At 35.9% G+C, this 69,014-nt stretch overlaps 1 protein-coding gene across 5 annotated transcripts; it reads left to right on the plus strand.

The window, feature by feature from the left end:
* The first annotated feature begins 31,046 nt into the window (after positions 1-31,046).
* LOC127842888 (H(+)/Cl(-) exchange transporter 6-like) lies at positions 31,047-60,245 on the plus strand. Of its 5 annotated transcripts, none has more exons than XM_052372664.1 (14): positions 31,047-31,491; positions 31,819-32,055; positions 32,509-32,619; positions 37,426-37,494; positions 38,147-38,212; positions 39,267-39,333; positions 40,112-40,218; positions 41,096-41,222; positions 43,378-43,445; positions 43,834-43,892; positions 44,846-44,892; positions 46,454-46,539; positions 57,924-58,034; positions 60,061-60,245. In XM_052372664.1, the coding sequence occupies exons 2-14, from the start codon at positions 31,966-31,968 to the stop codon at positions 60,238-60,240; spliced, it is 1,188 nt and encodes a 395-aa protein (XP_052228624.1). In that variant the 5' UTR covers positions 31,047-31,491; positions 31,819-31,965; the 3' UTR covers positions 60,241-60,245. The 5 variants fall into 5 exon arrangements, with proteins under 5 accessions (XP_052228624.1, XP_052228623.1, XP_052228625.1 ...); XM_052372663.1 differs by having other exon boundaries at positions 31,875-32,055; XM_052372665.1 differs by having other exon boundaries at positions 31,912-32,055.
* The last annotated feature ends 8,769 nt before the right edge of the window (positions 60,246-69,014 follow it).

Genomic DNA, 69,014 nt, shown 5'->3' on the forward strand with positions numbered 1-69,014 from the left:
ACTGCGAAATTTTGGCCAAGAATACAGGCATTAAATAAAGCAATTCTACTGTTTTACACATTGCCATAATCAGCATTAAAACTATTCTTTATGTACCAGTTGAAATTGTTTAGAAAAAAAGTTTTTAAAAGTTACTGAAAAATGCACCACTTATCGGGGTGTTTACATCCATTAAAGTTCAATTGTGAACCCCACAACGTCACGTGATCCTGCACCCTGATAATGTGTCCGTCACAGCTGAATTTTTGACATGCGTGTACATGTATCAAGGTATGTAACTGCCTCTAGTAATGAGTTCTTAATATCGATGAAAAAATATTGTGTTTTGTTTGGTATAGAGGGAGATCTATTTTCACTATTATATTATTATGAAAATTTATTTTCATTACGATCCATTTTTTCAGTCGCAAAAAAAATTGTATGTTTCACCCAAAATCACATCATTAAACTCTTTAGTGTGCTTTAATACTTGTTATTGTTTAAGGGTCCACTTACAGGCCAAAATCTTCAATGGAGCTATTATATCTTCACCGGTTCTTAACTTCATGATTTGTCTGGTACACTATCATCTCCACATATTCTTGATGCATTTAAGGTGATTTTGTTTATCTTTCAGATATCAACGAATGCGCACCTGCCCCATGTAAGAACGGTGCCACGTGTAGCAATCTTCTGAACGCGTATTCGTGCGCATGCTCACCGGGCTGGCAGGGAACCAACTGTGACCAGGGTATGAACGTATTGGAACATACGCTATGTTTTGTTCAGTCAATAATATGACCATTGTGATGTTTACATACTTTTATACAATTTACGAAGTATAAGAGATACATATATTTTGTGTAATTGGTGTAGATGTTTAATCAAATCGTATTTCTCGTGTGGTTATTAAAAACGCCAACAAAAATATTCTACGTCTCTTATGTAAATATTAGATGACAAAGATTAAAATAAATATTCGTTTATTCACCGAGGACCAATCAGGTGTGTGTTTGATGCTTTATTGCAATGAATACAATGATCGAGAGAAGCTTACACTTACAGTTTTTTCCATAGTGTTTATTACAGCATAAAAATGACGTTATAATGATTCAAAATATTTTATATGAGTATGGTGGGCATGAGGTGTCATAATGTGTGCTTCTGTACGCGAATAACTTTGTATTTTGGGTTGAAAAAAAGAGGTGTAAAAAACTTTAACATGTGTCAAGGTGTGCAACTGTCTCTTGTAAATGCATGTTTAAAATTGATAGATAATGGGGTTGGTTTTGTTATGTCGAGAGATTTGTATTTACTTTAATAGAAAATACAATCTTTTATTTACATTATAATCGTTGCAAATAATAGCAATATTTCACCTCAAAAGATTATAATTAAACTCTTTAGAGTGTTCTATGGCTTTAATATAATTATTTAATGACCCATTTAAGGCAAAACTCAGGTATAGAGCTAGTGCATCTCCGCCGGACTTTAACAATAAAATATGTCAGACATTGTATATTTTCCAAAAAGTTTTTAGGAATTGTATATTATTTTGTGTATCTTTAAGATATCAACGAATGCGCACCTGCCCCCTGTAAGAACGGCGCCACGTGCAGCAATCTTCTGAACGCGTATTCGTGCGCATGTGCACCGGGCTGGCAGGGAACCAACTGTGATCAAGGTATAGCCCCATAATAATTGCATAGATTAGAACGTTTATAGCAAGGTTGAAAACCAGGCGTAACAAATAGCACATTTTCTCTTTGACGCTTTTATTTAATCTACGTAAAAGGTCACAAAGTCTACATTATATGATAATTAGAAACATACTTAGACGTTTAAATTTCATAACAACTAAAACTCCAAGATGACAATGTGTTTCAGATATCAACGAGTGCGCACCTGCCCCCTGTAAGAACGGTGCCACGTGTAGCAATCTTCTGAACGCGTACTCGTGCGCATGTGCACCGGGCTGGCAGGGAACAAACTGTGATCAGGGTATGAAAGTATTGGCGCATACGCTGTGCTTTGTTAAGTCCATAAAATCGCAATTACGAAACGTAAAACATGTTCATATTCATGGTTATTTTAGTCACATACAAGAAGCAGCCACTAAAGGATGGATATGTCTTTTAAATTTTGTAGGATATTACACTGAATGTTTAGGGGTTTTTTTTGTTAGCATCTCCTATTTTTAAATACTGAAGGGATTCACCTCTTGCATGATTTTGAGTGTTAGACCTGGATATATAAATATGAGTATCTAGTAGCTGATTCTGGTATCGTAATATGATACATTGTATTATAACCGCTGTATTATAGGTGTTAAATATCAAGTTTTCAATTTTCATAAGAAGGTATACCTTAAAAGCTAGTATAATAGGAATTTTCTGGGGTAGAATAGATTCATTTCTAGTTGCATATTACTACGTTACTCACTAAATCATCCTTTGATCATCTTAATTTTGTTTGTAGACATTACACTTCTTTACAATTTGTATTTTGACAACTTTAATTTTATTTAATTTTCTGCTCCAATTAGAAGTTATATTGGCACTAGATTTGCAAAATGATCTTAATAACACCCATAGCAATTAGATCTAAGATTTATCTTAACCCTTTGCATGCTGGGAAATTTGTCGTCTGCTAAAATGTCGTCTGCAGAATTTCTAAAATTAGCATTTTCTTCGATTTTTTTCAAATAACATTATCAGAATAGCAAACAGTTTGGATCCTGATGAGACGCCACGTTCTGTGGCGTCTCATCTGGATCCAAACTGTTTGCAAAGGCCTTCAAAATTCGGTTCCCGCACTGAAAGGGTTAATCTTATATATTTTGTATTAATTAAAACCGACATTTGAAGTTGAAAACTTGAACAACATTCTCATTTGTTGAAGTGAAATATGTTCATAAAGTTTTAGCTATTGATGTTGAACTGTATTTCTATAATATGTGCAGTCTCTTATAACTCAATTGTGAGTGGCATTTATGTACTATGTTTTAAAGCTATTTTATATGTGTTTTACTGGGTACATGATGATAAGACTTTAATAAACTATCTTATCTTATCTTATCTTGTCTATGTGAAAATCTGTGTATTTAGTTTAAAGGATATTTTGCTATTTGAGCAGATCTGTGAATATTATTACTCAGAATATTATTACACCTATCTTGCAAAAGAATGCAATTAGGCTGCATCGAAGTGCACATACATGTGGATTTTTTCAGACGTTGACGAATGCAAGCCGGGTCCCTGTAAGAACGGCGCCACGTGCAGCAATCTTCTGAACGCGTATTCGTGCAAGTGCGTACCGGGCTGGCAGGGAACCAACTGTGATCAAGGTATGACATATTTCAACAAATGCGCGGTTTTGTTTCGCGAGCAAAACGAATAATACGGATAAATTGATCTTACATTTTTATTATACACATAGGGTAGTTGCTGCTTTTGACGCTTGCTCGATTTTTATTACAAAAATGGTTATATTTCTATATATAGAAGCAATATACCCATGAGTGTATTACGTAGCCGGAAGTTATAATATATTTTGTCTATTATCACTAGTGCAATAAAAGTTCGATCATTCGCCGAAAGCAACACATTTGCTCTAAAGGTCATGCTTTATCACGATAAATAAACAAGAATGGGAAACACGGTCAAACGTAATTTATGGTAGAGTATGAATGTTTGTGGATAGGGCCAAGTGTGAGTATGATTTCACTTAAAACATGTTTAAACCTCAAATGCATTGAAAAGACAGTAAAAGACGGTGACCCCCGTTTATTAATTTGCGGTTTTGCGTGAACTTGTGTTTCTTGTCTAGTCATTTGATTTGAGCTTTACTGTTTTGCAATTAGGTTTCTATCCTGCTGAACAGCCGATTGTTCAGGTTGAGTATATTTTATGTCGTGTTAACATAATATATAGAGAATATTTGTTCATGTCAGTGTAAGATCGTTTGTTATTTCACGAGTGATCATAGAAAATATATTTTCACGAGTGGCGCAGCAACGAGTAAACAACGTGCACTCAGTTATTGGGTTAAACAAAACAAAACCCGGACTCCTTGATGCATGTACTGTTTATAAAAAAATATTTACAATGAGAATAATAATAATAACACAAATATGTGGTGTTTTTTGTAAAACAACAATTAGATCAACTATGGCATTGTATATTTTACAATCATTTAAATGACAACTGTAATTATTATTATGAAATATATCAGAGAATAAAAGGTCAATAATAAAATATTGGCACGATATAATTTATAATCAACAGAAATTAGAATACTACATTATGTTGAAGACTGAATTCGCATATGAAAAATATTTAGATTGCATTAATAATAGAAATAATAAACAACAGTTATCCAGATTAAGGCCATACATTAGAAATAAAAATTGGTAGATGTAATAACATACCCAGAGTTGAACATGAATGTTAAGTATGTACCGCCAATCTTAGTCAAATTTAACCCATTTAAGCCTAGTGGACTCTCCCATCCTTCTAAATAGGATCAATTTATTTCCAAAATTAGGGATGTCTAGTATATTTATTTCTATATTTAGAATGTTACTTACTGAAATTCCTTTTTAGCAAACATGCGGCGTCTCATCTGGGTCTACGCTGTTTGCAATGTCCTTTTTTCAGGACGCTAGGCATGAATGGGTTAAAAATAAACTATCTTGTCAAAATACTACAGTAATTAACAATGTTGTTAGATTCATTACTGATGCAATGAAACATCGTGAGGAAAAATTATAAGTAACTGTAAATACATTTACTTTTGTAAATGATGTTTGAACACATTACATGTGTATAATTATGTATGTTTTTGTATTGAACTTATGCAGTTCGACCATAATTTGTTAACTTGCATATGTACATGGTAAACAGGCATTTTGCCGATGTTCCAATAAAAAAACTTGAATCTTGCATCTTCAACCAGTGTCACTTCATTTGTGAATCAACAGCCACCAAATTATAAGTCCTAACTTTGTTCGTTTTAAAACACATTGCATTTTTAAATATCTCGATTTACGAAAAAAACCAAGTTGAGTTTATTATGTTTGTTGAATAACTGTACAAGTAAATAATTAATTCATTTACAGCAATAATCGTAATATTTGTATGATGTTCTTCTGTAGTAACGATAACCGGTATTATGTGAAAATATTAGTAGCGTTCAACTTTATACCATTATATACATGTATTTGCAAATGAAATGCATATGTTTGCACAGCATGAAGTAGTTTTTATCGAAACTTTGATACAAACGCTTTGGGTTTGATACTTAATTATAGTCGCCCATATAACAATTTCATGTTAAACATTTATCATTCGCGCTTCATATCATACTGTATCGTTTTAAAGTCATGTATACATGCGTGCACATTTTATTACAATGTGAGGCAACACAAAATTTCACGTGACAACAATCGCGAACGACCGAATTTATTCTGAACGAAAATGTTAAGACACGATTATTATACTTGATTTATCTTTTTAAGAATGGATACAAGTGACAGTGGTACCAAATAGTTTTTTTGTAAAAGTTTGTGTGACTTTTATCCCTAGACTTAAACGATTTGTCATTGTATACAAGGATTTGGTAATTTTTATAATAAACGAGTTCCGTTTAGATATGCCTTGCAAGTTCAACACGATAACAACGAACGCTACCATTTAATTCTCGCAAATCTACGAAACTTTCCTTCGCAGCGTTGCTGCCAAATGTATTATTCAAATCTGCATCATACAAACAAAAGAGAATTGTACCTCATACTATGAGGCAGTACAAATGCTCACAATGGATGATTTTGTTTCACAGCATTCAGCGATTCTATACGCAGCATGATGACGTGGAAAATTTTATTCGTACGTGAATGTAACATGAGAACATGGTGTAACAATGTAATCATTAGTGTAAACCTATTTATATTAGCTCGTTTGCATTGAAATGCGTTGGCTTATTAAAACGCTATCGAGTCCGTTTCCTGGGACTAGAACAATTACTTGGTGTCTTTAGAGGAGATCGAAGTAACGCTACCAGTGGGGATCGGACCCGTGACCTCCCGATCGCTAGGCGGACACCATATCCACTATGCTTCGGCGTCCTATGTAGTAGTTTTAACTGTTCTTTAGTTTAATTCAAATAAGGTAAATGTATAATTGATATTATGAAATTAAATGCTAGTCAAATACAACGTCAAGCAATTTACTAATGTGAAACAAGCAGCCAATATTAAACCTGCACGTCTGCCATTGTGCCGAATACTGTATTTAACCATTCTAAACTGTAGTACACCTTAAATTTATATTAAACATCTGCCACTGTGCTGAATACTGCATTTGACCATTCTAAACTGTAGTAAACCTTTAATTTACAATGGACATCTGCCGTTGCGCTGAATACTGCATTTAACCATTCTAAACTGTACAACACCTTTAATTTACAATGAACACCTGCCAGTACGCTGAATGCTGTTGTTTACCATTCTAAACTGTAGTTCGCCTTTAATTTACAATGGACATCTGCCGTTGTGCTGAATACTGCATTTGACCATTCTAAACTGTACTACACCTTTAATTTACAATGAACATCTGCCAGTGCGCTGAAGACTGTACTGAACAATTCTAAAGTAAAGTACACATTTTAAATTACAATGCACATCTGCCACTGGGCTGAAAACTCTATTTAACTATTTTAAATGTAGTACACCTTTAATTAACAATGATTATCTGCCATTGCGCTGAATACTGTTTTTAACCATTCTAAACTGTAGTTCGCCTTTAATTTACAATGAACATTTGCCATTGCGCTGAATACTTCATTTATTCATTCTAAATTGTAATACACCTTTAATTTGCAATGAACCTCTGGTAGTAAGCTGAATACTGCATTTAACCATTCTAAACTGTAGTTCACCTTAAATTTACAATCAAAATCTGCCAGTACGCTGAATACCGTTTTTAACCATTCTATACTGTAGTACACCTTTAATCTACAATGAACATCTGCAATAATGCTGAATACTGTATTTAACCATTCTAAACTGTGGTCCACCTTTAATTTACAATGTACACATGTGAGTACGCTGAATACTGTTTTTAACCATTCTAAACTGTAGTGCACCTTTCATTTACAAATAACAACTGCCATTGCGCTGAATACTGTACCATTCTAAACTGTAGTACACCTTTCATTTACAAATAACAACTGCCATTGCGCTGAATACTGTACCATTCTAAACTGTAGTACACCTTTCATTTACAAATAACAACTGCCATTGCGCTGAATACTGTACCATTCTAAACTGTAGTACACCTTTCATTTACAAATAACAACTGCCATTGCGCTGAATACTGTACCATTCTAAACTGTAGTACACCTTTCATTTACAAATAACAACTGCCATTGCGCTGAATACTGTACCATTCTAAACTGTAGTACACCTTTCATTTACAAATAACAACTGCCATTGCGCTGAATACTGTACCATTCTAAACTGTAGTACACCTTTCATTTACAAATAACAACTGCCATTGCGCTGAATACTGTACCATTCTAAACTGTAGTACACCTTTCATTTACAAATAACAACTGCCATTGCGCTGAATACTGTATGTAACAATATTAAACTGTAGTACACCTTTAATTTACAATGAACAACTGCCATTGTGCTGTATACTGTATTCAACCATTCTAAACTGTAGTACATCTTTAATTTACAATGAACATCTGCCAGTACGCGGAGTACTGTATTTAACCTGTCCTAATTGTAGTACACCTTTAATTTGCAATTTACAATTTAACTGACAACAACTGCCGTTACGCTGTATACTGTATTTATTCATTCTTAACAAAAGCATACCTTTAATTTACACTGAACATGTTCAATAAGCTTGATGACTTTTTTAATCGTTTTTAACTGTGGTACAACTTTAATTTACAATGACCTTCAGCCATATACTGTATTTGACCATTCTTCACGGTAGTGTCCCTTAAAATAACCCTGAAAGTCTTATGTAGTCCTTTAAACCGTAATATAAACAGTTCGTTCTCAACGCAGATGTGAACGAGTGCGCGCCAGCCCCCTGTAAGAACGGAGCCACGTGCAACAATCTCTTGAACGCGTACACGTGCAGCTGTGTGCCAGGGTGGCAGGGGACCAACTGTGACCAGGGTAAAGTCAGACTACATAATTTGGTTCATATCATTTTGATAGATCGATTATCGCATCTTATTAATTAAAATGTATGTATGTAATATACTTTTAATCGGTATTAGCGAACTTTGCATTTTAATTTTTATATCATTATTGTTAGCCCCTTTTTCAAAATGGCAGTAAAATGGGAACACCGTCGGGTAGGCGTAGGGTGGCAGCTGGATTCATTTGTTCGGATCATAACTTCGTCCTGTATAGATTGACCAAAAAAAAAAGACTTGTAATTTGTGATCGGCATGATCAGAAGGAGTATCTCGCTCAAGACTCGGTCCGTTGGTTCATGGTCAATGTCCAGTTACCTTAAAAATGTTATCTGCATGATGAGACGAAGTGTCACAAAAAGCATGTTCTAAGGACCAGGTTAAACGTCGCATTTCAATGTCAAAGGTCAAAATTAGAAAATTAACACTTTTTCCGGAGTATAATTTATTCTAAATATGTGGATGTTAAAATAACTTGACAAAAGTGATCAACATGGTGAGACGGAGTGACACACGCAAGAACTAAGTCACAAGGTCAAGGTCAACGTCACAAACCATTGTTCAAGGTCAAACAAAGTCTTAAGAAAATTAGGATTTTGAAATAACTTTGAAGTCATGTGCTAGTTCTTAACCCATGTATGCCTAGCGTCTAGAAAAAAGGCACTGGCAAACAGCGTAGACCCAGATGAGACGCCGCATGGTGCGGCGTCTCATCAGGGTCTGCGCTGTTTGCTTTGAGGAATTTCTGTAAAAAATATTGTAAATATAGAAATAAATATACTAGACATCCCTAATTTTGGAAATAAATTTATCTAATTTAGAAGGATGAAAGAGTCCACTATGCATAAATGGGTTAAAAGCGTACCGAGTGGAGCACAATATAGCCAAGTAGGTCGACTATTAAGGTCATAATCTGAAAAAACAAAAGGCAAAATAACATAAATCGATTGATACTTTGCCAAATCAATACCTCAAAAATGTTATAACGATGAGGTCATGGAACTTTTGTTTATAGATATCGACGAGTGTGTGACAAACAAGCAGCCGTGTCAGAACGGAGCCACGTGCAACAACCTTTTCAACAAGTACACGTGTACCTGTGCTTCCGGTTGGCAAGGAACGAATTGTGACGTAGGTGGGTGTCCGGTAAAATACATAACATGATATTGTTTACTTATGTTTTTCTTCCTTTTAAAATGAGAAACGACAAAATGATGTGACGTGCACAACAAAACAATATTAATAAAGAAGTTAATGCAGATGTGTACTTTTTCCGAAACTTGATTGAAACAGACGAGCGCGCCAGCCGTCCAAACTATTGAATTGAGGTATAGAAGAGACTTTTTACGGTTGATATAAATGCAAAACAGAGCGTGGCAAAGAGATAATCGTTACTTTTGTATATTTCCAAGTTTTACGCAGATATTTCACTACGGAGACAATTTCCAACCAGTACTTAGTACATGTATATGTGTCGTGTTCTGAGAAAACTGGGCGTTATGCATGCGCGTAAAGTGTCGTCCCAGATAAGCCTGTGCAGTCCGCACAGGATAATCAGGGACGACACCTTCCGCCTAAACTTGATTTTTTGTACGGAAGGTCTTCCTTGAAACTAAAAAAACATAAAAGCGGAAAGTGTCGTCCCTGATTAGCCTGTACACTTTACACACATGCATTAAGCCCAGTTTTCTCAGAACGCGGCTCATATATATTTTGCTTGTTTTATAGATCTATTACACAACATTTCCTGTATGAAAAACAATCAACTAGCGCGGCAATATGCCACGTTGTTAACAAGTGCCTTTAAAATCAAATTATACCATAACACGAATATTTGAGTGCGGGGTATTTAGAAAACTGCGTATATGCGTTGAGTTAAGTGGCAGGCTGTCAACTGCCCAAATGTTCTTATATATTGAAAGAAATATTATATTCTTAAACAAAAAATATCCGCAATTTGTATATATCTTTACATGTTTTCATCAAAATCCACTTGAGAGCATGACATTGCTAAACAATTGAATAAAAGCATTTAAATATCATATAAAAAGAAAACTCAAGGCGATTCATATTGGCTCGACATGGCTATATTAATCGGCCCGACATAACGATATTGGTCAGAGATAGCAACTTAACGAGACTATATTATCCAGTCGTGTATGCTACTTGTTATGGTTATATATGCAATAAATATGGATGTTTTTATTTCAGATATTAACGAGTGCCTGAACTCCCCTTGTAAGAACGGCGCCACGTGCAACAATCTTCCTGGCAAGCACGCGTGCACGTGCGTGGCGGGCTGGCAGGGGCAGACGTGTGACCAAGGTGGGCATTGAGCTCTCGTTTATCCATATGCAACAATCCGAGAAAAAAATAATAAAATTATACACAAGGTTTCGTTTCTTCTAACACCACTTATGCGATTCTTTGAACTCATTAAATATAGGCATTATGAAACTCCATATTTACTGCAAGGTAAAAAAATGTCGTCAGTTTGCGATTGTACGTTATTTTAGACCATTGACGACAAATTTCCTACGATGTTTCCAATGGATGCATTATATAATTAATGCAAATTTAATAAATATTTAATAGTTTACGTCTAGTATTCAACATTTGCTAACATACACGATTTTTAGTTGAAATAATTCAGACAGAATAACTAAGACACGATTTTATTCAAACATGACAATTTTGTGAGATTTTGTTTTTGTTTTGGACGCCGTGTCAACGATTTTTAAATAATCGTTATTAAAGAAATCCCTCCACTTGTATGAGGATTCATCTCTTAATCTCTTATATAAGTAATTAAAGTGTGCGTGCTATTTTCCAGACGTGAACGAGTGCGCGCCAGCCCCGTGTAAGAACGGAGCCACGTGCAACAACCTTTTCAACAAGTACACGTGCGACTGTGTGACGGGGTGGCAAGGGACCAACTGCGATCAGGGTAACGTAATATTTACATTTTAAATGATAAACAATTACATTTATAACAGTTGCGTTTTGTATGGTTTACGACAGTTGCTATTTATTAGCTAAAACTACAATGGCTATTTATATGGTTTACAACTGTTGCTTTTGATATGGTTTACATCATATACTTCAATGGTTTAAAACAATTTCTTTTTATATGGTATTCATTTTTTTTTACTTCTATGGTTTTTAATATTTGCTATTTGTATGGGTTGCACAAGTTGCTATTGATATTTTTTACCTATGATTGATATATTCACAAAACAACGAGTATTATGAAAGCATATAAGAACCTTTTCCAACTAAACTTCTTGAACATGCTGTGTATAGAAAACATGTAATTCATTCCACATGCTAATAAAAATGTGTCAGATATCGACGAGTGTGCACTGGGCACGTGCAAGAACGGAGCCACGTGCTCAAATTCTCCTGGGGGCTACCAATGCGCATGCGCACCGGGCTGGCAGGGAACAAACTGTAACGTTGGTGAGTATGCGTTGCTAGCCTAAATTTGAATAAAAAAGTAGCAGTGTACCAAACATATGTACCATCTTTGGCAGTGTTTGTCACACTACCCATTTACATGTGCCCCTCCACTCTCACCGCACGAAAAACAAAATAAACAACAACAAAAACACTAGGCTCTGCACTTTGTCGATCGACTTACCCAATTTTATAATAGGACACTCGATTCTATATGCTATTTGTACTTCCAATTTCCACTTTACTATAAAACCTAAATGTGTCAGCTCTGCGCACACACGTGACCGTATTGAATAAATTTGCCCAAACATCCATTAATTGTTTTTCGTCACTAGTTAATAAATAACGCCGTTATAATATGTATAATCGCCATTTTCCAGATATCGATGAGTGTGTGACCAACAAGCAGCCATGTCAGAACGGCGCCACGTGCAACAACCTACAGAACGCTTACACGTGCACGTGCATTCCCGGTTGGCAGGGAACCAACTGCGATAAGGGTATGCGAATTACTCTCTCCGTGATTTGAAGATATTAATTACCATCATTTAAACACTTCTACCGCAAATAGTATAATACTATCAATTCATCGAGTTCATTTACATGTTCATAGAGCTTGGCAAAGCTGTATTATTAGCTTGTTTTCATAAAGCTGTAAACAAAAGAGCGAGTAGCTTCCATTGTAATCTGACATCAGCTTTAAAAAAAATGTTCCGTTGTGTTCGTTTCCTTTATAAATACCCTCATCACATTTGTTATAATGTGAACAAGATGTATAAAGATTAGTTACAAAATAATTAAAGTATAGGTCAAGCTGTATGGGTAAGGTAACACGTACAATATTATGTTACAACACAGGTACTAGGATGATATGGGCCGCGTTCTGAGAAAATTGGGCTTAATGCATGTGCGTAAAGTGTCATCCCAGATTAGCGTGTGCAGTCCGCACAGGCTAATCAGGGACGACACTTTCCGCCTAAACTTGATTTTCGGCAAGGAAGGACTTCCTTGAAAATAAAAATACCATAAAAGCGGAAAGTGTCGTCCCTGATTAGCCTGTGCGGACTGCACATGCTAATCTGGGACGACACTTTACGCACATGCATTTAGCCCAATTTTCTCAGAACAAGACACATATAAAAAATAGCATAGTACTAGATCAAATCCAGATAATATTTGTATATAAATACAAATACAAATGCAGCAAGAAAATAAGGGTACAACGACATTCGTATTTTATCAACAGTATATATGTTATAAGCATTATATTAAGGTAGCAGCAACATTATTTATAAACAATATCAGCCAGGTGTGTTTTTAAAATAATCTAAAGGAGTCTTTATAAATTTTACTAAATTACAAAATTTTGATATACCTGTTTCATTCACGATTCTTTTTAAAAGTATTGCATTATTGGTATTTTGTCTAATGTACGGGAGTAATTGCACGTTCAATATTTTGCCACGGCCCTTTTCAATTGGCAGATGGTGGTTGCACATACGGAACTTTATAAAATATAATAATCAGGTACAAACTCAAAATAATTCTCTAATCAAAACGTGTCTTTACAAATTCGATAGTTGAGACATTAAGGCATTGAATTTATATCGGATGACCGTTGCTGTATTCACATTGATATCCGCAAAACATGCTCCTAGATGTGGACGAGTGTGTCACAAACAAGCAGCCGTGTCAGAACGGAGCCACGTGCAACAACCTCTTCAACAAGTACACGTGCAGCTGTGCTTCCGGTTGGCAGGGAACCAACTGTGACGAAGGTAGAGATCCGCTTACCTCAATAAAATGGAATCTTTTTCATATTAGTATTTTTTTCCAAACAGAGATCACATATTTTATTACATTTTTATGCAACCCCAAATTTTTTTTGGGGGGAGCATATAGTCGCCGCTTCGTCTGTCCGTCCGTCCGTCCGTCCGTGTGTCCCTCCGTGTGTCCGTCCGTGTGCCCGTCCGTGCACAATTTTTGTCCGGGCTATTTCTAAGCAACTAATGACCGGAATTCAATGAAACTTTATGGGAAGCTTCACTACCAAGAGGAGATGTGCATATTATCAGCGGGTTCTGGATGATTTTTCACAGAGTCATGGCCCTTTGAAATTTTCCATTAACTGTACATATAGTGCAATTCTTGTGCGGGCTATTACTCAGCAACTAATGACAGAAATTCAATGAAACTTTATATGAAGCTTCACTACCAAGAGGAGATGTGCATATTATCAGCGGGTTCTGGTCGGATGATTTTTCACAGTGTTATGGCTCTTTGAAATTTTCCATTAACTGTACATATAGTGCAATTCTTGTGTGGGCTATTTCTCAGCAACTAATCACCGGAATTCAATGAAACTTTATGGGAAGCTTCACTACCAAGAGGAGGTGTGCTTATTATCAGCGGGTTCTGGTCGGATGATTTTTCGCAGAGTAATGGACCTTTGAAATTTTATAAAAAATTCTTGTCCCCCCAACTACTGTGCCCTCAAGACGTTTCATTTTATCTGACTATATAGTGCAATATTGTGACCAAAAACACCTTTGGGGAGCATCACCCGTCTCCGACGGTTTCTTGTTTAAAGAAAGTTAATCAGCCTTGTAAAGAAACTAAAGATCTAATGACCCGACATAGGAATAACGGCAAGACATTGTTATATCGTCTGTCATAGTTATAGAGGCCCGACATTGAAATATCGTCCTGATAGGTCAATAAAGATTTAATATACACCTATTTCCTGGCATATGAATATTAACCCGATATAACAATAACGGCCGATTTACCAATTTTGGCCCGACATCGCCATATCAGAAGACTTAGCTGTATTAACTCGCAATATCGGCATGGTATATAAATAATATTTAAATATCGATCCGACATATAAATTTGGACTCGACATAGCAATATGGACCCTAAATACCAAAAAAGTCCCATATAGCAATATGGACTGGCATATCTTTTAACGACCCAACAACGGGAAATCGTACAGGCATATAAATCTCGACACGACATTGCATCATCGTACCGACATAGACTTATCCACCATGTACTTTCTCTCGTGCTTGTTATTTTTGTCCATTGTCTCATTAAATACATATGTATGTTAGAAATATGTTCGTTTCAGACATTAACGAGTGTCTGAACTCCCCATGTCAGAACGATGCCACGTGCAACAACCTTCCTGGCAAGTACTCGTGCGCGTGCGTGGCGGGCTGGCAGGGGCAGCTGTGTGACCAAGGTATGGGTTCAATAACAACTTGTCGGCATACAGCTGATGAAAATCTTAATTTAAATTGAATAAAATACGATGTCGACTTGAAAATGTAAACTCGCCTGTAGCAAATTAAAGGCAACACATTTTTCAAGTATGTTTGTCTAGCATGAAACAAAACATTTGGCATTGAATGTCCCATCTTCAAACCGTTTATACAAGTCATGGTGATTGTATTATGTGTTACACATCTAAACTATTAATGCAATTACAGTATTAGGGTCCTTTACGTTGGGAATATTTTGAAAACAACTTGTATAGTTTGTCGTGAATCCCAAATCGGTACATAACATAAATAGGATTTATTTAAGAAATATTATAAACTTTCCTCTCATGATGCTTATTGTTTTATAAACAACGGTGTTTAATTCGTATGCCTAGTAACTGAACAACGAGGTTTTATATACATGATTATTGAGTGAATTTTTAAGGGCTTTGATGGAAACGATTGTAAAAAAACTATCTGAGTCTATAGAAACATGTTTCGTGCTAGAATCATTTACCCCTAGACCTCTTATATGGAGAACGTTGTTGTGGTTGTACGCATTAATTAGCTATTTTACAGACGTGGACGAGTGCGCGCCAGCCCCATGTAAGAACGGAGCCACGTGCAACAACTTGTTCAACAAGTACACGTGCGACTGTGCGCCAGGATGGCAGGGGACAAACTGTGACAAGGGTAAAGCAATTGCTATATATGTTTATAAGAAAACACATTTATTACACTGGCCATTTAAACGGTTTGCAACAAGCGAAAGGTCGCCGTGACTTTAAGGATACGGCGTCCGTTTATCGTGTCACGGGTTCGATCCCCACTAAGCGTTCTTAAAATACGTTATGATTCTTCTCAGGAAACGGACTCTCAAGGCAATCGAGCTAACATGAAAAGGTTTAACCCATTTATGCCTAGCGTCTAGAAAAAAGGCCTTGGTAAACAGCGTAGACCCAGATGAGACGCCGCATGATGCGGCGTCTCATCAGGGTCTGCGCTGTTTGCTAAAAGGAATTTATGTCAGAAATATTCTAAATATAGAAATAAATATACTAGACATCCCTAATTTTGGAAATAAATTGATCAAATTTAGAAGAATGGGAGAGTCCACTGGGCATAAATGGGGTAAACTAACGAGAACAACGAGCTTAAGAAATGTAGCTTATTAAAGCCGTGTTTTAATAAGAACAACTTACAACAAATGCATACTTTGAATATTTGTGTATTCCAAATATTTGTTTGTTTTCGTTTCAATAGTTATCCGATTGTCGATGAATGCCATGATAGTTGTTAGCTCTATTGTGTTTGGTTGTGGTCGCGAACGTCTACAGAAATATTTCATGACATATTCGTACAATACCGATACGAAATTTGAATACAGACAGAATAGGCTGTCAGTTAATTTTCTAACCTGTCAATATTACCAGAAGAGATTTACATATGCTAACGTTATTTGGAATGTGAACTAGTATTATATTGCATTTTTTTAACGAGAGATTCCGATTCATTTCTGGAAAGACACAGACTCAGCTTAACGAAACCAGTTAAAGGTTCTAAACACTGTAATCAAAATATGGTCAAACGGCCGACTGCTTAAAGGAGCCTTTTCACAGATTTTGGCATGTATTGAAGCTTGTCATTAAATGCTTCATTTTGAAAAAGTTAAACACTGGACCTTACAATCGCAAGTAAAATAACTAGAATACATATTTCAAAAAAGTAACCCTCAACAGGGTTCGAACCACTGACCCCTGGAGTCTCTGAGACCACTCGAATATCCGTGGTCATGCTATGAGCAGATGTATTTTTACCTATATAAGCAATCCTCGTTCTTACCCAAAATGTAACGACAACCACAGAACTTTCTAAATTATTCAATCGTTTCGCGTTGCAACGCTTAATAGTTTTCAGGTTTTCAAATCGTCAAAAGATGCATATAATGGATATTTAATGGATATTTAAAGGGGCCTTTTCACAGATTTTGGCATTTTTAAACTTATTCATTAAATGCTTTATATTGATAAATGTAAACATTGGATCGTAAAAGCTCCAGTAAAAAATCAAGAATAAAATTTAAAAAAGGAAAAGAACATTGCCCGGAGCAGGTTTCGAACCAGAGACCCCTGGAGTCCTGCCAGAGTCCTGAAGTAAAAACGCTTTAACCTACTGAGCTATTCCGCCGTGTACACATTCTCGACGTATTTTATACCTTATATAAGCAAACTTCGTAGTTTCACAAAATTTAACGACAAAAACAGAACTCTCCAAATTATTCAATCGTTTCGCGTTGCAACGCTTTATAATTTTTAGGTTTTAAAATCGTCAAAAGATGCGTATACTGGCTATATTAGAGCATTGTAAATGTTCAGTATTACTGTTTCCTCACAAATATCATAACTAAAACGAAAATTCGCGAATCTGAAACAACTTTTTTCAATTTTGTCAATTTACCAAAGCGTGAAAAGATCCCTTTAAGAGCATGGTATATGTTTAGTATTACTATTTCCTCACAAATATCATAACTAAAACGAAAATTTACGAATCAGAAACCACTTTTTTTAGTTGTGTCAATTTACCAAAACGTGAAAAGGCCCCTTTAAAGTAATTAGTTTTTCTGAACTCTGTTTAACACAAATGACGCGTATTCAAACTGGGTACACACCAATGACCTATTTACGTCGGTGAATGCAGTGTAATGCGATTCAAGTTACCTCAAGTCTTTCGTAAATAAATGACTATTCAAGTAAACTAAGTGCATTTCCATACAAACATTTGTGTACATTTTGCTTAGCAGATTTCCGAAATGGTATATTTCAGTTGCATTGAAGTAAATGGGCTGATTTGAGCCTGGTCCTGGGAAAACTAGGTTATGGTATAGAAGGGGCTCCCATTAAACGGAAAACAGCAGAAAGCCTGTGCGGACTGTGTAGGCTTATCTGGAACGACACTTTACTCATATGTATTTAGCTCTGTTTTTTTCCATAACAATCCTCATTTAAATGTTCTTTTTACGTTGTAGACATCGACGAATGCCTCCCCAAACCGTGCCGCAATGGCACGTGCAACAACCTGCTCAACGACTACTCGTGCACCTGCCTCCCGGGATTTACAGCTCGCAACTGCGACTATCGTAAGTGTTTGCCGAGATAAAGACTACTTCTAGAGCCTGAATCAAATGGGAAAAAATACGTATAACGTTAGACCAATTCGTTTACTTTTTTTCCATTTCAATGTTTTGACAGGAATGACTGACTAATTGTGGCGGCTAAGTTATCTGCAACGTATTTTGTATTACGAATAATAAAATGGGACGAACAATAACGTAATTTGTGCTTATGACGAGATTTGCCATTTGCAAGCGACATAAAATTATCTCATTAGGCCGTGATTTTTTAAAATTACATACATTCGGCTGTTTAATTAACCCATTTATGCCTAGTGGACTCTCCCATCCTTCTAAATTGGAATTAAATTCTAAATCTCAATTTATTTCCAAAATTATGGATGTCAAGTAAATTTATTTCTATATTTAGAATATTTCTTACAGAAATTCCTTTAAGCAAACAGCGCAGACCCTGATGAGACGCCGCATCATGCGGCGTCTCATCTGTGTCTACGCTGTTTGCCAATCCATTTTTAGACGCTACACATAAATGGTTTAATTCGCACGACGGAACTCAGCCACTCTGGATCAGCATACGATATTTGCATATATCAGTCTTACGGATTATGCCGGAGATAGTCGATGTATCACGATTATGATTTCATCATGCAGATACATTCGCTTGTCTACTGTAATTCTTAAGAAAGAACTCGTCGTGTAGATTAATGGAATACGTGAAAAGTTCTGATTCGTGCCTCGTTCCTGGACAACCGGGTCTAATGTATTTGCCTAAAGTGACGTCCAAACTTTACCGGTGCTAATATAAGACGGCCCTTTCCGCCTTCATGGAATTCTTCTTTTAAAGGACATGTGTTCTAAACAAAAATCCAGTGAAGACAGAAAGTGTCGTCCATGATAAGCCTGTATGGACAGCGCTACTCTTTGATGGAACTTATTTTACGTCTTCTACATGTACTGGTTTTCCCACGTAAAGTGTCCCCAGAGACAATTTGTTTGAATTGAAGAAATAGAATATTTTATTAAGCGTTCATAACAAAATACATTTGTGTTAAGTTAAGCAACCGTTTGATGAACATATCTTGATTTAGAAAATATATTACAACCAGTTCATAAGCTCCTTTAAAACCATTCATAAAAATGCGCGTCTCTTCACTACAGAGATTGGCGTGCCAATGGACGGAAGCTGGGGAGCATGGGCGGCTTGGCAGGGTTGCAGCGTCACGTGTGGGTCCGGAATCAAGCGGCGTTACCGCAAGTGCGACAACCCGACCCCAGACTACGGTGGTAAACCATGCCCCGGTGTTAACTTTGACGAGCAGGCATGCTCCAGCGGAAGTGTCTGCCCCGGTAATTGCGTTGATAGTTAAAGCAAATTATAGTGATAATTTCAATTATATTATTTGCTTGCTGACCATGTTAATATCATTCTTAGTGGTTGCATGTGTAACGTAACGCATATTTGGGGCATTATTGAATAAATGTATTAATCGGAATTTGTATCAAAGCAATAACCCAAATGTCATACAATCTTCAAACGGCGGTCACGCATAGACCATCTTTTAATTGCCTCGGGTATAAAAAGTCAAACATTGGTCAATTTCGCATGTTTTCGTTATGTGTCCATTGCATACGTCATATTTGCGTTGCAATTGTTAGACACGTGGCTTTGCACACGGCCCGTCAGAATTTGAACACGTTAAAATCAACTGTTTCATGGTTTATATCTGTTTTATTTTGACTTAAGTAACTGGTCAGTCTCACGCTTACTACTGGACATAGAGGACACTAAACTTTAAGTGTCAGGGCGGCCGTCGGCTGTTATGGCCGCCGCATGTATCTTGTAGTTCAGAATATTGTACGGACATTGGAAAGCGTTTGTGTCAGAATTTAATCAACAAAAATAAATCACAAATGAAACAGAAACGGACTTTGTCTACAATTATTGTGTTTCAACGAATTTTGTGACACATGAAACAAAATGTAATACAAAATGAGGTGTTAATCCCGTTAATGTAAAAGTTATACGCATTATATATCAACCACGCTCTGAGAAAACGGGGCTTAATGCATGCGCGTAAATTGTCGTCCTAGATTAGCTTTTACAGTACACACATGCTCATCTGGGACGACACGTCCGCTTTTATTGAATTTTTGTTTAAAGGAAGTCTCTTCTAAGCGAAATTACAGTTTGTGCGGAAAAAGTCGTCCCTGTTTAGCCTTTGCAGACTGAACAGGCTAACCCGTGACGACACATAACTTACATGCATTCCCATTCAAATCCCGTTTTCAAAGAGCGAGGCTCATTTTTTTATAATTCATTCACAAATATCCTTTTACAGTTCCTATGAACGGAGGTTGGGGTGCCTGGTCCGTGCCTTCCTCGTGCTCCGCCACGTGCGGCGACGGGACGACAGTGCGCACGCGCGTCTGTGACAAGCCGTCGCCAAGCAACGGCGGAGCGCCATGCAGCGGTGAGAACATGTTGAAGTCTAAATGCAACGTGAAGGAGTGTATTTCGATCGTCGAACTTGGTTACGGAGAGGATTACGTACAGGTAAGTTTCGTAGCGGCATATTTACCGTCACTCTAACGCTTTTCGCGTATTTATCGTTATCTATCCAGGGCCGTACCCAGGAAATTTTGACTGGGGGCCCAAACGGGAGGGTGCGGGAGGGGTTACCCCTCCCGGATATATTTTTAGCATAGGTGCGTTTACGCACCTATGCTTATGGTATATACCACATTTCAAAAATCCACATCGATTGGTTGCCCTTTATGAAGCCTTACCTGATCAAAAATCAGACGAAATATCTATTTAATTTAGTATATGGTCATTCTTACAATTTTTTTTTGGAAACGTTTTTCTAACGTTTTCTTCCAAGAATATTGCTGACACCGTTTTTAGTGAATTTTTCTTAGACCGTTTTATGTCAAAAAATCTTCTTATAACCTAAAACAAATTTCGTTCGTAAAACAATTCTATCTGCACTATAAATCTCAATCTCCTACGCAGTGGCCTCCCTTATACTAGAAGTTACTGACCGGGCGAAGCAAGGGAAGTAACTGCTGTGAGGAATTTCTATAAAAATCTGCATTCAGAAATCTGTTTTCAGAACTCAATCTGCTGTGCACGTCTGCATCTAACGCTTACCACAAGTTTTACGACAAATTCTTGACGCAGACGAATAGGGTAGCGTCTATTTTCATTTGTAAAAACAATAGTTCGATACAGATCTGTCCGTGCTTAAATTTTGAAAGGCTTGGGTAATTATTTTTCATAAGCGTTTCAAACACTGATGTAAATGGAAAGATTATCTATTTAAATAGTCGGTAATTGTTTGAAATTATTGATTTGAGAAATTCGCGGATGGCGATATCGAACTACATTATACCACGTGACGCCATTCTTCCCTGTATCTTGCACCTATGCTTTTAACGCCATCGGCGCTCTCGTTTTTTTATTAGGCACTGTTGCAGGTGAATTTTAGTGCATATAGAAACATTATTGTGTGCTATAAATTTATGGATATATTTGTATATAACAAGTAAATCAGCACCTTTCTGAAGTCTAAAGCTTTAACCATTAGGGGCCGTCTATAAAGTATGTCACGCTCCAGGTGGGGGGAGGATGAGTAAGAAAGTGTGCCAGTTTGTGACATGGGGGAGGGGGTCAGGCCATGTGTGATGTCACACATTTATTTAAAAAAATATGTCTAATTTATTTTTTATTTCTTTAGTAGATTTAAAAATAATGTCCAAAAAATGTGTGAAACATTTGAATTAGTTTTGTCAAAATAAGACGAATTGCGTATCTCCTGAATGTGTTGTTCCAATGTTTAATAGGCAACTCGGCTGGGCCGGCTTATTCAAAAGTCACAACCTCCACACAGATTTCACTGATTTTATTGGATTGTTCCATTTTTAGTTAGTAAAGGTTTAAAAAAACTAAATTATAATTTCGTTTTTATTAGAGGTTAACACGTGGATAAATATTCATACTGCCCATCGTAACAACCCTACAGTCATAAAAGCCTGTAATGTAAGTTCTTTTACCGGTAAGTGAAATTTTAATACGGTTTAATAGTAAATTGTGTTTTAGATTAAATTTGAATTAGGTATTAATTTCTAAAACAATGTTCGAAAGAGTGAGTTTGTGACGTACTTTAGGGGGGCCAAGATTGTGGAACAGTTTGTGACATGGGGGGGGGGGGAGGGTTAAGAATGGTCAAAAAAGCGTGACATGCTTTATCGACGTCCCCTTGGTGTGAAATTCACACACATGTTTAAAGCTTTAAATAGATTTCAGAAATGTATGACACTTTATGAAGAAGGAAAAGCAACCTTTGAAACTAAAAACCCTTTATTATGAAATGTAACATAAAGTATGACATTAGAGGAGGTTTGATTTCAAAGAGAAAAGTTTCAAAGTAAATTCATAATAACATGTTAAGTTTATCATCTACAACACAGTTTTCACAGAAATGTTTATTAAGGTATGACTCTACAGGAGGTTTGCTTTCAAAAGAGAAAACACTATTATCGTTCAGACCTACGACCTTCTGTATCAGTTCCATCCATTCGCTGCTTCTATTTCCTTGTCCAATCAAAAGACGTGTTACACCAACCATCAAAAGATGAAGCATTGAGCACAATAGGTAATTGACAGATCGGGGATGTGTGTACAAGGTGATAAGAAAACATAGCCTAGGGGCTTATTTCCACTGGCGAGTAAATTAGCGCTAATCCCCTTGTGTATCAGGGGCAATAAAACACATCTGCGCATTTGTATTGTGGGGAAGTGTACTGTGGGCTCTTTCATGTAAGAAAAATTTGCAGTTGGCCCATTATTAAAAAATTATAACTCGACAGCTAGCTAGGGGGGGGGGGCCTGGGCCCAGTACCTAGGTACGGGCCTGATCCTCTTAAACTGGTCGAGAGCTTAGAATGTCGGATATTTGCCCCTTCAGACATCTGCCCTTTCATGAAATCAGAACTAAACGGACATCTGCCCCTTCACTCAAATTCTCATGGTGGACATCTACCCCTTCACTCAAATTCGCAAGGTGGACTTTTGCCCCTTCACTCAATTTCTTAAGGTGGATATTTGCCCCTTCACTGAATTTCTCAAGGTGGACATTTGCCCCTTCTGACATTTGCCCCTCTATTGCATTAATAATAAACATTGTTGTTTTTTTTCATTATCTTTATTTACTAATTTTCAAACATGCATGCACATAATAAACATAGGAGAGTTTGACGCTTGCAGCATTCCCAACGAATCGTACTCTTAGAGGAGTTCTTCTTTGAATACATTAGTGACCCTCACAGCAGAGTTTTTGAGAGCTGTTGCTGAGAATAACTTTCTTGATGAAAATATGAGTTATGAGGATAGTACATTGCTGCATTCTTTTTATATCATGTATATCAATTAACCCTTTGCATGCTGGGAAATTTGTCGTCTGCTAAAATGTCGTCTGTTGAATTTCTAAAATTAGCATTTTCTTCGAATTTTTTTCAAAGAATACTATCAGAATAGCAAACAGTTTGGATCCAGATGAGACGCCACGTTCTGTGGCGTCTCATCTGGATCCAAACTGTTTGCAAAGGCCTTTAAAATTCAGCTCCAGCGCTTTAAGGGTTAATAAACTAATCTCACTTGTATAAATGTGAAAATAACTGTGAAAACTACTTGCCAATTAATATTAATATTGATAATAAGAATACTTAAACTATTTAATGCAAAGGTAAAGCATAATAGCAATTAATGATAATTGTCATGTCACGTGTATAACTGTGAAAACAACTGTGAACATTACTTAACACTCAATATTGAAAATAAGGATAGTTAAACTAATTAATGTAGCTGTTTTTTTACCATTTAAGAGGTGGTCTGCAATTATTTAATACATGAACGTATTGATCTAGAGCATCAAAGATAATACATTTGAATGTAAATATATTTGAAAAAGAACATTAATACAATAGAATAATGGATTTATCTTTTATGAAATACTTTTTTACAAAAATAAATATTTCTAAAATTATTCAATGACACAAATAACAAAATTAAAATGACTCAGTTAAGTTCTTTTTAAATGAAATTCATTTGAAGGAACACTTATCAAACAAGGAGAATGACTTGTATAATCTATAAGCATATCATGAATGAACTCTCGTCAAACCATTATTGAATTCACAACCATAGGCACTGTAGAAATATAGTCCGAAGGGGCAAATGTCCACCTAGAGAAATGGAGTGAAGGAGCAAATGTCCACCTTGAGAATTTGAGTGAAGGGGCAGATGTCCACCTTAAGAATCTGAGTTAAGGGGCAGATGTCCACCTTCAGAATTCGTGTGAAGGGGCAGTTGTCCATTTAGTCCTGATGTCATGAAGGGGCAGATGTCCGAAGGGGCAAATGTCCGTATACCCAAAAGATCAAGTAAAGGCCGATATTTTATATTGTATAACAAAGCAAATAACAGTTTAAAATTTACGTCTGTATTCAGTCGTGTCCGATTGGGTATTTCACGTGCAAGAAGGGCAAAATCACGTGCATCGAAGAAGACTTCAAGTGCGACTGCACTGCGGACTGCGAGGACGGAAGTGACGAGAAAAAGGCATGGGCCGGATGTACCCTCACGTGCAAGAATGGGGTCGCTGGTGAGTCACATTTTCGTCGCACTTATAAAATAAAATAATAATCCACCCTCCTGGTCACCTGAATATATGCTCCTCGTCCAAGTGAATTTGGGCCTTATGCATGTTCGTTAGATGTCGTCCCAGTGTAGTCTGTGAAGTCCGCACATGGTTATCAAGGACGACACTTTGTACCTACACTGGATGTTCGTTAAGAAGAAATTTCCTTTGAACTGCATTTTGCCTAAAAGCGGAAAATCTTGTCCCTGATTAGAAATGTGCGGACTACACAGGCTTTTCTGTGATGACACGTTATTCACATGTATTAAGCACAGTTTTCCCAGAACAGTGCCTATCTTTCGATCGCATTACAAAGACCTTCCATTCATACGCACCGAAGACACGAAGTAACTGTACGTATCAATGTAAGGGACTGAAATGGGCGTCACTATAATGCGAGGAGGTCGTAAATGAATAATTTAAAATTAATGGTCTGTAATATTTCTTCAATATAACTGAGCCGCGGATGAATGTATATGTAATACCCGGAAATGAGGTTTTTAATTATTATATTTTTATGTTATTGACATAAGAGATAAACCAAATGCGAAATGCAACATATAAATCCGTTCCCGACTAAGATCTTATAATATAACATTGTTGTTGGCTGTTTAAAAGGAAGTATACAAATAAGCTTTTGATAATTTCTAATAGACGAACCCTAACTAAAAACACAATGAAAACAACATCAATAAAATAAAATTGAAATTTTATATATAAGTTGTTTGACCAAATAGAAAATGACCGTTATAACCTGGCCTTGATGTCTATGAGTCCCGTTATGGAAAAACGCGGCTTAATGCATGTGCGTATGCTGGCTTTATAGTTAAAAGAGATTTTATTGGTGCGAAAAATTTCATTAAAACGGAAAGTGTCGTCCCTAATTAGTCTGAGAGGTCTGCATGGGCCACTCATTCGGGACGACACTGAACGCGCATGAATTTAATCTTGTTTTTCCCCGAACGAGGCTTATATATGAATGATGTCTATTTCAGGGATGCGAGGCGTGCCTGTGATGTTGTTGGTCGCGGTTGCCCTGAGAATGGCGGTCAGCCGTTTTGTTTAGACGTTAAAATGCTTCGATTTCGGCGGCATAACCAAGATTTGTTAGGGTTGAAAAGTAGATTTTGTCTGGTTTTATTCATATTTATCTTGTGAAAGATAAACACGAAATTTATATAAAGAAGAGCATGATTTGGAACTAAAAGATATCCGTATATTAACATAAACTTGTTTAAGTAAATGTTGAGGTCAAGCGAATCATCTTTTGTGAAATAGAAGCATTTATAATAAAAAAAACACCTTAACATCTTTAAATTGCAAAACAAAGCTGAAGGCAGTTTATGGTAGGTCTGATGAGATGTGTTTCCTTTGAATTCTGTTGCATACCGTTGTTTGTAGTGTCCTTGCGTTCGCGTGTTTTTATCTTATCAAATTATTTAATACTTTTTTGTTCTCTGTAAAATGTCGCATTTTCGTACAGAATCCTTTGTATTATGCGTTTCAGCGGTTATATACGATACAGATGTCACCATTGTCATTTTCTCAGTCTTAAACCATCACATGAATATGTTAGAGTCAAAAGTATGTATTGATGATAACATAAAGGAAATAAGCCTCTCTCTGGGAAAACGGGGCTTAATGAATGTGCAAAAAGTGTTGTCCCAGATTAGCCTGTGCAATCCTTCAGGCATATCAGGCACGACATTTTACGCACACTCATTATACCCCATTTTCACAGAGCGAAAATATCGTTATTACTTGCCAAAAAATGTAAACTTTATACGTGTGTATACATATATGTGGTTTTATTGTCTATCGTTATTTCTTGCCTAAAAAATGTAAACTTTATACGTGTGTATACATATATGTGGTTTTATTGCCTATTTCTTTTATTGTTGTGTGGTTTTACTTTATATTTTACACTTTTCACTAATTTTCTAATAAACATTCAAAGAGTATGGTTTTATTTTTGATTGAAATACGTAAGGTTGTTTCTTATCTGTGTTTTCAGTAAGGATAATATAGTCATATGAATCAGTTGTTTATACATGAACATCGTATATCTGTATCTAAAAGCATACGTTCAGTGTATGTTGTTTATACATGTACATCGTATATCTGTATCTAAAAGCATACGTTCAGTGTATGTTGTTTATACATGTACATCGTATATCTGTATCTAAAAGCATACGTTCAGTGTTTGTTGTTTATACATGTACATCGTATATCTGTATTTAAAAGCATACGTTCAGTGTATGTTGTTTATACATGTACATCGTATATCTGTATCTAAAAGCATACGTTCAGTGTATGTTGTTTATACATGTACATCGTATATCTGTATCTAAAAGCATACGTTCAGTGTTTGTTGTTTAGCGTTAAATTTATACAATTATGTTTTAATGTGAAAATGATTGAATCATTTATATATATGTTGCAACAAAACATAGTGAGAAACCGTACCGTAACCATTTAGTTATATCATATACAAACGTTAAATCACCAATAGCACGTGTTGTACATTAAGTCATTTAATGGAATGATCTCATGTTTTTGAATTATTGCGCTACCCAATGACGTTTTCGACATCCCAAGTGCTATATACGAATATAATTTGGATGTATTACAAAAACGTGCATACTAGATTAATACTAGACTTATTTAATAAGTAACAAGACTATTGTCAAGCAATATGGTCCCCTACCGGTGAAACTCCACCATTTTCAGCAATAATTCTAGTCTATTTATTGCCATTTCAGCAAGAATTCCTGATATAGGAACAAAATGAAATGACGTGCATAATCTCCACAATGCCATCTATTCATGTTTCAAGTTTCATTAAAAAATATGATTTTTTTTAAAGGAATCACAGGATCCACTATTTTCAGCAATATTTCAAGTCTACTTGTTGCCATAGCAACCAGAATTCTTGACCTAGGAACGAAATAAAATGACGTGAATAATCTCCATATTGCCATATGTCCATGTTTCAAGTTTCATGAAAAAATGTCAAGAACTTTTCAAGTTATCGCAGGATCCAGAAAAGTGTGACAGACTCACGAGCACACAGAGCGCAAACCATAAGTCCCCTCCGGTTTCACCGGTAGGGGAAAAAACCGGAGGGGACTACTAGTAAATATATGAGGCCGAGACAGTTTTTATAAGATCTTGTCTGCAGTACTGTAATAAATTTAACGCGTACTATGTAATTCCGTGAACACATTATCGATATTCACCATAAATATTAGAACACTCTTTACTAAGAAATGTTACAGACACATTTTAGTTAATGAAAAGTCATGAGTAAATATTTTTGGACTTGAAAGCATTGTGTTTAATAGTAGTTGAAAATTCAATGAACAGTTCTTCGACTTTTGTGTGCGTTGCTATTCCACCAAATTACGCATCACAGTAACGTGGTCATTGTCAGCTTTATTATGGTTTTCGCTCTGTGCGTCAGTCAGTCAGTCAGGTCAGGTCAGGTCTGGTCTGGTCTGGTCTGGTCTGGTCGGGTCTGGTCTGGTCGGGTCTGGTCTTGTCTTGTCTGTCAGTCTGTCTGTTTGTCTGTCTGTTTGTGTGTCTGTCTGTCTGTCAACTTAGCTTCAGAACGGATATAAATATAAAACCTCAGTTCAAAGAAAATTATCTACTATGCATCAGAGTGGGTATAAATAAGCTGTAATACACGTGAGCTTTTAAGTTTACTAATGAACTGCACTCATGTGATATCTCGACATCTTTGTACAGCACCATGTCATATCATTTTTTTCATCAACATGTTGAATGTTAAGTCGAATTTTTCCACCAATAAGAATTTTTGTAAGAAACCCTGGCGGAGTCTGAAGCTAAGTTAATTTCTAGCGTATTTGTATCTTTTTTTTATTGTTTTAAAATCATTGTAAATGTAAAGCACTTGATTCATACAGGTAAAAATATACGTCCGGTAGGCAATCTAAACATTTATAATAATATTTTCTGCCTATAGTTCCAATTATGGATAGACTTTCATAAATGTGAACTAAATTTGGATCTACTATACATGACTTCAAGTTGACAGCTTTGCAAACATCTCCAACAATGCACGCGTGTAAATGTTTGTTTCTTTTCGTTTTTTTTTGGTAATGCTATTTGCAAAATGTAAACATTTTTTTTCAAAACCCAATCCACGTCTCCTTATTTGTATTTGCATAGATAACACGCATTTTTAATCTGATGAAGCCCCAAGCCTTGAAGGCATATATTCAGCCAGATTTCAGCAAATTATAACATTTAAAACTAGGGCGTACTTTCCATAAGAGAGTAAAAAGCATATTGAGAGAAATCGTCAAGATTGCATTTAAATTATATAGCTCTGATCTTAAATTTTTAAGTTAGCCCACGGTCTTTAAATTCATACCAGATGATATGTTTTGGCAATTGTTCATACCCCAACCTTGTAATAAAGCTATTGATGGGACTTTTCTCAGACATTTGCAGTTTACGTATGACAACACATGTCTGTTCATGTTATATTTAAACAGCGGATCTAACCGGCCGGAGCATAATACGAAACCTAATTTTAAACAAGAGGCCCTTGAGGGCCTGAATCGCTCTGCTGGCTTGAATCAATAGGGCTCAAGCCTTTTATAGAATGAACAATCTGAGTAAGTTTTAAATAAACAGACCCAAAATGGAAAATTTATGGCATAAACAAGAAGAAACGTAAAATTTAAACTTCAAATGACTACTTTTCAACAATAAGTTGGACAAATTTTCTTCACTCTCAATGGGGTTCTGTCCCTAAATGATATAAAACATCCGTTGAAGTTTCAAAAGGATAGAACTTTATATTTAAACAAACAAGAAATGTGTTTGTCGGTAACACTATGTCCCCCTTCTGTGCCGCTTAGATTTTTTTACCTTTGACCTTGAAGGATGACTTTGACCTTTCACCACTCAAAATGTGCAGCTTCATGAGATACACATACATGCCAAATATTAAGTTGCTATCTTCAATATTGCAAAAGTTATGGCAAAATGTTAAAGATTTTCATTTTTTTCTCAAATTCAATGGGAGATAATTCTGGACTTATAATCTCCGATATTGCTTCATTTTCAATAGTGTTTGACTCATCATTCAGATAAAGACACTGCAAGTTGGGAAATGATTGGATGAAAACTGTGGACTTTATTGCGTAAACAAGCCTTATTTCACAATTTTCTCAAATTCAAGGGGAAATAATATTGGACCTTTTACTCTGATGTAACCCATTTTCAATAGGGTTCGAGTCCTCATTAATATAAAGACACTGGACAAGTTTGAAAAGAATCGGATGAAAACTGTGGACTTTATCGCGTAAACAAGAAAAAGTCTAACGCACGCACGCACGGACGGACGACGGAAACCACGCCATGACATAAGCTCTTCAGGCCTTCGGCCAGTAGAGCTAAAAGACGACCAAAATGCCTTCATTGTTGGCCGACACAAACTTATAGTAATCCTAAGTAAGTATTTTTACGTAATTTTGTTACACTTCTTCGTGTTATTTACACCGAAAACAGCACAACACCCAAATGATTTCTATGTTTAAACATATCAAACGTTATCTACAATAACTTTATTTTGACTGTTAAAAACTCATTTAAACGACATTTTAATATAATCATATGTCTGAACTTAAGTGTGCATTCAAAGTCGAAAATAAAATGCATCGGTATTCTTCTATTAAAGGGATCTTTTCACGGTTTGGTAAATTGACAAAATTGAAAAAAGTTGTTTCAGATTCGCAAATTTTCGGTTTAGTTATGATATTTGTGAGGAAACAGTAATACTGAACATTTGCCATGGTCTAATAAAGCCATTATATGCATCTGTTGACGATTTAAAAACCTAAAAATTATAAAGCGTTGCAACGCGAAACGATTGAATAATTTAGAGAGTTCTGTTGTTGTCGTTAAAATTTGTGAAACTACGAAGATTGCTTATATAAGGTATAAAATACACATCTTAGGTATGTTTGGCAGGATAGCTCAGTTGGCTAATGCGTTTTACCCCGGGATTCCGGGTGTCACTGGTTAGAGCCCTGCTGCGGGCTACTTTTTTTTTCTTTTTAAAATTTTATTTTTGATTTTTTACTGGAGCTTTTAAACTTTAATATTTACATTTATCAATATAAAGCATTTAATTACAAACTTCAAAACGTGCTAAAATCTGTGAAAAGGCCCCTTTAAAATGCACAATATGTTAAAACACTTGATTTAGCAGGGCAGTTATTGTTATCTGGAAAGACGCTGATTTCGACATTTATTCGACACCGCGTCGATAACAAGACGATAATATGTGCAATAGTGTATTGATATGGTGTGCTTAAGATATGTGATACGCGGTATGTTATGTACATGAATTACCGGCAGTGTTTGTTCTTTAGTGATTATTATGACATTATTTTAGCTTCGTACATTGCGCAATGTTACGTTTATATACATAAAGAGAAAATCGACGTATTCGCACAGTATTTTGTCTGTAATGTATATTATAGTGTGTTATATGCAATAAATTGGACATTTTATACAAGGTGATTTTTACCAAATAACACACAACAATTCGAAATAAATTATACGCTAATGAATTACTTATTCGCTTTTGTAGTATATAAACGCACTGAGAAACAGGAAAGCTACCGTACACCAAATATCTGAAATAACGAGAAAAACGTTTACACGGTAATGTGTCTTTATAAAGACGTGTATGCAATCAACGAAAGAGGTAAAATAAGTTTGTTCGTTGTGTTATGTATGTTTATTATTTTGTTCGCCGTGTTTTAGCGGTATATCGGGCATATAAAGTGTTACAGTTGACCTACTCACACAAGGACGTGCTTTAAAAATTGTCACCGATGTTAACCCATTTATGCCTAGCGTCTTGAAAAAAGGCCTTGGCAAATAGCGTAGACCCAGATGAGACGCCGCATGATGCGGCGTCTCATCATGGTCTGCGCTGTTTGCTTAAAGGAATATCTGTAACAAATATTCGAAATATAGAAATAAATATATTACCCATCCCTAATTTTGGAAATAATTTGATCCAATTTAGAAGGATGGGAGAGTCCACTGGGCATAAATGGGTTAATTTTCGAAACAAAACTTTAGTGAAATCATGAGAACTGCCTCAAGCTTTGCTCATTAGAACTATACAAGTATCCTCAGAAGAAAGAGACGGTGTCATTAAAGGGGCCTCCCCATGGAGACGTGTATCAAGTGTTTGAGGCGCGTGACCAGGGTGTTCCCACGTGTCCTGACGTCACAGAGGTTACGTTATGGAGATGACCAGGTGAGGTGTAAATGTTTTCTTTCTTTTTTTAGTATTCTATGACTTGTTTTTATCCGCTGATTTGCTGTTTTTATTGTTATAATTTATTAGAGGATGACAAACGCAGGCGATTAACCTGGTGCTGTTTTTGATATAAAATGCGTTATAACCAGCTTTGATTGTATCAAAGACATATCAACATACAAATTGATAGGTCTTTGATTGCATCCTTCATCTGTTCCATACAACATGTTTCGGTTAAGTGCCGTTTGGTGTGTTTAAATGCTTAGTAATGGTAGACATTCTTTCCTCTGAAATCGAACATCCGGAATCCGCGCCTGTTTTTGTGACACTACACGTATAAAACATGAAGCTGGTGTGCTAAAATATTCGAGATTACATTTCTGTTAACGTTTACCGCAAGTGCCTGATTTATTTTTTTGAAATCACATGGAAACGGGTTTGCTGTTTCAGACAGAAATTGTAGAAAGCAATAGCATTGATAGCAGCAACACTCAAAGCAAAAGCCGACATAGTACCAACAACGGTCATAACGACTCAGATTTACCACGCAAGGACTTTGAGGTAAAATAATATTGCGATTAAATTCATCGTCGTCGTCTCTACCGACGTCATCGAATTTGTCGTAGTTTTCAACAATTAATTCATCATCAACTTACACCTTCATATCGTCAATATGATAATTATCTTCTTGTTAAACATCTTTTCGTCTTCGTCGTCGTCCTTGTTGTTGTCATCATCATCAACATCATCATCATCGTCATCTTCCTCATCCTCTTCCTGCTCCTCCTCCTCCTCCTCCTCCTCCTCCTCATCATCATCATCATCATCATCATCATCATCATCATCATCATCATCAACAACAACAACAACAACAACAACAAAACAACAACATTAACAACATAAACAAAATCATCAACAAATACAATCAAACCGCTGAATGCACTGAAGTTGTTCGCTTTTGCATAATTTAAGACGAAATTCTTTTTTTTTTAATTAATCGCAAGTTTGAAATGAACACACACCATTCAAATATATAAAGAGTGTGTCATAACGCACGGGTCTAGCTTTGTGTGCACTTTTGATCATCCTATTTATGTCATAGAGATAACTTGGAAAAAAATAACAACAACATGGCTCTTTTTGGACGTTCTGAAAGCATAGAGAGTTCAATGTATGATGAAAATGGTAGTGAATATAAAGACAATTTGAATCACCATCATATTAAATGAATATTGTTGGAATATTGAACACCAATCTCACTAAGAATATAATTTCATGATGAAAAATTCCCTGTACAAAGCTTTTTAGTTTTGACACCATATACAAATTCAAAATATACAGTAAGATCATTGATAAAAATAAATTTTAAAAAATCTGCGAGGAATACTTTTTACTCACGAATTAGGTAGTCCTCAAGACAGCCCTGTTGACCCGTAAATTGTTGTTTATGCATTACGTGTAACTCTAGCAGTTCACACGGTGTCAACAACTCTGAGCTGAGCTGTTTTACTCAGCTTTTCATCTTAATATCTTTTACATAACGCCAGCAGACACGCATGAATATTTTCGAATATTTCATAGGCTGATTCGAGATAAAACCTCTTAACTTTGGCTACATCACTCAGCGCAAAGGGTGTAGCACTGTTCATTGTAAGGCATTCCGGACTACTCGCTGTATGTTCAAACGACACAAATTGTGGCCCAGTTACAATTACGCGTTAAAATCTATCTATTCTAATCTTTTTTCAGTTTTGCTTTCAAGATGAGAAAATAATCATTACCGAAATAGTATAGTGTCACGATAAGAGGAAAATCGTTTAATTATCCAACCACAATGTTTGCCGTACTCGGTCAGCACGTCTGGAAATCGTTCTTGAACGCCTGGATAGGTTGCCCTTATTTAAAAGTTTGCTAAAACTTTTTCACTGGCATACCTTTAAAGAAATTTGTAAATTAAGTGCTAAATATGGGAAAAATCCCTGCATCGTCGACTTTAAATAGTTATATTTCAATAAATCCTGAATATTAATAACCAGGATTTTTCTAACATACATGGTAATACCTCCTTTGCATGCACCAAAATATATTTTATTTAAAAAATGCCTTTAAACAATTATAGAACTGGATTTACTTACCCTTCCGAAATTCTTTGAAATCTATCTGCTACATCTCCTACCATGTCCAACTTCTCACAGCATGTCGGGTTTCCGGGGGTGATACAGGGCAATACGTTTTCCGACTTCGGACGACGAATTTAAGGACGCGCAGAACGTGTTTTTATATAATATTATGGGTATGCCGTGTGTGATCCGATGCATCAATGGCGCCCATGTTAAAATCATTTCCCCGAGAACAGGGAACGACAAAAGTACAAACAGAAACCAAAACACGTTCGAACTAGTATCTTACCTTTAATTATCCTTTAAAATCCATCTAATAATCCATTTAACTCAATAATTGACGATTTTGCATCTAGGGTCTTTAATGATAATTTTAGCATAGTTAAATAAAGACCCTTATGCCATTCTATCACTATGTTCAATAGCTAAAGAACTAACTGACTAATGGGGTTGTTTACCCTCGGGACTTCGGTTAGAAACCATTGCCCGAGCACCTAGCTAAAGAAACTTCAGCGTACAGTTTATATAGTATTGACATACCTGTACGCTGAAGCCAACCCCGTATCGAAAGTCAACCTGAGTCGTAACATATTTATGTCACGCTATAAATCAAAGAAAGCTCATTTTCTTGGATACATTTCTACGTATATTGGTGAATGAATATAACTTACTGCATCGGGGAATATTTTAAGGTTCAAATGTTTCAAATGCATCTTACAATAGATGAAAATAACTCTCATCAGTCCGAAATTCACAATTTTGACGCCATTGTCGCTTTGTCACGTGACGAGATTTCATTTGGATACTTTCGGATCGACCTTGACATTTTTTGCTGAAATTATAAACATTACTTTCGTTTTCTGAAATCTATTATTTGTGATTAACAACTTACATCTTGTGGATTATAAGACTGATTTCAATGTGAATCAGGTAGTTTTACATAATATTTACCTTGAGTTTGTATGTACACTACAATTTGTTTACAAAACAAGCCAGAATAATCTAAAATACCGGGAAAAGTCATTCTGAATTTAAAAACACTTGAGCACATGGTATGATTCGAAAAATAGAAATAACGTCATATGACCGCGAAATCTCAGGAGATTCGCATTTCAAGAAAGTCTGTCACATCGCTGTTTTTCTCGATATGTAAGAGCAGAATAAATAAATTTTAAATGTTTAAGGTAGTATTTTGTGAAAGAATATATCAGTTAAATGTGAAAAATGTCAATCTTTCCGATCAACTGGTTGATTTGGGCCAATAACTGCATTTAAAAGCTGTTTTGGACTGGTCTTTGTTAACTGTAAACTTTTCGGGAATTTCTGGTTGACTTTCCTAATGGGGTTGGTCCATAACTATAAAGTCGCGCCTGTCAAAAATCATAAAAAGCGACATTAAAAGTTATGGTAGCCAGAACTATATATTCAAATGAGTTTACGAACTCAATAAACTTTCTTCTTCGTCACACGCTGCGTCATGTACTCTTTGTACATTAACGCTGTTAAAATGAACCGGAGCAGTTTATCAAATAATGGCCGTTGGTAAACTCGGTTGCATTTGCAGATTTCTGCATACAAAAATAATTATGTTTAAACTTGCACAATCTTTTATTTGTCTATGGTAAATGCCCTTATTGTACAAGAAAATAATTTCATATATAAATACACAAAGAATGGAAAACATTCCATTACACAACAGATAAATGAGTGGATAATACCCGTGTATAAAATGGGACGTTCCGAAATCCAGTGTGGTGCTATTTTTACCATCTTATACTTTAAAAAGCTCTATGCCTAACGTGAATTAAATCGGAAAGCATTGCAGATTATTTATGAATTGTGCGATATTTGTATGGCTTGTTGTACATTCTTAAATGTCAAAAGTATATGCATGGATTATAAACAATGTACATTACACGAAATAAGGAAAATGTGATAAATTGACAATTCAAATATGTCGATATACAGTACATGTACATGTGAAATAAGTCGCGTTTATAACAAATTGTCAAAAAAAATGGGAAAAATTACGCTTGCCATTTTATGAAGCCATCAATCATCTGATTCATTATACGGATGGCGAAAAAAATATGTCATATGACTAGATTTAAAGGTTGAAGGTCGTATAATTTTGAAGCTAAAGTTATTTCTTATGAAAAATCATTCTTATGAAAAATCATTCAGTGGTAAAGTAAAAAGTAGTCCGTGCATGCGACAGGTATATCCCACAAGGTTGAATACAGGTTAGTATATTCCATAAGGTGTTATGCCGTCCAATGTCGCGTTGAAAATGGGATAAAACACGATATTCACATAATGTTTCGATTTGTGAATGAATATAGTTGGTGAACTCAAACCTCTTGCATACATTATACAACTCTTTCTCGCGCGGATACGGCATGTGTGGCGGGTAGTAGGCTTTCCGTAGATAGCAGCGAACCGGCTTGAAATTTTCAGCAACAACATTAGCTGTTCGCTACGCGAAGAACTAAAAACAACACCTTCAGTTTCATCATAAAATATCCCCACTCATTATTATAAAATTATATATAAATATAATCAATTCTCCTTTAACTTTAAATCATTATGATACTTTTCTACCAATATTCGTCTGTACTTGTATGTTTCATAATCTTCCTTTATCGCAATTTTTGATTATATTTATCTTTCCTCCACGATACTTCCCTGCACTGATAGAACCAATATCGGGTCACTTGTCAACATGACTTGTCGGACGCATAATCATCTGAAAAGCGAAGTATCAACTATAACACGTGTTGTGGCATTGTTATATATTTCCAATCTACTGCTGATCAAAATTGTCCTGGCATTCGTGAACTCCAGTAGCATAAATTAACATATTTATGCATAGTGGACTCTCCCATCCTTCTTAATTGGATCAATTTATTTCCAAAATGAGGGATTTCTAGTATATTTATCTCTATATTTAGAATAGTTCTTACAGAAATTCCTTTATGCAAACAGCGCAGACCCTGATGAGACGCCGCATCATGCGGCGTCTCATCTGGGTCTACGCTGTTTGCCAAGGCCTTTATGCTAGACGCTAGGCATAAATGGGTTAAATTCACATTTTCACTGGAGTAAAAGAACCACCACCGCCCTTGCAGTTGGTCGGCTATGAACATTTATAAACACATAGCATTTTATGACATGTCTTTATATCATTATGTTACATACGAATAATTATCATTCGGTTGCATCTATTTATTTCGCTTTACCATTTTAGAGTTTGGATTATGACGTCTGCTACAACAAACCATACGAACATTACGTTGAAAACCAGCGAAAAGACTTCGTAAGTCGAAATAATGATTTCATTTAAACAAGCATTTTAGTTTTAAATCATCATGCCGGTAAAACATTCGAACGTCAGTTGCAAATTTATTCTCGTTAAAATAAAACAAGTATTCGTCAGCTAAACATAATGATGTATTAACTATTATCGCGTAAGTAAATATTTCTTAACATCAGTCCGCAAAGGTAAATCAGGGAAGACACTTTTGCCTTCACTAGCTTTTCGTTAAGAAGAGACTGTCTTGAAACGAAAATTTCATAAAATCGAAAAGTTTTGTTCCTAATTATCCTCTGCAGACTGCCCACGCTTATCTCGGGCGACATTTTTCCCACATGCGTTAAACCCAGTTTTCACAGAACGAGTTCAAACAGTATCGTGTGAGTTTGTCAGTTAACCATTACCAACTCAGAAGCAAAGTATGAAATGAATATGTGCAAACAGCATAAAACCAGAAAAAACTGCAAGTAACTCGAAGACTGTTCATGTTTTATGCTGTTTACTGCTCATCCGTATCTAGGGTTGAAAAGAAGCCTTTACAACTTGAATCTAGTAAGAAAGTTATTTAATTAAATTTAACTTTCAAAGAACTACACATACATCGAAATACGCATCTAAGTGGTAAATTGTTTATACTGTATGAATACCCTCTAAGTCTTTCAGTAAGATTGAAGTCATCAAATGGATGATCACCTTCCTCATCGGATTCTCCACAGGTCTGGTAAGTGTTAACCCTTTGCATGCTGGGAAATGTGTCGTTTGCTAAAATGTCGTCTGCTGAGTTTCTAAAATTAGCATTATCTTCGATTGTTTTCAAAGAATACTATCAGAATAGCAAACAGTTTAGATCCTGATGAAACGCCACGTTCTGTGGCGTCTCATATGGATCCAAATTGTTTGCAAAGGCCTTCAAAGTTCGGTTCCAGCACTTAAAGAGTTAACATGACAAGTTAGAACATACTTAGTTTTGAAGAAGTAACTAGTATTCAAGAACAGCAAATAATCAAAGCGATGAAGTCATGCCATTTGTGTTCGCTTTGGACAAATAGAGCCAATAATAAATGCGCTGAAAGCACATCACTTGTTACCTATTGCCGCAAGAACAAATAATCAAAGCTCTGCAGGCACTTCCTGTATTCGCTATTTCCGTAAAACCTTTTCACAGGTTCAGTTTAGTTTGTCTCTGTATTTAAATTGTTTTTATTGTCTGCCAATTACCGTGATGAATTAATATAGTGAATGCACTAACGGTATGTCGCCGGATGGTGATAGGTAAGTAACGGGTAATATTAGTAAAAGTTTACGTAGACGAGTTCGATAATAAACGACCAAAAAGATGTAATAGTATTGCATGAGCGACACTAACATTCAAATAATATATTTGATAACAACACTGATATTGTTGGTTTGCGTCTTAGCGCTGGTACATGTTTTATTGCTATATTTGTTTAGTGTAATATAGCATTTACTGTTGCTTTTGCGTCGTGCATAAAGTGTCCGCCTAGCTACTGAGAGGTCAGGGGTTCGATCCCCACTTTGGGAGCGTTCTTGAGATCTCACCGAATACACCAAGTACTGGTTTACACAGGAGATGGACTCGAGCACGTTTCAATAAACCTTAGGCTTATACAATCGAGCTAAATAAAAATGTTTAAACTAAACTAATACAGAATTTTCCGGTACTGGTTTTACTTTTACGTTCGCCTGTTAACTATGACTGCATGTACATATACATAATGTGTACTTAGACACTATGTATGAAGAGTTTCTTTCAGGTTGCATTTTTTATCGACACTATCGTGAAGTTGTTGAGTAAACTGAAATTCAATACAGTAACACAATGTATCCTTTAAAAGACATGTGTGATTAAATGTACAGTTTGTATTGTTTTCCGTGTATTTCGCGTTTATGATCTTAGGAAAGGGCGATAATAAATATTTTATAGACAGCTGTTCAAAGCGCAGGAAACGTCATTATACTTTTTAGTTGCGTTATAAGCTGTATCGCATCGATGATCAATTCATTACATGATATTGAGTGCAATAAATATTAACGTAGTGTGTCAGCACTGTGATTGATCAAATATTGATCTCATGGATAGGTTGTGTATTGGTCTGCATTGTGTATGATATAGCCCAAACTTAATAAGCGTATATACTTTTAAATATATGATTGATATATATTAACGATATATGTTCACTTATTTAAAAATTATAATCGTGCTTAACAGTATAACTATCACTGATGCTTGCATATAAGCACTTGAATGACAATCATGGACACGTGCACTCGCATGACAATCCCTGACGCATGCGCAAATGCATTCGTATAATTATCACTGATGGATGCAAACATATCATAGCATGACAAGCATTCATACATGCACAAATGCACTCGTATCACAATCCTTGGCACATCCACAAAGGCATTGGTATATGACACATGAACAAATGCCCTCGTATGGCAATAATCGATACGTTTACAAATGCATTCGTATAACTATCACTGGCACATGAACACTACTCCTCCTATGACTATTGTTGACACATGCGAAAATGCACTCCAATATATGATTATTCACAAATACACTCGTTTGACAATCCTTGACGCATGCGCAAAGCCATCAATTCTACCACTCCGGACGGCAGCCTCGTGGTGTCCCTGATTATCATGGTGATGTTTAACGCCGCTCTCGTGCTCGTCGCCACGTGCCTTACCGTCCTAGAAGTGAGTATCACGTGATCACAATAAGGATGTTCCAGTATGTATCGTTGATTGATTTTAATGGCCAATTTTGTTTTCATCTTTATTCTTGTCGTATGGACTTATATCATACTCGTTCTTCTTACTTCTGTTCTCATTTCTTTTATCACACTTCTTTTATTGCGCCTGTCTCTGTATCGTCTTCTTATCAATTTTCGTTTGTTATAAATTCTCTTCCATATTATTTTATTCAAGGGTTGCAACTTTTTTTGTTCACTGTTCAGGACGTTGTCGCGCTTTACCAATCCTCAAACGCAATGCTTAGGCCAAAGATCTATAAATACAATAAATGTTTCTTGATAGGTCTTTTCTTAGGCCGAGGCGCACCATTTTAATAAACTGTATATTTTTCACTTCCATTGAATTGTATAAAAAACAAAGAACAGTGTCTACAAATTTATTTATTCATTTCAAAGCCTTTATATCTTTATATTTTAGTAAATAAGCAAACGAGTATTATTTATTTAGAAATTATAAAATGTGTGCGTAAGTCTAAGAAGGACATAAATTGCTGAGTGAAACGGAGCCCAGACGCTAACGCTGTTCTTATTGAAATATAATACGGGATACTTTTCTGTTAACCATGTATTTATAATTACACATGATTCGAGCTTTGAGAAACCCGGGCGAAATGCATTTGCGTAGTGTTCTCCCAGATTTACCTGTTCAGTCCTACACCGCCTATACTGGATTCTCATTTGGATGAGATTTCCTTTTTAACAAATCAACAAAGCGGAAAGTGTCTCCCCTGATCAGCCTGTGCGGACTGCACTTGCTAATCTGGGACAAACTTTACACATATGCATTGAGTTATATGATTGTGTTCAATCCTGTTTTTCAGCCGGTGGCAGCGGGTTCCGGTATCCCGGAGATCAAGTGCTATCTGAACGGCATCAAGATCCCCAGGGTGGCGCGGCTCAAGTCCCTCGTATCCAAGGCTGTGGGGGTGTTGTTCAGTGTTGCAGGAGGTACGGTTGTTTTAACATTGAATATACTCCATGTCATGACCTTACTATCTAAATTTCGTGTCCGTTTTTCCCGAGCTACTTGGGAAAGAATTCAGGAAATTCATGTACTAGTACAAAGGTATATGAAGCTCAGCTATAAATAGGACAGCATATTCTGGGAAAAGATTTAATAACAGTTTGAAAACGTTAATTTTAAATCAGTTATATTCAATCCATTATATGTTTAAAGATCAATGAAACAACTATGCATTTTCTGTATTGTACATTGACATTTGTCGTGATTCAGTAAATAAATTGCGAATTAAAACGTGTATAATTAACTTTCAACGCGATCATAAGTGTAAAGAAAACGAATTATTTCGAACCCGCCATTTGTAAACGTTGTAGCGACTATGGTATATAAACAGCATAATAGCCATATCATAACTGTGATACTCGCTCTTCTGCGTGCTTTCTAATTTGCATATTTTATAAACTTTTCAAACATAAATTACAGAGCCACATCAGTGCACATACTATGTTTGACAATTCATTCGTTTGTTGGATATTGTTTGCTGTTTTAAACACATGTAAGGTCATATCGCGGAGATTTAGTTAACCTTACCATGTGTTCATGGGCGAACTCACATATTCAAGTGCTCTTACGACTATGTGCTCATACCCACTTTCGATCGGGAATCATCATGAAATTATTGCCGTACCTAACGAACAAACATGCCTAAGCTTATTGAATTAGAGAAAAAGAACAATAATCAAAAGAAAAAAAAGTATATGTTCATGCACATGGGATTGTGAAATCACGTCCGTACACATAGCATCATTAACTTAGGAAAGGAAACAACGAAATATAAAGTTTGGTATGATATACATGTGAAATTAAAGAGCATGGTGTAATTAAAGAGCATGTCAAGTTTTGATTTTATATGCTGAAACGTAATGCTATAACCCACAAACGTTTTACTGTAACAGACAGTTTTTTAAGATAAGTGGTACAGAAAATACACGTCGAAGGATCAAGTTCCCCACGGGTACTACTTCCCCGTACCCCCAAATTTTTTTCGTAACCTACATTTTTCGTACCAAATTTTTTTCGTACCAATTTTTTTTTTCGTACACAAATTTTTGCTCGTAACCAATTTTTTTTCGTACCCAATTTTTTTCGTACCCAAATTTTTTCGTAACCAAATCTTTTTACGTACTTAATTTTTTTTTGGCATAATTGTTGTACCCAAAATTTTCGTACCCATTTTTTTCCTATCCAAAATTTTCGTACCCGCATACACAATTGTGGTGATGTAGATAAACTTAAATATATGCTTTTATATCAATCCTCTTCAAAAGCATCGTCACACCAGTACTGTCAGTACTTTGATTTTACAAACAATTTGGGGATTAGTACAAGATAGATGAGACGCACTAAAACAGGTGTATTTTATAGATGTATTTTGTATCTTGACAGCACCTTAGTTTATTGTTTTAATGCTCAAGCCGATTTAGGATTGGGGTCTCGAACATTCGACCCTAGGTTCTGTAACCAGCGAGCGACGGCTATACATCATATTCGCCCGCGGTTTCATTTAATCTCATTCATAATTGCCTGTATGTCTATACGATATTGTTGATTAAACTATTTAGTTATAATACATAAGTATTCCAATATCCTCGTCTATTATCATAGGAGTGTGGTTTTCATTTCCGGTCCGGTGACGTAATTTGTGTGCGCATTGGATTGGTCCTGCAACTATTTCTACGGCGATTCTGATCTTTAGTTTAGGGCATTTGTGAGAATGTGCCCTTAGTACTGGTGAACCAGTTAACCTGGGAAAAATGCGATGCTGCTTACTGACCATCGCAATTTAACTAAATTACTGCACGATCCTGCGAAATTCCGAAAAAAGAAAAGAGTTGTGTGGTCTTTTTCTAAAGAATATATGTTAACCTCGCCCTGGGAATACGGGGTTCACTGCATGGGCTAAAAGTGTCGTCCCAGATTAGCCTGTGCAATTCGCACAGGCTAATCAGGGACAACACTTTCCGCATACACTTGATTTTCGTTCAGAAGAAATCTACTTTTAACAAAACATACACAATAGCGGAAATTGTCGTCCCAGACTGCACAGGTTAATCTGCGATTACACGTTTTTTTCTTGCACAGGCTTGTTTGTCGGCAAGGAGGGTCCGATGATTCACAGTGGGGCCATCATAGGCGCAGGGATTCCTCAGGTAAAGTACTCCACTGTCATGTAAATCCAGATCATACAACATTGACCTCCCTTGCAATGACATATTGCGTCTAAACAATATTTGAAACTCAAATACTCCCTAGGTGCAAACATAATTTATGCAAGTTTGTAACAGAATGAGACGCTGCCTGGGATAGCCTGTGCTAACTGCACTATCTAACCTGGGGTGGTACTTTCCGCACATTCCTAAGCCTAGTTTCCCTCGAGCTCGACTCATAATTTCCAGTTTTTGGCGATGATAAATTGAATCTTGTTCTGAAAAAACTGGGCATAATGCATGTGCGTAAAGTGTCGTCCCAGATTAGCATTTGCAATCGGATATTGCTGACACAAAATTATAATTAAATTTATTATTATTTCTATTTTAGCTTCAGAGTATTACGTTAAGGAAATTGAGCTCCAAATTCGCTTTCTTCCGTACGGACAGGTATGTACGAAATCAAAATATGGGCCGTGCTCTGTGAAAAGGGGGTTTAATGCATGTGCGTTTAGTGTCGTCCTAGATCAGCCTGTGTAGTCTGCACAAGCTAATCGGGGACGACACTTTTAGCTTTTATGTTGTTGTTTTTTCGTTCAAAGAAAGTCTCTTCTTTGCAAAAATCCAGTTTAACCACTAATGAACCATTTTGTGTAGATGATCTTAAAGGAAGGAATTTTGGCTGCGACGAGTTCTTGGGCAATATTTGCACTGTTTATTTACTTTTTTACTCTTTAGACAATATAGTCCCATGAAGCTTTTGTTTTTAAACTCCCCTTTAACTTCTGAGTGCATCTCGATCAAACTGTCATAATTGAATGGCCTATATGGGCAGAATAGAAATTTCGGCTTCTAAGAGTGTTGACTGAATTATGGAACTTTGTCTATTTTCCATCATACAATACTTAGTCTAATAATTTCATGTTTACAAATCATTTTTTAACTGCCGAGTGGATCTTGCTAAAATGTATAGATGTTCGTACCGAAAGTAATTTCGGCTGCGACGAGTGTTGACGAAATTGTTGTCCTTTATGGTGTTTTTTTTCAAACATATATTACATAGTCCCCCGACGGTTATGTTTTCAACTCCTCTTTAACTAATGTCAGGATCTCGCTCAAAATTTCGCAGTTATATGATTCAATATAGAATATATATTAACAAAGATTTCTTGAACTATTTTGAGTTATTCGTGTAAACACATGACCGTGTTTTCACTGCCACGACTACATTAATAATAATTTAACTAAGTTAAAGTACACGTAATTTTTTAGCATTCGAACAATGATATCAATATAAAAACGCACACACTTGTCTTGTCAATACAATTTAAGTTCAGTTTAATTTTTTTTAAATTGAGAAATGGCCCAAGAATTCAATTATTCTTTTTCTTTCGCGATTTTAGAGAAAAACGAGACTTTGTCGCAGGAGGAGCAGCAGCCGGCGTTGCAGGTAGACATGTTTACCTTTAAAATTTGAAATGCAAATAGTGATTACAATGTTACAATAAACATGGGTTAGATGGTTTCACTTGAAAGTAAGAAATTAAATCATAAGCACCTCAGGGGCGGATCCGGGATTTCTGGTTGGAGGGGGGATATTGAAAGATTTGCTGGGGGTCCAGGTGGGTGCAGAGCAAAGCCCTGCTACGGGGTCCAGTGGGGTTGAGCGCAGCCCTAGAAAGCTCCACGATTTTTGCGATTTTGAAGGCTTTGAAAACTACTTCTCGAGCATGTCGAGCATGTAACGGGTGGTGCGGTGGTCGAGTGGTAACACTCTGGCCTACCATTCCAAAGGTCCCCGGTTCGATTCCCGACCGGGGCACTGAAAATTTCAGAAATACTTGAAGTGTTTCCCACACAACTAGAGATGTACTTGTATGAAACCCAGGTAATTCTCGCGTTTATCGGTGCTATACACCGAGCACGTAAAAGAACCAAGGGATCTATTCGCAAAGAGCTGGGGTATCGCACCCGGATTCCTTGTATCCCAATACTGTCTCTTCTGCTTGCTGTCTCTTCAGCAATAACCAAAAGACCCCATTGGAAATAAGTGCTTGCACTTTCATGGGTTATCCTTGACCGCAAGGTCAAAATAAATGCATACATGTCACGCCTTATGTACTTTCATCAAAGTACCTTCTTATAATGCCAAAAGTGCATAGTTTATACGTAATACGGGCGGATATAGCCGGAAGAAATGCTATAAAGAAGAACACACTAACGGTTATCAGGCTTGTGGCGAATACAGCAGGGAGGGGGGAGCATGAAAACAATGTTTGTACCTACAGCAAGATAATGACCAAGATGAAGCCGAGATTTTATTTAACTGATTCATTATAGATCTATCACTAAATTGCACAGAGCACAAAGTCTCCGCATTTTCGCTCTATTTGGCGTGTGTGCATCCATCTTTGTTGACACAAAAAGCAGCGAAAAGAGAATCAATGTGCAAAAAGAGGGATACATCAGAATCGCAAAGTTCGACTTGAAAAACCGGGCGACAGAGAGTCTAAAGTGAAAACATTTAGTGATTGTCTGTGATAAGTGGGAACTGTTGTGTACGAAAAAGAAGAAAAATGAGTTTAAATAGGTGATTTAGATCTATTTAAGTGTAAACATCAAACGAATTGACTTTACTTTGGCGATTTCAGGAGGGGGGAAGCATATGCCGCGTCCGCCCCCCCCCCCCCCCCCCCAACACACACCATTGGATCCGCCTATTCACCTTATACTGCTTATTAAATGACAACAGTATACTATGTCACAGAAGTTCCCCGGTACTTTTCAACTTAACAACCGTTTTACCGTGGGGTTGTGGATACGGTGTCCGTCTGTAGGGAGGTCTTGGGTTCGATCCCCTATGTGGGAGCGTTGTTTAATTAACCCCGAAGACACCAAGTAATGGTTCTATACGAGAAACGAACTCGATGGCCTTTCAATAAGCCTTATGCTTACGGTGTTATCTAGCTAACATTAAAAAAGGTTTAAGTTAAGAACTGTTTATACTTCAGCCGCGTTCGGAGCCCCTATAGGTGGCGTGTTATTTAGTCTCGAGGAGGGCTGTTCATTCTGGAACCAGAAACTCACGTGGAGAACGGTACGTGGTACAGAGATTTTTGACGTTGTGATGACGTCATACTTGTGATGTAATTACTAAAACGTTGTGATGTCTTTTTATCGAATATGTTTCAGATTAGGTTAATTAAAATTAGGGATGGCAACGGTTAATCGGTTAACCGGTTATCCGTTTCTTTAGGAGGTTAACCGATTACAAAATTAATATTCGGTTACTCTTGCAGATTTTTTTGTTGAACGCAATGAATGCTCAAATCGTTAGCACCTTTTCCTTTTCAATCAGCACACACCAGTGATAGTTTTCATCTGTATGAGAAACATAAATAGACTACAACAGAATTAATGTAGTGATTGACTAAAAGGTGATAGTAATCTTGAATAGTTATTTTCGGATATGTTCGTCCTACCGTTTGTTGATGTTTATGTGAGCACTGGAACTCTTGATAGAAACTATTGAAGTTCATCAGTAACTATTTAAACATTTTGTTATTTTGTTATGTCTGGTTATATAATTTTGTATATGTAGTAAGGATGTCATATTAAACACGGCGTTGCTAAGAAAATTAACTTGACGCAGCTAACCAAACCCCCCTACAACAAAATAATGACATCCTTCAATGCGCTCGATGGAGTCTAAATCATAACCCACAAACTGAGTCAAATAGAGCCATTTCAATAACTCGCGCAAGTAACTAAGTTCACTTAGTATCCCATTAACATTACCACGCTTTGTTTTATTATTCCCGAAGCGTAAACACGCTTCATTTATTATTACATGAACACAGATTTTGAGAGAGCGAAAGTGATAAAATAAAGTTTTTTTTAACAAGCATCATATATTATCCCATTTAGATAAACACACTTCATTTCACTCTGGATCAGCAGACGATTTATTTCATAAATCAATCTCTGGGTTAATGGTCGCCATCTTTCGAACTACTTTCAAAAGTACAACAACAACAAAAACAGTAGGAGACAATTTGAAAAGTTGAAAAATTGAGTACATGTGTCACGGTTGTTGAGTGGAATAGTGTTATTTTCAACTGTGTACGAAGCATTCGAACTGGTAGTGGAATAACCGAATTGTTGGTGGAAATGGAATTTAGAAATATATCTAGTAATTCATCATCGTGTAGAATTATCATCAGCATCATTTCTGTGGAACATTGCAATATTCAAAATACAAGTGTTTCATAGCTATGGTGCTTTTGACATGGTTCACTAACCATCAAGACTGAAATGATTCATGCACACAGGTGAAGTAAATAATTGAATTTGTGCAGAATGTTTATTTTTTACAAATTATTATTTAATTTGACCAATTTATTTTAGATAGATTGCACTGAAACTCAAAGTATAAAGCTTAGTAAGACACTTAAGCCAGTTTTCTGAGAAGAAACAATACTTGTTCAGAGTATAGCAGGCTCATGCGGCCTCTTGTTTCTTTATTTTGCCTCGGCCTTTAACCTGGGTCGCTTTGATTTCAGGTGTTTATCCCCCATATCAACAAGACTCTCGACCCTATATGTAGTTATTCATATTGTTTAAAGATTTTGAGAACCCTCACTCGGTGCCAGTGGGGATAAAACAGGGACCTTCTTATAGCTAGATGAATGCATCAAATATGCCAGCAACACTTTATAATCAATAACTTTATAATTGATGATTCTGTTCTTTTAACTACATGTTTGTACATTACTAATTTACCAAAACAATGTGAAACGCATTTTAATGCCCCCAAAGGAGGGCATATAGTGATCGCACTGTCCGTCTGTCTATCCGTCACACTTTGCATTTAGGTTTCGAAAAAATGCTCATAACTTCTATGTCGCTTCAGATGTAACATTCATATTTGATATGCATGTGTATATGGACAAGGCCTTCCCATACACACACAAATTTTGACCCCTTTGACCTTGAACTTAGGGTCAGCGTTTAGGTTTTGAAAAATGCTCATAACTTCTATTAAAGCGTTTATCGGGGGCGTATGTCATCCTACGGAGACAGCTCTTGTTTTAGTTGCAATAATCCAACTCCCAGCTACGTATGTACTCATAAAAGCTCAGAGCATTCAAGAAGAACCAGCTCTTGTTTTTGCTACTGTCCTCTGCACAAACCATGATATATCTGCATATATGCATCCAACCAAATCAGTAAAACTATTTGTCACTTAAGTACAGTAAACTTATTGCATGTTTACTTTTCAACAATATATATATATATATATAAATATAAATACATATAACACAGATCTTGAAAAAAACACACATCAAACTTCAAACTGTTTTAGTAAATTATAGGCTTTAATTGGTATTGTGACATTGACACCACTCATGCATGCGACTATACAATTATACAACTATGGGACACATTATTTATGAGAAATTCCAATACATCAACATATCGTCTCAGATTTAAGGCAGATAATCTGGTGCTTTTTTGCTGCCATTTTTACTATTACACATTTTTCATTTTATGTTATGATGCATTGATCTTGTTTCTAAATTAACCAAGCAATCATGTTAAACTTTTGAAGAAAGATGTTGTCTGATAAATATAGAAAATATAATCACTACAAAGTAAACAAAATTCAGTTGAATACTGTGACCAACGAAGATTTGCCAAAGAGCAATTCAGATCATGATTTAAATTAAATACAAGTAATATGAAAGTCTGCCTATTGGATCCCAGTTAAGACTTATTTGTCAAATCTTCACATTAATTTTCCCTTAGCCATGTAGAATTGGAGACTAAATACCATCAAGTCATGTAAAAAGGAGCAGGGTATAGCTGCTATTGATCTCTTGAGCTTTCACATGAATTTTACGGGTAATTTTCATACAACAAATGATATTGTATAGTGAAATGATAAAGCATTATGAGCACAAATTATATCTCTTACTAGTTGTGCAAAAATCATTTAAGTGTCACATTTCAAAAGAAAATTTATGTAAAAAGGTATTATTAATTGTTAAAACGTTATAAAAGGTTATTTCAATTCACTTAAGCATTTAATTACAAGAACAAGTGCATTTTATGTCCATTACAATACATGTAACAGTATTGGCATTGTATTTATCTGCATTTGATGTGCATTTAATACACTTAAAAATGCAGACAAGACACACTTCTAACAGAAACAAATGTATTTTTTTCTGCATTTTTCCAGCATTAATACACTTCAAGTGTATTTTTTATCATCCCAAATACACTTTACCAGGAAAAAGGTATGTTAAAATGCATTTTTAGTTTGTTTTAAGTATATTTTCAAATGCATTAAGACACTCTTTTTTTGCAAAAAATGTTGAACAAAAACTTGAAAATATTTAATATACTAAAGTGTAGTAGTAATTAAAGTTTTGTATGAGCATCAAAAACAGTGTCAAATTCATACCAGTGCCTATTTAGTAGCAGTAGGCCTTATATGGTCTACTTGTGGTAGAAATAATGCATTTTGTATAATACAACATACATAAATTAAAAAATATAGCTGCCCATACAGTTCAATACAAGCTTCAATTAACTATACTATGCAAAGTCGAAATATGACATCAAGCTTGGAATAATCTTCAATAATGAATAATATGCTGTTTTAATTTATAAGTGAAATAGACACTTGCATATAAAAACTGATTTTACATCAAAACTAAATGTTTAATTTGATTTTTAGCTCCACTTGCCAAAGGTCCTGTGTCCATCGTGCGTCCGTGCATTAACTTTTCCTTTAAACATCTTCTTCTCCTAAACTACTGGTCCACTTCTGATGAAATTTCTTAGGAATGTTCCTGGGGTGAACGTCTTTCAAATTTGTTCAAAATATGCCCCAGGGGTCAAATTTGACTCTGCCCTGGGGGTCACAAAATTGAAAATTTGCTAATATAAGGCCTATTTTGTGAAAACTTTCAAAATCTCCCGTCCATAACCATTGGGCCTAGGGCTATCAAATTTGGTATGTAGAGACATCTAATAGTCCTCTACCAAATTTGTTCAAATTATGCCCCTGGGGTCAAATTTGACCCTGCCCCGGGGGTCACAAAATTGAACATATGCTTATATGGGGCCTATTTTGTGAAAACTTTAAAAATCTTGTTGTCCGTAACCATTGGGCCTAGGGCTACCAAATTTGCTATGTAGTGACATCTAATAAACCTCTACCAAATTTGTTCAAATAATGCCTCTGGGGTCAACTTTGACCCTGCCCCGGGGGGTCACAAAATTGAATAAACGCTTATAAAGCGCCTATTTTGTGAAATCTTTAAAAAATCTTCTTGTCGAAAACCATTTGGACTACGGCTACCAAATTTGGTATGCAGTAACATCTTATAGTCCTCTACCAAGTTTGTTCAAATTATGCCCTTTGGGTCAAATTTGATCCTGACCGGCAGGTCACAAAATTGAACATTATATACGCTTATATCTTGCTTATTTTGTGAAAACTTTAAAAATATTCTTGTCCTTAACTCTAGGTCCTAGGGCTACCACATTTTGTATGTAGTGAGATATAGTAGTCCTCTACAAAGTTTGCTCAAATTATGCCCCTGGGGTTGAATTTGACCCAGCCCAGAAGGTCACAAAAGTGTACATGTACTTAAATAGGGCCCATATTTAAGTATTTGCACATGCAGAGAAATTTGTTTCAGCCTTTTTTCAGCAGTGGAGCGATACAGGGCCATCATGGCCCTCTTGTTTAAATACTCAAAAAATGAAACCGTGTTCATGCTTGCATGAACACAGTTTATAAATGCTGTCAGAATTATAAAATATGCAATTACTATAAATACAAATGCCAGGGAGAAGTGCTTTTTGAACTAAAAAATTCGAATGAATATTACAATAATACATTCTGAATACTTTTGTATGTAATTAACAGTTTTGTCTGAGAAAATCACTAAATTTTATATATTTATTCAAATTCACATAAATCATATTTCAAAAACACATAATTACTTCAAATCCTTTCACACAATACTGAAAAAAACATCTTAATCTGTTTTAACAATTATAATATAAAGATTAAGGCTGACTCAGTAAAATAATAATCCATGATTTCTGCAGTACTTGCAGACAAACTAGGAATACTGCTGTGATATTATCTATCTATCTAATGGAATATTAATTTGGCTTCAATAGAAAAAAATCAAAGCATACACATGTATACAATGTGTATGTATATATTAGTTAAACTTAAATTGATTGACCATCGATAAAAAGATATTATAATATATGTATATATATATATATCCTTGTAAAACTAAAAATTAAATATGTATGTTTCTATTACATCATTTAGGACTATTATTTTCAGACAAAGTAGAGTGAAGCTTAAAACAGTATCCAATTGTAACAGTCAACTTTGGGGAAATCAACCTTATAATTATTTTCTGTGTTGGTCAATGTCATAATTGGTATAAAATGTATATTGAACTGGAAGTTTTCTTTATTTTAAATGATTACATTTGCTTGGTCAGCCATAATTGTCACAATCAAGTGGTCTTTTTACACTGTAGTTTTCTCACTGACTATGGGTTTGTTCTGAGAATGAGCCACACTTAGTATCGTTGGGGACATGAGTTGTCAATTTTATGTTTATCAGTCTTTCATTATCCAGTATACCTGTAAAAAGGGAATTTGTAACTAATAATCACACAATATACACAATTAAAATTGTATGCATTTAGATTTATTTAGAACTGCACATTATAATCATTTTCCAAAAATATGTAGCAACATTATATTATGTCGCGAAACGTAATGCATCCAGTTTCACTTTCGGTTTGGTTGGTTTTGTAAACACCGTAATTTCATCTTAAAAATTGGATGATAGGGTGATTAAATAATAATGGAAAAGTAAATCACTTGGATAATAGGTCAAAATGCAACACAAATGAGAGGCGTATTTAGGTGGGGGCTAGGGGGCTAAAGCCCCCCCAGCTGGCTGGCTAGACACGATTTTTAATAAAAATGAGCTCCTTACAGTTTCAGTCCACTTGTGTATTTCCTGTCATATGTCCCTAATTAAGCCATACACAGCTGTCGATTTGTGTGATTAGCCCCCAGGCATGTGTACAGACGATCTAACCTTCGTCAGCTAAAGTGCACGCTTCATTGACTGTAAGTAATAAACTGCGCTATTTGATTGGCTGAAGAAGATACATTCAAATAATGAAATTCATCCATACATTTAGCTATTGATAAATGTTTACAAATGGCTGCCGCATGAGTCTTGTGAAAAACAATATTTCAATTTGTAGCAATTAAAGAGTTTAGACGAACGCAATGGACAATCATAACTATTTTTTCGGTAATTTCTTTGATGAATTTTATTGGTATTAGCTCTGTAGAGTGATAATCTTTTGAGTAACAAGTTATTGCCAGTGAAATTCAACTGCACACTTAATGAAAGGCAATTATTTTTTTGATTTTTTTTTTTTACAAATCGGGCTAACTGCTTTGATGTTCATCCATACTTTTTCAAATTAAAAAAGACTCAAAAATGAAGAATTACTTTGCTATATGAAACTCAATCATTTTCTTAAAGCGTGACAACATCGAGGCAGCAACACCCGAATTAAACTACACAGAAACCTAACGACTCCCTTTGTTAACACTTTTGTGAACGAAATGGACACCCGATTCAGTGATTTGCAGACTAAGGCAGCCATGGGATTGAAATTATACCTGAACAAATGTGCGTCTCTCCTGTCAGTGCTAGTGACCTTGAATGGTTCATTGATGATCTCCCTTCCCCTCAGTCCCTCCCTGCTGAGTTGCACTTTATATGGCAGGCTAGGTGGAAAGGTGTACCCAACCCTCCTACTACCCTTCAAGGCTCTGTTGCACATTGTGATTCCCAGCTGTACCCCATCATTTACACTGTTTTGTCCATATCATGTGTGCTCCCTGTTACATCATGAGAGTGTAAAAAGAGTATCAGTGCCCAAGGACTTGTTAAGACAAAACTAAGATCATCAATGGGTCAGGACAGGTTGTCCGCTGTGTGCCTGCTTTCCATTCATAGGGACATGGACATAAACATTTTAATGTTGTTCCTAAGTTGACCTAGTAGGATATCCAACAAGGTTAAATAGGAGGTCCACCCATCTAACTCTGTTAAAAAAGTTATGGATAAAGATAATGTTTCCCACCACTTTAGTGGTTTGAGAGACATTTGATTTACCCCTGTGTGTCTGTCTGTCCGTACATCTGTCACACTTGATGTGTGAACTCAAGTTCTTATTTGTTTTACATGCACTTTTATCATGCAAAATGCTGATTAGATAGCAGGAAATCGCATCATTTCAAGGTGCCATTTAAAAAAAAATCGTCCACGGAAGGGGACACCCCTCCCGCACCCTCCAGAACGGACTTTTGTTATAAAAGCGTCTCATTCATGTCATGATCATTCCAAGCGTTCATCATTGAGGTTACAGTATACTAAACAATCTCTTGCACGACGGTTAAATTGCATTAACTGCATTAAAGAAAACCATCTCATATCATGATATCTTATATCAGTCTTAATTAATTATTATAAAATTGATATGTTTTTTTTTATGTTAAGAAACCAACATACATAAATACGTCGAAACAATGCCTAACGTCACTCAATAAAAAATATGAAGAATTGTTTACATTTGTGAAGTGCGTGGAATGATCACATCTGTGTAAATGGGCAATAAAATAGTTCCAAAGAGTTGCATTAAAACTCACAAGTTTTTGCACGATTTATCGTACATTAAAAAGTCATATTTCTTAATTAAATGCATGCGATCTTAAATATGCACACAAATATACATTGTATGCGTTTGTTCGGTTTTAGCTATTTGGTAGACAAAATGTCGTGCTGAGCCTTATGCAGAGTTGTATGTGAGAGCAAGGAACGACAACTCTGCGTGGAGATTGCCTTTTGGGTAGTAAAGTAGTAATACAAGGCAATATGGCGACCGTTAGCCACGAGGCCTATCTTACGGAGGAATCCGAGATAGCCGATGTATCACGATTGACTTCATTTATTATTTTCTATCCCTTGATCAAAATCACGTTTCATATAGTATGCAATTAGCAAACGGACTAACGCTGAATTTCAAATACCAAGCTTTTAAGAATGTTTACGCGTTTCCAAAACACGAAACCTTGTTGGGAAAACTTAAATGTTCGGGCCAGTGATTTTATAATAAATAATGCGTATATTTAATGTAATGTGACTTGTCATACGTGACTCATTCTCTTTTCATGTAAGGCAATACGTTCATTCAGAAGTAATCGTTCCCCTAACAATCCTAATTGAACGGCGTCATATAAAAATGGGTCATATGCTATATGCGGCCAGCGTTGCCCCAGAGCAGCCTGCGCAGTCACGCAAGGTCTCGTGGTCTCATTGGCGTTAATTGGTCTGGAGCAACATATGTTGATTAAGACCCATTTTCGCATGACGCGGATCAAGTAATACTCATTACGTTTATGTACTCGAATATAGCCAATGCCATAGTTAAGTATAGCACTGCACTTTGGTGTTATCGCAACTTCGAAAGTCAACAAATCATCATGATAGTTCTCCTTTTTCTTTTCCTAATTATCATTAATTTCAGCAGTGTCATGATTATCAATATCATCATCATTAGCAGCAGTACCAACATCAGCAGCAGAACCAGCATCAGTGGCATGTCACTGCATTTCAGTATTATTATAAACACAATTGCATCATACCCCTGTGATCAATATCATACTTTTGTGTAATTTAAAAAGGGACGTGTTCGCAGATGTTCACATTATTTGAAGTGTGTCATTAAAAGCCTTAAATAGCTAGATTTGAACATCGGTGCTACAGAGCTGCGGTATAAAAACAAAGAAATCAATTTATAAACAAAAATCAAAGAAAAGTATCTGCTTAGCGAAAATCCAGTGTATGTTGAAATTTCGTCCCTGATTAGCCTTTACGGACTGCACAGGCTAATCTTGGACGACACTGTACGAACATGCATGGATTTCTCACAACGCACAAGTAATTAGGCTGCAAGACAATCAACAAGACAGAGTATATTTGCATATACATGTAATTGTTTATATCATCATATTTTATAGGTCTTTGTAAACGTATACGTTTTTCTGATGTTTTTTATGTGGTACACAGACAGTCGGTTAACCGGTTAACCGCTCCAATATCGAAACAGGTTAACAGGTGACGAATTTGCTTTTTTCCCCTAATTAAAATCTATTTTTCGAATGTATGATTGATGTTCGTGTTAATGGCAAGCGGTTCGACGCATAATCCCAAGAAACTAGGTTTTTCATGAGAACCTAGGTTCTGGCTTGAAGATTGCACATGTCTTCCAGAACCCAAGTTTCCTTTCGATATCCTAGGTTTTCATGCGAAACTAGGTTTTTCATGAGAACCTAGGTTCTCATTTGAAAACCAAGGTTCTGGTAACAAACTAGGTCCTCAGAATGAGAACATAGGTTCTCATGAAAAACCTAGTTTCTTGGGATTATGCGTCGAACCGCTTGCCATAACCATGGTTTTCATTTAGGAACCATAGTTTTCATGAGAACCTAGGTTCCCAGAATTACAAAGTGAAAACCATAGTTCTCATTACGAGAACTTAAGTTCTCATCTTTAATACTGAATCCGTGGTTTTCATTTGGGAACCATAGTTCTCATGAGAACCTAGGTTCCCAGAATTACGCGTCGGACGGCGTAAACTTGCTTGTTTGGAATACGGAACACATAGTATTCAGGGTGTAGGACCAATGGGGTTCACATATGATTACACACGGGCTGGACAGAATGAAAACACGCTGTTAAGAATTTTATGTTTGCAGATATCTCAAGTTATTGAAATATGTTTGCAAAGTCTTTAGTGCATAAGTTTTTCTTGCAGTGTGGGCCGATATCTTTAGATTGAATAATACATTATTACACATTATCAATAGAGATTAAACTTCTATTTATAACATAATGATTGCTTAAATATATCACAAACAAATTAGAAAACTAAAAAATAGCCCAATACTCTACCATACAGTCGTTTGAGGCCCGAACAACTGAAACTCATTTAATGCGGTAACAATTAATTATGTAACGATTGATCTGAATTTGTTTCAATTTTAAGTTTCAAAACAATATTTACAATTAAAGATGTATTTCATAAACAGTTTAATTTTGTATTCATATGTTCAGACCAATGTAGACCGATTACATTACTACTTTCATTCCTCAAGAACATCCATGCACGGAAAACGTCGTGCATATGAACAAGAGGCGGTAACCTACGGCTTATGCCTGTTGTATAATCCCAAGAAACATAGTTTTTCATGAGAACCTAGAAGCCTGTTGTATAATCCCAAGAAACATAGTTTTTCATGAGAACCTAGGTTCTCATGAGAAACTTGGTTTATGAAATCCCAAGAAACCAGGTTTCTCATGAGAACCTAGGTTTTCGTGAGATACTAGGTTTTTCATGAGAACCTAGGTTCTCATGAGAAACTAGGTTTTTCTTGAGAACCTAGGTTTTCATGAGAAACTAGGTTTTTGAAATCCCAAGAAACCAGGTTTTTCATGAGAACATAGGTTCTCATGAGAAACTAGGTTTATGAAATCCCAAGAAACCATGTTTTATGAGATCCTAGGTTCTCATGAGAAACTAGGTTTTTCATGAGAACCTATGTTCTCATTTGAAAACCTTAGTTTACGCTCGAGAACTTAGGTTGTCATGAGAAACTAGGTTTTTCATGAGAACCTATTCCATGAGAAAATATGTTCTCATTTGAAAACCTTAGTTCTCGGCGAGACGACGCACATAGACACATAGAACTTAGGTTCTCATGAGAATCTATGTTTTTCATGAAAACCTAGGTTCTCATTCTGAGAACCAAAGTTCTTGTTTGATATCCAAGGTTTTCACAAGAACCTAGGTTCTCGACAGCTTTTCGCGTCGTTCTCTCGGATATCCGAAGCTTTCATGAGAACCCAGGATCTCAGTTGGGATCATAAGTTCTGGTAAGAACCTAGGTTCTTAGCATGAGAACCTAGGTTCTCATGAAAAACCTAAATTCTTGGGATAATGCGTCGAACCGCTTGCCTTACATATTGTGCCTAGACAATTCGGACCAACGCTTTAGTGTTTTGATATAGCATCGTCAAAATAAGTGTACTTTACTCAAACTGCGAAACCTTTTTACAGATGTAATCACGTTATTACTGGTTAAACGAAACAAACATATATCTTTCTAAGCATCATCTTCATGGGTACTGTATATAAAGCATACTTCTAATGAGTTTGCGTATAAATGACACTCATATAGATTCTAAATAAACTTCGCTCTAAAAAAGGGAGATAAATGCGTTTGCGTAAAATTTCGTCCCATATTAGACTGTGCAATCCGCACATCACTTATCATGTATTTCAGTTTTTCTGCTCGATGTCGGCAACATTCACCGTGCACTTCTTCTTGAGCGGTCTGGAGTTCAGCTGGGGCTCTTTCTACTCGCCGGGACTCATTAATTTCGGCGTTTTTAAGGTAAGAGACGCATGAGATATATAAGCCTTTTAAGGGTATGTTTTTTTTAAATCATCTGATTTTGGGGAAAGGGCCCGGCCTTTTTTAGGGGAAAAAAATCGCACGAAACGCCGAATTTGGGGAAAACATAAGGAAAGTCTTAAAAAACCAATTTAACATATTTTACTGTTTATAAAACAAATTCAAGGCAACAGATAATTTAATCATTTAATATGTTTCTATTTTCTACACTGGATCAGGTTAACTGATATAATTAACTAATAATAATATAATATAGTTATATCTTTTTTAGATATCATTGTTTTGGGGAAAATCTATGTAAAAGGGGAAAATTCGTCTAGGGGAAAGGGCCGATATTCATAAATAATACTTGAGTCACGGTCCAAGACGGAAGACGCATGCAAGTACGTAGGCATTAAACCCCGACACCACATACCTCCGTTACCATGGTACTCTCCCAGAGTGCGCTTATAAAGCTAGTTTTAATCCACCTAATTCAATGTTATGATACGCGTTTCATTTCAACCCTAGATTCGTATTTCATCAGACCCTAATGGCGAACATGTTTATACTCCTGCAACAAAGTTGAACAATAATTGGTTTATTATTGTACTAGAATCCACCATAGAAACCCTTAGCTCACACATTAAAGCAACCGAAAACAAAGCTCAAATATGTATACATTTTTAATGATCAACGGTGTCCTTTAAGTTAAGTTAAAGATAGATGATGTTTGTATTCGTCTGATCATATATCTGATATAGGAGGAACAAAACGGGCACCAAAACAAGTGGGGTTTTGCCATAATTACTTATCTTCAAATCTTAATACTACCAGCAACACTAAAGAACGACACGATCATTACCGCCTATAGAATCATTACCAACACCATCGCCGTCACCACCAACGACCACCACAACAACCAACACGACCACCATCGCCACCGCATCCACCATCACAATTAATACCAACAATTAGTACCACCTACCCCTCCAACACCACTACCACCAACACCACCACAGACAACAACGATAATAGATCCGCTATTAAAAACCCGTTAAAACAGCCTTCGTCGCTACCAACCACCACAATCATCACCACCATCATAACCATCATAACCGCCAGCACCAATCATCATCATCATCATCATCTGATCATCATCATCATCATCATCATCATCTGATCATCATCATCATCATCGTCATCATCATCATGATCATCACCACCACCACCATCGTCATCATCATCATCATCATCATTATCGTCATCATCATCATCATCATCATCATCATCATCATCATCATCATCATCATCATCATCATCATCATCATCATTTATTTCGTCTTCATCATCATCATCACCAACACTGAGCCACCACCAACACCACTATTAGGATCCCACCTTATCCACTGCCATCATTACTACCATCACAATTACCATCACTACCACTACCAGAGCATCTTTTACCACAACCACCACTACCTTTATTAGAAATAAAACCTCAAATACCCACCGCCCTACCCCCCATCACAAACCATCATAACACAACTACTTCGCAACAAATGAGCCTCGCTCTGGGAAAACGGCGTAAAATACGTGTACGTAAAGTTCCTTCCTAAAATGGCATGTGCAGTCTGCACAGGCTAATCAGGGACGACACTTTCCGCCTAGACTGGATTTAAGCTGAAATTAGACTTAAAATAAAACAATAATGCCATAAAAGCGGAAAGCGTCGTCCTTGATTAGCCTGTGCGGACATCAAAGGCTGACACGAGACGACACTTTACGTACATGCATTAAACCCCATTGTCACAGAATAAGGCTCAAGTAAATTACCAAAGGTTATTGCAAACTCCTTATCAGCAGACGAGTTATTGGATTATGTATCTTGCGGGCATTCCGGAGATAGTCGATGTATGAGTAATGACGATTATGTTACTCGAGTGCACGCAAATATTCGATGTATCATGATGGGGTTTCTTCAGTGAACGGAGATAGTCGATGTATCACGAATTGGTTACTTCAGTGTACGGACGAGGAAACAGTTAACGGCACGTGCCGCCTCTGGACCGCCATGGACCTGTTCATCTTCGTACTCATGGGGCTGATAGGGGGCCTGCTAGGGGCCGCGTTCAACAAGCTGAACAAGTGCCTTACCATCTACAGGATGAGGCACGTGTTTCCCAAACACAAGGCGGTCAGGTAGGGATGCAGAAGGGTATCGGAAAAACTTATTTTAGTCGCGCTCTAACAAAGCCGTATTGAATGCATGTGCGTAAAGTGTCGTCCCAGATTAGCTTGTGAAGGCTGCACTTTGTCCGCTTAAACTTAATTTTGCTAAGAGAGAATTCCATTAAACGAAAAATACCATAGAAGAGGTAAGTGTAGTCCCTAATAGCCTGTGCGGACTACCCAGGCTAATCTGGGACAACACTTTCCGCTCATGCATAAAGCCCCGTTTACCAGAGCGCGGCTGATTTTTTGGAGCAATCTCCTTTATTTTGCTTTATACTTACCTCACACGCCATTTGACATCGATATACTAATACTTTCTTTGGAAACACAATAGTATAACGCCTTTCGTCATTATTATAGTTCATTTAAATATAAGCATCAACAATACTTTAAATTTCAATTACTAAGTCTGCATTACATGCATGTAAATGTATGACCGTGTGCGGAATAATACGCTAGTCTATTGTTACAAAAGACATGGTTCATTGTATGTGCTTTTATATGCCATATATAAGGTTTTTGCAGCAGTTATCATGGAAAGGTGGACTCAAGAACAATCATAGTTTACCTTGCATGAGCACCAGGATGCTTCCAACAGGCAATCGCAATATATGCATCGAAATTCGAAAATTAAGCCCTATTTCCAAAACTGTTGAGCACAGTAACCCCACCTTCAGTAACTGGTATTAATGCAAAAGTCACAAAGATGTGGACCCGACCGGACACACAATTGTGGACAGACGTACAGATCGACAGACGGTGTAAAAACTATATTCCTCCCTTCGGGAGCATAATAAAACAGTACATGTAATTAAATTTAATTGCAGTTTTTGGATTTCTGTCTTTATGCTACAGACACTAATGTTTTAGAAACCATGGGTTTGGCGAAACGAAAAATAACTTCAAAATGACTGTGTTGATTTTCTGATAACCGAAATAAATGTTTATTTAATAATGAAACATGTGTTTCTTTTTACTTCTGTGAGACAGGTTGTAATGGTATCAATAAGTTAATGGACATGCTGTAATTCAGATTTCATGATAAAACCTTCTTTCCAATAATCCTTCAACATATCATTCCCCTAATAAAGGATAGTTGGTCAAACACATTAGCGAGAATGAAAATGATAGACATGTCAACAGACATTAGAACGACGATAAAGCTCAAAGTAATTTAAGGAAACATCGTAATTTTAAATTGAATAGGAATTTCGTAAATTAAACAAAAACTGACACTACTCAACTTTAATACAAACTATTCAAACAATAAGATAATTAGAGGGTAAGAGTGGCAAAATTGTAGTTTGACAACAAAGGGTGTTAGAATTACTCTTGATTTATTCCCACACCACATTTTTTAATATGATTTTTCATGCAATGCTTCTTTTTATACATTTTTCCATGGACGTGACAATTTTTTCAGATCATCGTGTTTATTTATGTGCTGTTTCAGCAGCCTTCTTGTCTAAAACGTTTTGGTGCATGTTGCACAGGCATGCTTTCCTTCTCCGTGGTCCGGAAGGCGGCATTTGTGCATTCGAAGAATTGATAGGGTTTTGTACGACTTCGAACATATTTCACATGTGTATATTTGTCATCAGAATGTGTACTTCAATGTAGTTGAAGAGCGTGTCTTGACTGACATGGCTTTGCACACAGTTTACACGAATGCTTCGATGCCTTGCCTAGATGAAGCTCACTTTCTTGCTTGTTTAGCCAATTCGTCGTTGTGAACACCTTCCAACACTGACAACAAAATTTTGGACTATCGGTGTGGGAACGGGTGTGACGCTGCAGTAAATTTTTACCAGTGAACGTTTTTCCGCATCCTGGAAAATCGCAAGGTGGATCCACTATGAAGCTGCATGTGTCGCTTTTAAGAGTATGCGCACGATGAATTAACACCGCACTTTACACATTGAAGGTGATCTCCGTTGGACGATGACATCTGTTACGACTTGAAAGAATTCGCCTAATATGATTAAATGCTCACCGATTTCGAAAATGACTTTGTTAGACTGCGTTGATTACACATTCAATGACTCCCACTATATTTGTCCAACTGTGTCTAAACTGTGTGTAGTATTAACATTTATTTAAAAAAAATTCACGATATGGATTCATGTTGTTTTATTGTAAGGTTTACACCCTTTCACGGCGGCATACATGGGACATGGGCATTTTTTTTTCAAAATACGTGCTCACGTACTACTTTTTTGTTTACGTGCGCAAGTAATACCACGGACTCTAGATTACGTCAATATACACTCCGTGACAATACTGAATACTGCCCCTAAAAAAATTGAGGTCGATATACATCGACCTCATATCGTTTAACGCCCTTTGAATCGTTCAGACATGACGTCATTTCGGAAGCTTTAACGACTGCAAATTCATCCAACAGCGCAGAATAATCATGCAATAATTATTGAACACAAAATATATAAGTTATTTCACTAATTGCATAAGAAGAGTATTAAAGGGGCCTTATCATGTTCCAATTCCATTTGCTGTCGTTAAGCACTATGTCAATTGAATTTGCATAGTGTGACTTGATTGGTCGGTTATAAATAATTTGGATCTCTGTTCATTTGATTGGATTTTCTTGTCGTGTGTGTTTATTAACGTTATTATTTATGTTATGCTTATTTGCGTATTTCATTGAAAATTTTAACGTGTTGAACTTTTTGTTAAATGATTTCGTTAACAATGATTCTGCAATAAAGAGTAACCGCCAGATATACTTCGTGTGTTGTTTGTTTATTTTCCAAATCTACAAAAGTGGTGTTCTTGCAAAATTCTCACTCATATAAAAGGTAATCGTTCTCATTTATGTCTAACTTATGATAATTGTATGTATCAGCAATGATTTAAAAGGAAAAACTGAAATATACGTTGAAATCAATTTGCAATCAGAAAACAACGTTAAACGGCCACCGGAAAAACTTTGCGAAACCGAAATTTCGCAAACTTAAGTACCCTTTTTCTTGAAGGTTTGCTTATTTGTGATAAAGTATAAGATAAAAGTCTAACTTGTGATTAATAATTGGTTATTTTTGCTTGTTAAATGCGTTTTCTTCACTATGAACTTTATTTGCAAAGTTGGGGTTCCCATGGGATTGTTGTAATTTCCCATGGGATTTTTCATTATCCCATGGGAATTTTGGTTTCTCCCATGGGATTTTTCTCCAGCTTTTTTTATGGGAGAAAAAATCCCATGGGATTTTCAAAAACATAAAACACGTTCGTTTGTGCTTAGTTATCGATTTTAAGCATTGTTAAAGCATTTGTGCTTATTTTCGTTCAATTTACTTTGATAGAAAAAAAATCCCATTTTTTTATGGGAAAAAAAAATCCCATGGGATTTTTTTCTGATTTTTAGAGATTTATTCATGTAACCTTCAGAAACACTACCTTTTAACAAATGATGCGCATTTCTCGCGATTTCAACGCGTTATATCGTGTTTTAAAATAATAAAAAAATCCCATGGGATTTTTTTCCCATGGGATTTTTTTGTCCCATGGGATTTTTTTTCCCATGGGATTTTTTTTTCCAATGGGATTTTTTTTAAGGTATAAGTTTCTAAAAGCTATATAATAATAATAATTATAATAATAATAATAATAATAATAATAATAATAATAATAATAATAATAATAATAATAATAATAATAATCGTGCTCAATATGATGAATTTGTACTTTTAAGCGACTAACATTTTTATTCGAGCCGATCGTCGAGTCCGAATGGTGAGTATAAGAGCAATTTACCTGTACAAATAAATCTCAATTGTGAAGAGAACGCTACCGTACTATAAAATAATCTTGATAATAAGTCATATCGTTTCTCGATAGAAAATGAAAACAGTATCCATATTGATGTCAGCAATGTCCCCTGCTATGATAAATATTGACAAAATGAAAAACCTTGACAATAATTCCGTGTCGAATACGCATAAGATTATAGCAATCAAATTCATATAAGCATTGATAAGATAATTTGCGAAAATGGGTCTTATGTCAAATACGGCAAGCGTAGCTCCATTCCATAATGTCCGGTATTAAGTCACGTCAAGTTTCGTGGTCGAATTATAGCATAATAATCATTTTCACATTACGCGATTCATATGAGTTTCCCTACATATATTGTGTTAAAATTTATGTTACACTAATGTGCGATGATGAAAAGGGGATTTCGGTAATTCTACATTCGCCCGCCTAGTACCGAAATCCCCATATTTACGCCTTAAAGGGTCAATAGGTCATCGGTATGAATGGTTTTTGACTTCACATGAATGTTAAGGTGCAACAAATTTGATATTAATTTTAATTATTAAGCACTCTTGACAGCATTAAGTTGCCTTTCAGTGGGGATTTCGGTAATTCTACACTAGAACTTAAACGCGCGCCGGTACCGAAATCCTGCTGTACAAACCTTCAAGTGTCAACAAAATTATTATAGTGTTTTTTTTCATTAGCAACCAGTGACATGTATTATCTCCCATTCGGTTACTTCTTTTTGAAAATAATTAGCGGGGATTTCGGTACTGCTACATTCGTACGCCCAGAGCCGAAATCACCCATGTTTACGCCAATCCCCCATATTACGCCTTAAAGGGTCTATATGTCATTATGTTTGGGTTTTGGCTTTGCATTAATGTTGATTTGTACACAATCATATTAGTGTTAATCATTTAAACACTCTTATCAGAATATTTTTTCCATTATTAAATAGTTTATTAATGTGAAAAATGTGTAAACGAATGTAAAAAAGGTAAAATGTACATTTAAAACATTGGTTACACAAAAGTATATGTAAATATAACATGACATAGTAATAATAAGTCTTCAGAAAGTATTTTCCAAACAAATCTGATGAAACAAATGATATCGTACTACCTTATTTACAATATGCTATACACTTTTGCAATTTAGTTATCAATGTTTAATCAAAGCATAAATCAGGATAATATGTTGCCTCTTAGCGGGGATTTCGGTAATTCTTAACAAGCACATAAACCCGCGCCAGTACCGAAATCCCCGCTGTACAAACCTTCAAGTGTAAAAAAATACTGATTTAGGTTTAAATAAAGGGAACAATAGTATTTTTGGCCACCAAAAAGCACTTCCGCGTCAACAAAACGATTGAAATTATGTCAGAAACCCAGCTTTTCATTGTATATATTGCAATACACCATCGGCCGCCGAGAGCGGAATACTGCGCTTGGCCGCTAAACAATGTGGATTGCATCAAATTAAATGTCAATTTTCGATTTTATTACAAAAATAAACACTGCCTTTTTATAAATATGTCAAGCACGTACACTTAACAAAAAAATCGATATATCTTTATGTAATGTAGAAAAGTAAAGCGCTTTATATATAACAATGTTTTATAATGTCTCTCTGGTTGAGAAAAAAAACTAAACAAAACCATGTAGAACATATATGTTTTCATAATTAAAAAAAATATTTAATGATGCACGTGATGTTTTATAATTGATATAAGTTCACGTGTCATTGAACGAGTTAAGGGAGAAATGCGAATTAAATTACACATAATTAAAAAATGATACTATACTGTCAGCTTGATTTATAAATTGTGTTCCATCGCGCCAATATATTCATTGTTCCATGAAATTGTGTATAAAAGCAAAACGATTGAAATTATGTCAGAAATCCTGCTTTTCACATGAAATGATCTTTAACACTTTTTTTATTCCAATCAGGTAATTAATAATAATAGGGGAAGTCTATACTGTGTATTAGAAACTTGTTGTGGTGATCCCTATCTTATCCGCTCAATACACATCCACCTGGCTACTGTACAGAAACAATTAGATTTACTTCCAAAATAACTGATTTCATTAATTGCTAACTTGTTGTCTACATTTTAAATTAACAACGATAATGGATCAACATCACCGTTGCACAATTATTAAGTTCACAGTAATCTGTACTTTAAATAGATAGCCTAATTAAAGACGGTGCTAATAAAGAACAAAGCGTGAATGTGGATATTAAGAAATTAGATCCTTTTTTGCATGACACTGGCAGTATATCATTTTATCTTATATAAATAAGCCACATTTAAGACATGGATAAAATTAAAATAAGACACATTTGCATCTTTCATTTCTTGAAAAAAAAATAAGCACGCAGTCACATATAAATAAGATACATTGAAGACACAGAAAAAAATAAATAAGACACATTTGCATCTTTCACTAAATTTTCTTAAAAAACATGTGAAACTGAAGAAAAACATTTATTACTGACACATTATTCTAAAAGTCGACTGACAAGTTAAGTTCAAAGAGGGATTTACAATTAAATAAGATCCATTTTCGCATGATGCTGGTTGTAGAGCAAGCAATACATTTCTTACTGACACATTATTCTAAAAGTCGACAGGCAACATAAATTCAAAGAGGGAACCACAATTAAATAAGATCAATTTTCGCATGATACTGGTTGTATAGCAAGTAGTCACATATTAATTACAGCTTGCATTAGTTGCAATAATTTTGTTAAGTGCGCGTGCTTCTGAACGTTGCGTTAAGCGAGAGTGTTGCCATTTTGTTAGTTTTATATTTTGGTATTATGTATGATTATTGCTTGTTTTGAATTTGAAATGAACGCTTTCTGGCAAATAAGCATCGTCTTAATTTTAATACAAATAATGAACATTTGACATACAAAATGTCCAATAACATACCGGCAATAACATTATATATATATGTTAATTTCTGTGCATGTTTATACCGAAATTATAGCCGACATCGGCAGTTAGGGAAATTTAGTGACACACTTTAACACATCAAACATGCATGATAGTTCTTTTTTTCATATGATATTCCCCTGGTTGCTTACCGGTGTATTGGTACAGTTGATAACCCCGCCGGGACTACAGTAGGGTGCTAATACACACGTGTATCGTGTTCAATACAATCGTCTTAATTTTAATGCAAATAATGAACATTTGACATACAAAATGTCCAATAACATATCGGCATTAACATTATATATATGTTAATTTCTTTGCATGTTTATACCGAGATTATAGCCGACATCGGCAGTTAGGGAAATTTTGTGACACACTTTAACAAACAAACATGCATGATAGTTCTTTTTTCATATGATATTCCCCTGGTTGCTTACCGGTGTATTGGTGCAGTTGATAACCCCGCCGGGACTACAGTAGGGTGCTAATACACACGTGTATCGTGTTCAATACCCGATCCATGCTACAACGTGTAAGAACGGGAATTTCGGTAATTCTACCTTTTTAAGCTTGCGCACCTCTAATGGGCACATATCCAAATATAATTTAATTAATTATTTTCCTAATCAGCATCATTTCACTAAACTACATGCAAATTTGTAGGTAGCTTTCCATGCTTAAAAAAAATAAACCGATTTTTTCAAAACCACCCTCACGCTCGGCTTTTGTCCAGTTTATTTTCACCCCTGGGGTATATAAAAGTTCCATAATTCATTCAAATTTCCAAATGTGGGCATGCAGTTGGTGTGTACAGATGCAGTAAAGGTGTTTAAAGTTTAAACAAGATGAAATAAGTATTCTTTTACAGACATTTATTTTTTACAAATTTTAATCTATGGAATAGCGCCATGAAATGTAAGTGATTTCAGCCAAGTAAAAATTGGGTCGGTTCAAAACAAAGTGTCATAAAATTCAAAATAGTATCATTTAAGTTATATTTTAAATTAAGTTTTTATAGAAACACTATATACAGCAAAAATACCAAAAAATAGACAGATTTACCGTTTACTTTTTGAAATAAAAATAAAAATGCAACATGCATCATTCGTATTTTCAGCAGTAAATTAATCAATTTAGCCATAACGTTGTTTTAATTTTAAAATTGAATGATGTGCATACAATTTTCAACATATTTAACAATAAACATAGCTTATGTGCTATATTAAATCAAATTACGTTAGAAAAGAAATAAAACGCGTCGCAAAAAGTATGCGATGTCGGCAGGAATCGAACCTGCGCGGGAAAATCCCAAAAGATATCAATTTTATCGCCTTACCCACTCGGCCACGACAACTTTACATCTGTGTAAACTTAAATTAGATATATATAAGTAAACAGGTAAAAAGGCTCGCTCGATCTTTGAAGAAATCGCGAAATCGTATTTTTCAGATGATAATTGGATCAAAGTCAATATTTATAGTGAAAATAATGTAATCTAAATGAATAAGTTAAACATATATCAAAATTCGAAATTTGAAAAAAATAAAATGCATCTCTCGGAAATAAGCGATCATTGAAGATCGCCAATGGCTTATGAAGTGAAAGGACAGTTGAAAGTTTCCATTTGCACTTTAATGATTCTGATAATATGGTGACAAAGGCAGTAGTCCTATGCAGTATTGTGTTTGACCGGAGAGTAGCGTGATCTGTGTCGGTGTTGGGCGCTCTGAGGGCGCAATCCGGCTACATAGGTACATAGAAACCTCTTGTGGCTATAGTCCATGGATCGGGTTCGGCAGACAGGGAACATGTAAATTTTTATATGTATGTTTTATATCTTAATTACCTAAACGTATATTTATCCTGGTTACTTATTTACTGAGGTATGAGTTAGTCGCAATGATTGTAGATACGTTGTACTATATTTAGTAAGTATTTGGAGGACGAGTGGCACGGGCACGCGCTTTATTATCACTTATGCAAGGAACGCGTTTTGTTTATATACGTATTTTTGATATTCC

Source organism: Dreissena polymorpha, chromosome 8, assembly GCF_020536995.1.
Source record: "Dreissena polymorpha isolate Duluth1 chromosome 8, UMN_Dpol_1.0, whole genome shotgun sequence".
Classification (NCBI taxonomy): Eukaryota; Metazoa; Mollusca; class Bivalvia; order Myida; family Dreissenidae; genus Dreissena; species Dreissena polymorpha.

Coding starts and splice junctions, on each gene's coding strand:
- LOC127842888 (XM_052372664.1), top strand. CDS start 31,966: ATGGAGACGTGTATCAAGTGTTTGAGGCGCGTGACCAGGGTGTTCCCA. Junction 32,056..32,508: donor TACGTTATGGAGATGACCAG/GTGAGGTGTAAA, acceptor TTGCTGTTTCAG/ACAGAAATTGTAGAAAGCAA. Junction 43,893..44,845: donor GCTTTCTTCCGTACGGACAG/GTATGTACGAAA, acceptor TCGCGATTTTAG/AGAAAAACGAGACTTTGTCG.